The sequence below is a fragment of the Oncorhynchus clarkii genome, chromosome 8 (assembly GCF_045791955.1).
Source record: "Oncorhynchus clarkii lewisi isolate Uvic-CL-2024 chromosome 8, UVic_Ocla_1.0, whole genome shotgun sequence".
Classification (NCBI taxonomy): domain Eukaryota; kingdom Metazoa; phylum Chordata; class Actinopteri; order Salmoniformes; family Salmonidae; genus Oncorhynchus; species Oncorhynchus clarkii.
The window spans coordinates 20,192,808-20,253,134 of record NC_092154.1 but is presented as its reverse complement, the minus strand read 5'-3'; the positions used below and the strand labels follow the sequence as shown (position 1 = coordinate 20,253,134).

Sequence of the window (60,327 nt, the reverse complement as noted above, 5' to 3'; positions counted from 1 at the left end):
CTTTTCCTTAATGCTCTGTGGGGCACCCTAGACACATTGATAGCCTTTTTCTTTCCATGCTCTGTAATGGTGGGTTTGTATACCAAAATATTTTTGGTGGCAAAAGAACATCTAAGGAAGATTGAAGACAGACAAAATAATTCCAATGAGGGAGGTAGAGGTGTGGTGTCTCAACGGTCAGAGCGGAAAGCAGCTAAAACTTTAGGCATTGTGGTGGGTGTTTTCATCTTTTGCTGGCTGCCTTTCTTTGTTAATTCCATAGTTGATCCATACACAAACTTTAGCACACCACCTATTCTCTTTGAAGTGTTTATCTGGCTGGGTTACTTTAATTCTACTGCAAATCCAATCATCTATGCACTGTTTTATCCTTGGTTTCGAAAATGTCTTAATCTCATTGTGACATTGAAAATATTCAATAGACATTCTTCTTATATAAATGTATTTGCTACTACATGATATATTGTAAAGCTACATTAATATATTGCAAAACTGTGTGTGAACAGTATGCACTTCACTTTTAAAACCTAAACAATGACATGGCCACATTGGATAATGTGTTCAAGGAGACAAATGAAGAGAAGCATTTGACAAAACCTCTTCTGCACATTCTACTGCTGTCAGTACTTGCCAGGTCTTTTTGTGTAACTGTGTTTAACGTATAAATCCTTTCTCTTTTACTTACATTTTATTGTATTTTCAATGTAGCATAGGCCTACCTTACAATACATTTTCATAAAGAACACAAAATGTATCTTTGGATTTTCTTTTAACTCAATCATCTTTGAATATAATGGCTGGTGTTGAGCTAAACAGTTTTCGGTCTAATGGCTGATGTTGAACTAAACAGCAGGTACCCGGGTTCGAGCCCGTTTTAAATTGGATCTTTCTGTAAAGCAGAGCATAGAGGTGGATCATGTGACTAAAAAGCATGACATGTAGATCAGGAAGCAGAGTGCAATATTTGGGGAATTGGAAGTTTTCCTATAAATATGTTGCCTGTGGGGTTCTTTAGTTTCACAAGTATTGAGTACTGTGTCTTCAGTGATCTCATTCTACATCCCAGGAGTAGGGATGATTAGCATCTACCTAAAGATTTTCCTTATAGCACAGAGAAAGGCACATTCAATTCATGGTACAACCAATCAGAACTCTGTAGGCAAATCACAGAGAAAGGCCACCAAAACACTTGGTATCATTATGAGGGTATTTCTATCATTCTGGACACCCTTTTATCTCCAACAGTCTCCAACTGCATTGATCCATTTATTAGTTACTTTACACCACCAGTTTTGTCTGTAACATTTATATGGATTGGATATTTGAATTGAACTATGAATCCCATGGTGTATGCATTATTTTACAGAAAATCACATTGTAGGATTTTTAATGAATTTATTTGAAAATTATGGTGGAAAATAAGTATTTGGTCACCTACAAACAAGCAAGATTTCTGGCTCTCACAGACCTGTAACTTCTTCTTTAAGAGGCTCCTCTGTCCTCCACTCGTTACCTGTATTAATGGCACCTGTTTGAACTTGTTATCCGTATAAAAGACACCTGTCCACAACCTCAAACAGTCACACTCCAAACTCCACTATGGCCAAGACCAAAGAGCTGTCAAAGGACACCAGAAACAAAATTGTAGAACTGCACCAGGCTGGGAAGACTGAATCTGCAATAGGTAAGCAGCTTGGTTTGAAGAAATCAACTGTGGGAGCAATTATTAGGAAATGGAAGACATACAAGACCACTGATAATCTCCCTCGATCTGGGGCTCCACGCAAGATCTCACCCCGTGGGGTCAAAATGATCACAAGAACGGTGAGCAAAAATCCCAGAACCACACGGGGGGACCTAGTGAATGACCTGCAGAGAGCTGGGACCAAAGTAACAAAGCCTACCATCAGTAACACACTACGCCGCCAGGGACTCAAATCCTGCAGTGCCAGAATGTGTCCCACTGCTTAAGCCAGTACATGTCCAGGTCCGTCTGAAGTTTGCTAGAGAGCATTTGGATGATCCAGAAGAAGATTGGGAGAATGTCATATGGTCAGATCAAACTAAAATATAACTTTTTGGTAAAAACTCAACTCGTCGTGTTTGGAGGACAAAGAATGCTGAGTTGCATCCAAAGAACGCCATACCTACTGTGAAGCATGGGGGTGGAAACATCATGCTTTGGGGCTGTTTCTCTGCAAAGGGACCAGGACGACTGATCCGTGTAAAGGAAAGAATGAATGGGGCCATGTATCGTGAGATTTTGAGTGAAAACCTCCTTCCATCAGCAAGGGCATTGAAGATGAAACGTGGCTGGGTCTTTCAGCATGACAATGATCCCAAACACACCGCCAGCTCAACGAAGGAGTGGCTTTGTAAGAAGCATTTCAAGGTCCTGGAGTGGCCTAGCCAGTCTCCAGATCTCAACCCCATAGAAAATCTTTGGAGGGAGTTGAAAGTCCGTGTTGCCCAGCAACAGCCCCAAAATGTCACTGCTCTAGAGGAGATCTGCATGGAGGAATGGGCCAAAATACCAGCAACAGTGTGTGAATACCTTGTGAAGACTTACAGAAAACGTTTGACCTCTGTCATTGCCAACAAAGGGTATATAACAAAGTATTGAGATAACCTTTTGTTATTGACCAAATACTTATTTTCCACCATGATTTTCTGGATTTTTTTTCTTCTCATTTTGTCTGTCATAGTTGTAGTGTACCTATGATGAAAATTACAGGCCTCTCTCATCTTTTTAAGTGGGATAACTTGCACAATTGGTGTCTGAATAAATACTTATTTTGACCCACTGTACATAAATACATAGTGTATTCAGAAAGTATTCAGACCCCCCCACACTTTTTCCAAATGTTGTTACATTACAGTCTTATTCTACAATAGATTTTTTTTAAATCCTCATCATCTCACACAAACTCCATAATGAAAAAGCGAAAACAAGTTTCAGAACTGTTTGCTAATTTATCCAAAATAAAAAAACAGAAATAGCTTATTTACATAAGTATTCAGACCCTTTGCTATGAGACTCGAAATTGAGCTCATGTGCATCCTGTTTCCATTGATCATCATTGAGATGTTTCTACGGCTTGATTGGAGTCCACCTGTGTTAAAATCAATTGATTGGACATGATTTGGAAAGGCACACACCTGTCTATACAAGGTCCCACAGTTGACAGTGGATGTCAGAGCAAAAACGAAGGAATTGTCCGTAGAGCTCTGAGACAAGATTGTGTCGAGGCACAAACCTGGGGAAGGGTACCAAAACATTACTGTAACTTTTAAGGTCCCCAAGAACACAGTGGCTTCCATCATTCTTAAAGGGAGGAAGTTTGGAACCACCAAGACTCTTCCTAGAGCTGAGCAATTGGGGGAGAAGGGCCTTGGTTCAGGAGGGCTTTGAGAATCATCATCAGTGGTCACGTCTTTCACAGAGGTTCTTGTAGATTTAGATTGTATTCTGAGTAAAGTTTCAGTTGACATTGTATGGTGTGTGTTCAAATAAATACATTAATTATGATGGGATGTAGCATGTGACAGTTATGCAACTCAAAGTTATAAAGCTTGAGTGAAAATGTAACAGAAGCTGCTTTTAAGCTGTTTCAAATAAAGCTACTTGCTTGAAACAAACGTTTCAATGCTTGTGATGACTGTGCCTGTCACCTTGTTGAATATTGTTCTTTGTCTCCCCCTCGTGCCTATTGCTGGAACAGTAAGTCTGTGTTGTGTGGCCCAAATGAACTGAGAGCTCATGACATCATTATCTTAGTGCACTATCATACTGCTGGTGTACATTACTTGAACATACACATAATATAAACAGATGTAAATCATGTAACCTATTATAACTGGCTGGTAGCTGGGAAAGGGGTGTGACCAAAATATGTCCAATAGGGTATATAAACACTGTCATTCTTCTAAGAAGACTGTGCTGAATTCAGCACCACTCACACACCTGCACCTGTGACTACAGTTGCAAGTGATCAGCTCTAACTTGAATGTCTTTTTCTTTTTGGCAATGGATATCTCATCTCATCAACATCTGGATCCAAAGTTTTTATGTTATCCAGAATCAAATGCCTCCTGCACCAGAGAAATTTTCAGTGAAGGAGTTCAAATAGCTTTATACTTTTTTTTTGTTTCAGGTATGCTGGTTACTATTCTAGGGAACGGTGTGGTCATTATCTCCATTGCTCACATAAAACAGCTCCACACGCCAACTAACATACTTATAATGTCTTTGGCAGTTGCAGACCTGCTGCTTGGAGTAACTGTGATGCCTTTTAGTACAATGAGGGCTGTGGAGGGCTGCTGGTACTTTGGAGATGCTTTTTGTTTGCTGCATTCTAGTTTTGATATGTTCCTCACATCTGTTTCAATTTTCCACCTGGTATTCATAGCCATAGATCGATATGAAGCTGTGTGCAGTCCACTTCGCTATTCCACCAAGATTACTATACCAATTGCATGGCTCATGGTTTTTGCCAGTTGGGCCGTTGCTGCATTGTACTCCTATTGCCTACTATATTCCAAAGCAAATGTAAGAGGACTGGATGAATTCATTGCATCTATATACTGCCTGGGAAGTTGTAATCTTTTCCTTAATGCTCTGTGGGGCACCCTAGACACATTGATAGCCTTTTTCTTTCCGTGCTCTGTAATGGTGGGTTTGTATACCAAAATATTTTTGGTGGCAAAAGAACATCTAAGGAAGATTGAAGACAGACAAAATAATTCCAATGAGGGAGGTAGAGGTGTGGTGTCTCAACGGTCAGAGCGGAAAGCAGCTAAAACTTTAGGCATTGTGGTGGGTGTTTTCATCTTTTGCTGGCTGCCTTTCTTTGTTAATTCCATAGTTGATCCATACACAAACTTTAGCACACCACCTATTCTCTTTGAAGTGTTTATCTGGCTGGGTTACTTTAATTCTACTGCAAATCCAATCATCTATGCACTGTTTTATCCTTGGTTTCGAAAATGTCTTAATCTCATTGTGACATTGAAAATATTCAATAGACATTCTTCTTATATAAATGTATTTGCTACTACATGATATATTGTAAAGCTACATTAATATATTGCAAAACTGTGTGTGAACAGTATGCACTTCACTTTTAAAACCTAAACAATGACATGGCCACATTGGATAATGTGTTCAAGGAGACAAATGAAGAGAAGCATTTGACAAAACCTCTTCTGCACATTCTACTGCTGTCAGTACTTGCCAGGTCTTTTTGTGTAACTGTGTTTAACGTATAAATCCTTTCTCTTTTATTTACATTTTATTGTATTTTCAATGTAGCATAGGCCTACCTTACAATACATTTTCATAAAGAACACAAAATGTATCTTTGGATTTTCTTTTAACTCAATCATCTTTGAATATAATGGCTGGTGTTGAGCTAAACAGTTTTCGGTCTAATGGCTGATGTTGAACTAAACAGCAGGTACCCGGGTTCGAGCCCGTTTTAAATTTGATCTTTCTGTAAAGCAGAGCATAGAGGTGGATCATGTGACTGAAAAGCATGACATGCAGATCAGGAAGCAGAGTGCAATATTTGGGGAATTTGAAGTTTTCCTATAAATATGTTGCCTGTGAGGTTCTTTAGTTTCACAAGTATTGAGTACTGTGTCTTCAGTGATCTCATTCTACATCCCAGGAGTAGGGATGATTAGCATCTACCTAAAGATTTTCCTTATAGCACAGAGAAAGGCACATTCAATTCATGGTACAACCAATCAGAACTCTGTAGGCAAATCACAGAGAAAGGCCACCAAAACACTTGGTATCATTATGAGGGTATTTCTATCATTCTGGACACCCTTTTATCTCCAACAGTCTCCAACTGCATTGATCCATTTATTAGTTACTTTACACCACCAGTTTTGTCTGTAACATTTATATGGATTGGATATTTGAATTGAACTATGAATCCCATGGTGTATGCATTATTTTACAGTTGGTTCAGGAAGGGGTTTAGAACGATCATTTCTGGAAATGTATTGCAAACCTGTTGTTCAATATTACAATTGTTAAAATAAATATGTCCATAACCGGTACAGACAAATAAGTGTGACAAATATTTTCCTTGCTGTTAGTCCTTTTTTTAAACCATCAGCCACAGGGTTATAGGATTCAAAAGCAATTTAATAACATTTTATTTGAACATCGAGAAGATTGCATTAGACCTATCCACAGCAAATCCAGCAATATTCACTAATGAGTTACTGTAGCCTCTCCACTCCCATATCTAGTACATACATACATCACACACACACATACATACATAGTTTATTCAGAAAGTATTCAGACCCCCCCCACACACAAACTTTTTCCAAATGTTAATACATTACAGCCTTATTCTACAATTGATTAAACAACAACAAAGAATCCTCATCATCTACACACAATACTCCATAATGACAAAGCGAGAACAAGTTTCAGAAATGTTTGCTAATTTATACAAAATGAAAAACAGAAATAGCTTATTTACATAAGTATTCAGACCACAGTGTCCTCCATCTTTCTTAAAGGGAGGAGGTTAGGAGTTTGGAACCACCAAGGCTCTTCCTAGAGCTGAGCAATTGGGGGAGAAGGGCCTTGGTCAGGGAGGTGACCAAGAAGCTGATGGTCACTTTGACAGACCTCCAGAGTTTCTCTGTAGAGATGGGAGAACCTTCCAGAAGGACAACCATCTCTGCAGCATTCCACCAATCAGGCCTTTATGGTGGAGTGACCAGGCGCAAGCCACTCCTCAGTAAAAGGCACATGACAGCCGGCTTGGAGTTCGCCTAAAGGCACCCACAGACCATGAGAAACAAGATTCTCTGGTCTGATGAAACCAAGATTGAACTCTTTGGCCTGAATGCCAAGCTTAACATCTGGAGCAAACCAGGCACGGCTCATCACCTGGCCAATACCATCCTTGGTGGTGGCAGCACCATGCTGTGGGGATGTTTTTCAGCAGCAGGGACCGGGAGATTGGTCAGAATTGAGGAAAAGAGGAACACAGCAAAGTACAGAGAGATCCTTGATGAAAACCTGCTCCATAGCACTCAGGACCTCAGACTGGGATGATGGTTCACCATCCAACTGGACAACGACCCTAAGCACACAGCCAAGGCAATGCACGAGTGACTTCGGGAGAAGTCTCTGAATGTCCTTGAGGGGCCCAGCCAGAGCCCGGACCCGATTGAACGTCTCTGGAGAAACTTGAAAATAGCTGTGCATCAACACTCCCCATCCAACCTGACAGAGCTTGAGAGGACCTACAGAGAAGAATGGGAGAAACTCCCCAAATACAGGTGTGCCAACTTCGTAGCGTTATACTAAAGAAGACTTAAAGCTGTAATCGCTGTCAAAGGTGATTTAACAAAGTACTGAGTAAAGGGTGTGAATATTTATGTAAATGTGATATTTCAGTTGTTTTTTGTTTTTTGGGGCAGAACATTCATTGTGGGGTATTGTGTGTAGATTGATGACGGGAAAAAATGATGTTATCCATTTTGGAATAAGGCTTTAGCATAACAAAATGTGGAAAAGTCAAGGGGTCTGAATACTTTCCAAGTGCACTGTACATAACTGGGAGCAGCAGCCACTGGCGGACTGTTATCAAAAGTTGGCCCTGGCATTTCTAATACACTGGCCCATTCTTTTCCTCCAGGCCCCCACACTGGCCAATCATTTTCCAATGGACCAGTCCATCTGGCATTTGACTAAAACTTTCTGCTAGTACTGACTTTGGTTATAATATTACTATTTTCACCACAGTCATCTCTCTTTGTGTGTTTGTTAACTTTGTGTTCCTGGGTATTTGTCAGTCTGTTTTCAGACAGAGGGCAGCTGATATTTGGCTCAAGGCCCAAGGCTGTTAGGTCATTGAAGTTCTGATTATACAGTACATTCACAGTTGTATATGACATTGAGCCTCATACACTGTTGCATTTAAATGTCATGCTGTGTAAAAATAAAAAGTCATGCTTTGTTAAATTAAATAGTAATGTTGCGTTAAACTAAATAGTAATGTTGCGTTAAACTAAATAGTAATCTGTGGTAAACTAAATAGTAATCTGTGGTAAACTAAATAGTAATCTGTGGTAAACTAAATAGTAATCTGTGGTAAACTAAATAGTCATCTGTGGTAAACTAAATAGTCATCTGTGGTAAACTAAATAGTCATCTGTGGTAAACTAAATAGTAATGTTGCGTTAAACTAAATAGTCATCTGTGGTAAACTAAATAGTAATGTTGCGTTAAACTAAATAGTAATGTTGCGTTAAACTAAATAGTAATCTGTGGTAAACTAAATAGTAATCTGTGGTAAACTAAATAGTAATCTGTGGTAAACTAAATAGTAATCTGTGGTAAACTAAATAGTAATCTGTGGTAAACTAAATAGTCATCTGTGGTAAACTAAATAGTCATCTGTGTTAAACTTAATAGTAATCTGTGTTAAACTTAATAGTCATCTGTGTTAAACTTAATAGTAATGCTGTGTTAAATTAAATTAGGAGATGATATAGGGGCGGCTTTATGAACACAGATTAAGTCTAGGCCTATCCCAGGATTATACTGGATTTAATGAATACTGTAAAGATAATTTGACCTAAACTATTCCTGGACTTTGGTTAATATTTTTTTTTATCACAGACCATATTCGGTAATCCAAGGTTAAAGGGGCAATGTGGGATTTTCATGAATTCCCATTTCTTGTTTAAGGTTTATAAACCATAATTAAACATACACCTGGATTTATTTAATCTGGGTCTGTGAAACTGTCCAATAATGTAGGATATAATGTGATAATTATACTTTCTCTTTTACAAATGAGTCACATATAAATGCTTTTCTGTTTTTGGTTCATGTCTCTACATTGGGATTTCCCATCTGTATCTGAAATCCAGCAGTACGTTTGATCACGTTTTATACCTCAGATGTTTGATATTCCTGTTTGTTTTCCCATCCTTAACCTTCTTCAGTGGTCTATATAATATGAGCAGAGATTTTTCTTCAATAAATATAATCTTCCTAAAATAATATGACGATTTTCAAGATGGATAACTGTGCTTGTTCTTGCTGTAAATGGACTTACAGTATGTACTGTATTATTCATGATTGTTATTTTGGTTCATCTGTATCCTTCTGTAATCTTTAATCTTTTTTAATGTGTTTGACTATGCTTTGTGTAGTCAATAAATAAATTATATTTCAGTTTGTGATTCATGACTAATCATCCCTAGCATTCAATTGCCTCATTCATCCCCTCGCCTACCCCTTGTGACTATTCCCCAGGCCATTGTTGTAAAAAATAATATGTTCCCAGTCACTTTAAATGGTGAAATAAGGGTTAAATAAATACAAATGTTTTGCAACTCAAGCAGCAGGAATTATGTTGTCACCCTGCACAAACATAAATAACCCAAGCATGTCATAATATCTGCTAAACTGTACAGTAAAGCAAGAAAAACAATCAAGCTTCCCAGAAAATTGTTAAAATAGCCCATGTTAAGATATGTAGCTTTAAGAAACAAGGTTCATGAAATCAATAATATGCTAGGTACAGATGACATTCATATTCTGGCAATCTCTGAAACTCACTTAGATAATACCTTTGATGATACAGTGGTAGCAATACATGGTTATAACATCTACAGAAAATACAGAAATGCCAAAGGTGGAGGTGTGTTTGTTTATATTCAGAACCACATTTCTGTAAAGCTTAGAGAGGATCTCATGTTAAACACTGTTGAAGTAATATGGCTATAGCCCATCCGGGTGGGAATCTGCTATAGACCACCAAGTGCTAACAGTCAGAATCTGGATAACATGTGTGAAATGCTTGATAATGTATGTGATATCAACAGAGGGGTATATTTTCTGGGTAATTTAAATATAGACTGTCTTTCATCAGGCTGCCCACTCAAGAGAAAGTTTGAAACTGTAAAAATGCCGGAAATCTGGTTCAGGTTATCAATCATCCTACCAGGGTAGTTACAGACAGCACAGGAATGAAATCATCAACATGTATTGATCACATGTTTACTAATGCTGCAGAATGTTGTTTGAAAGCAGTATCCAAATCCATCGGATGTAGTGATCACAATATAGTAGCCATATCTAAGAAAACTAAAGTTCAAAAGGCTGGGCCTAATATAGTGTAGGTCATACAATACCTTTTGTAGTGATTCCTATATGTTGTTGACATTCGTTGGTCCATGGTGTGTAATGAGGAGCAACCAGACACTGCACTTGACAAAGTTATGAAATTGCTTATCCATGCACCCATTAAGAAAATGACTGTGAAAACTGTTAAATCCCCATGGATTGATGAGGAATTTTAAAATTGTATGGTTAAGAGGGATTAGGCAAAATAATTGACAACTTGGTCTGACTGTACAACCAATTGGCAAACGTACTCCAAATTACTAGCTAGCATTTCACACCAGTTACACTCACCCCTCTTTGACCTCCTCATTTTCCACAGCAACCAGCGATCCGGGTCAACAGCACCAATGTAACAGTATTGCTTCTTCCCCTCTCCTCGCCCCTACCTGGGCTCGAACCAGAGACCCTCTGCAAACATCGACACCTGCCTCCCACGAAGCATCGTTCTATCACTCCATAAAATCAGCAGCCCTTGCAGAGCAAGGGAAACTAATTCAAGGTCTCAGAGAGAGTGATGTCACTGATTGAAACGCTATTAGCGCGCACCCCACTAACTAGCTAGCCATTTCACACCAGTTACACATGCATACAAACACACAATTACATATGCACTAAACACACACTTCCACATGGATTTTGTGTTGTAGATATGTGGTAGTAGAGTAGGGGCCTGAGGGCACACACTTAATATGTTGTGAAATCTGTTGTGAATGTATTTTAATGTTTTACAAAATGTATAACTGCCTTAGTTTTGCTGAACTCCAGCAAGAGTAGCTAATGGGGATCCATAATAAATACAAATGTCTAAATTACATGGTAAAAACATTTTTGCATTTAGGAGATAATGTGTGATGTTTTCTGTGATACTTTTGTTGCAGATTGTACTTAATACTTCACTTGATTTCATTTAATCCGTCTCATTACAATTTACCAACAGAATGTAGGGATATTGTATACCATTCTTATCAGACCTCAGGATAAGACCCAGATGCAGACAGTTCAAAATAACAGAACTTTATTTACAAAACAAGGGGCAGGCATACGACAGGTCAAGGGCAGGCAGAGGTCAGTAATCCAGGGCACAGTCTGAAAAGTACAGAAAGGCAGGCAGGCTCATGGGCAGGGCAGGCAGGGTCAGTAATCCAAGGCAGTGTCGAGAAGTACAGAACGGCAGCAGGCTCAGGGTCATGGCAGGCAGAATGGTCAAAAACTGGGAGAACTAGAAAACAGGAAGTAACGAGAAACAGGAGTACAGGAAAAATGCTGGTAGGTTTGAACGAGACAAGACGAACTGGCAACAGACAAACAGAAAACACAGGTATAAATGCACAGAGGATAATGTGGAAAATGGGCGACACCTGGAGGAGACAAGCACAAGACAGGTGAAACAGATCAGGGTCTGACAATTCTAGGGTTATGGTTAGAGTTATGGTTAGAGTTGTTGTTATCATTACCACTGTAGGGACAATGTACTGTAAAACCATTCTAAAGTTGGTGTCAGGGTTATGCCAGAGTTAGGCTGGACATGAAGCTAGGGTTAGGGGATAAGGGGGTTAGGGGACTCAATTTAATTTCAAACTATAATTTTAATCTCATTGATGGTCAGTTCTTGCATTCATAGCTTGTTCTATAAATGGAAGAGTGGTTACATTTTTACAGCCCCATCCCTCAGTTGTTTTCAAAAACAGTTGCATGATCATAGTCTAATCTAAATGAGTACAAACTGCCAAACGTGACATCATCCTCATTGTTTATCAACACCTTCTGAGTGGCGAGACACCTGTGGGAATGGCATCATCATTAAAGGGAAAGTCATTAAAGGTGCTAGCAGGGCCCTGTGGTTTGTCCTCCTGTTTACCAGAATCATTACTATGGTAGAAGACACATCTGCTCGCCATACCATTTTTTTTTTTTACCTTTATTTAACCAGGCAAGTCAGTTAAGAACAAATTCTTATTTTCAATGACGGCCTGGGAACAGTGGGTTAACTGCCTGTTCAGGGGCAGAACGACAGATTTGTACCTTGTCAGCTCGGGGGTTTGAACTCGCAACCTTCCGGTTACTAGTCCAACGCTCTAACCACTAGGCTACCCTGCCGCCCCATAAAGTGGTTGCCATGGGTACCTCAAAGCACAGGTCATGAAGGTCACACACTAGATAGATATGCCTCAAGTAATTTATGCATAGGTCAATTGCATTGGTTTGTTTGTTTTCTCTCTATATAGCTGTACCTTAACCCCCCTCTCCCTCTCTCTTATCTCCCTCACTCCCTCCTCGCCTGTCCCTCTCTCTGTCTCTCTCTGTGTCTCTCTATACTGCTTCTTTATGCCCCCTCGTCTTCTCTCTCCCTCCCCCTTCTTTCACCCCTCCACCCTCTCCTCCTCTTCTCTCTCTCTTTCTCCCTCTCTCTTTATCCCTCCTCTCTCCCTCTCTCTACCTCTCCATCTCTTGTTTCTCTCTCGCCCTCCCTCTCTCTCCCTTTATCCCTCCCCTCTCTCTCTCTCTCTCTCTATCCCTCCTCTCTCTCGTTTCTCTCTCTCTCTCTCTCTCCCTTCTTCTTTCAACCCCCTCTCTCCCTCTCTCTCCTATTCATTATTTCCTCTCTTTCCTCTTTCTCTATCCCAGACTCTCTCTCGTTCTCTCCCTCCTTTCTCCCTCCCCTTCCTTCCTTCCTTCCTTCCTTCCTTCCTTCCTTCCTTCCTTCCTTCCTTCCTTCCTTCCTTCCTTCCTTCCTTCCTTCCTTCCTTCCTTCCTTCCTTCCTTCCTTCCTTCCTTCACCCTCACCCCCTCTCTCTCCCTCCTCCATTCCCTCTCTCTCCCTTCTTCTTTCCCCCCCTTTGCCTCTCACTGTCTCTCTCTCTCTCTCTCCCTCCTCTCTCCATTCCCCTTCTTTCACCACTTCCACCCTCTCCCTCCTCTCTCCTTCCTCTCTCCCTCCTTCTTTCTCTCTTTCCCTCTCTCTCTCCATGCCTCCTCCCTCCACCTCCACCTCTCCCTCCTCTCTCCCACCTCCACAGAATGGATATTGATGCATAGAAGTCAATACATTGTGAAACCTTCCTGTTCTAACTCCTTTCCATGGCAACCAATCAGCAGGCATGGACTTGATGGTACTGGAGTTCATGCAATCTTTTTTTAATTTCTGGGACAGACAATAACACACACAGCAGTGTAGTTGACGTATGGCTTTAATCCCATCCGCATAAAACAGTCTGTTATATACATTTTGTTTTGATCTTATAGTATTTGTATTTTTTTCTTTCATAATGCACATGATATTCCATATCAAATACAAATGTACAATAACAACTACATAGAACAAATACAAATTCTCCATAGACAGCACATGCAGTCACATACCTGGGACAGACAATAACACAAGTGTTAGTTGACTTATGGCTTCTCTCACACTCCTAGAAATTCAACAAAAATGTGAAACCGTCTAGGTTTGCAAGCTAGCTTGAAAACAACATAGCTAACACAGTGTACATGACGGGAGCTAGCATACTGTAGCTAACAAGTTAGCAAGGAAAACTTAAAATAACCAAAATACACTTCACATTATGACAAACTATGTCAATACATTGTACATTAGTTCATACATATTCTGTGACAGTTTGGATTTAATTATATCAAAAGTGAGTGCCTTTACATGGGAAAGGAGTGGACCACCGCTAGACCACCTTTTCTCCACACACAGAGACGCATACAAAGCTCTCCCTTGCCCTCCATTTGGCAAATCTGACCATACTTCTATCCTCCTAATTCCTGTTTACAAGCAAAAACGAAGTACCAGTTACTCGCTCAGTATGGAAGTGGTCAAATGACGTGAATGCTACGCTACAGGACTGTTTTGCTAGCACTGACAGGAACATGTTCCGGGATTCATCGAATGGCAATGAGGAGTATACCACCTCAGTCATCGGCTTCATCAATAAATGCATCGACGATGTCATCCCCACAGCAACCTTACGTACATATCCAAACCAGAAGCCATGAATTACAGGCAACATCCGCACCGAGCTAAAGGCTAGAGCTGACGCTTTCAAGGAGCGGGACACTAATCCGGACGCTTATAAGAAACCTCCTTATGCCCTCAGATGAACCATCAAATAGGCAAAGCGTCAATACTAGACCAAGATTGAATCCTACTACAACGGCTCTGACGCTCGTCTGATGTGGCCGGGCTTGCAAACTATTATGGACTACAACGGGAAAAACAGCTGCAACCTGCCCGGGGACACAAGCCTACCAGACGAGCTAAATGCTCTTTATGTTCGCTTCTAGGCAACATTGAAGCATACAGGAGAGCACCAGCTGTTCCTGATGAATGTGTGATCACACTCTCCGTAGACAATGTGAGCAAGACCTTTAAACAGGTCAACATTCACAAAGCAGCGGGGCCAGACGGATTACCAAGACATGTACTCAAAGCATGCACAGACCAACTGGAAAGTCTGTTCATTGACATTTTCAACCTCTCTCTGACCGAGTCTGTAATACCAACATGTTTCAAGCAGACCAACATAGTCCCTGTGCCCAAGAAATCAAAGGTAAGCTGCCTAAATTATTACCGCCCTGTAGCACTCACGTCAGTAGCCTGAAATGCTTTGAAAGGCACATGGCTCACATCAACACCATCATCCCAGAAACCCTAGCCACACTCCAATTCACATTCCACACCAACAGATCCACAATTTCAATCGTACTCCACACTGCCGTTTCCCACCTGGACAAAAGGAACACCTATGTGAGAATGCAGTTCCTTGACTACAGCTCAGCGTTCAACACCATAGTGCCTACAAAGCTCATCACTAAGCTAAGGACTCTGGGACGAAACACCTCCCTCTGCAACTGGATCCTGGACTTCCTGACGGGCCTCAGGTGGTAAGGGTAGGCAACAACACATCTGCCACGCTGATCCTCAACACTAGGCCCCTCATGGGTATGTGCTTAGTCCCCTCCTGTACTCCCTGTTCACCCACAACTGCATGGCCAAACACGACTCCAACACCATCATTAAGTTCGCTGACAACACAACAGTGGTAGGCCTGATCACTGACAACGATGAGACAGCCAATAGGGAGGAGGTCAGAGAACTGGCAGTGTGGTGCCAGGGTAACAACCTCTCCCTCACTGTGAGAAAGACAAAGGACCTGATCGTTGACTACAGAAAAAGGCGGGCCAAACAGGCCCCCATTATCATCGACAGGGCTGTAGTGGAGCGGGTCGAGAGGTTTAAGTTCCTTGGTGTCCACATCACCAACAAACTATCATGGTCCAAACACATCAAGACAGTCGTGAAGAGGGCACACCAAACCTTTTCCCCCTCGGGAGACTGAAAAGATTTGGCATAGGTTCCCAGATCCTCAAAATGTTCTATAGCTGCACCATCGAGAGCATCCTGACCGGTTGCATCACCGCCTGCTATGGCAACTGCTCGGCATCTGACCGTAAGGCACTACAGAGGGTAGTGCGTACGGCCCAGTACATCACTGGGGCCAAGCTTCCTGCCATCCAGAACCTATATACTAGGCGGTGTCAGAGGAAAGCCCATAAAATTGTCAGAGACTCAGGTCACCCAAGTCATAGACTGTTTTCTCTGCTACCACACTGCAAGCAGTACCGGAGCGTCAAGTCTAGGACCAAAGCCTCCTTAACAGCTTCTATCCCCAACCATACAACTTCTGAACAATTAATCAAATGGCCACCCGGGGTATTTACATTGACACCTGCTACTCGCTGTTTATTATCTTTGCATTGTCACTTTAACCCTCCTACATGTACAAATTACCTCAACTAACCTGCACCCCCACACACTGACTCTGTACTGGTACCCCCTGTATATAGATCGTTATTGTTATGTTAATTTTCCTCATTTTTTATTTTCTTAACTCTTCTTGAACTGCACTGTTGGTTAACGGCTTGTAAGTAAGCATTTCACGGTAAGGTCGACACTTGTTGTATTTGGCGAATGTGACAAATAATTGATTTGACTTGAGTGCATTCAGTTGTACAACTGACTAGGTATCCCCTTTCCAATAGGCCAGAGCGAACTTCTATCCCATCTCTGTTCCATTAAGCTGTGTGTAGTGCGGTTCTACTTAATACCTTTCAGACCGTCAGTACGGTTGAAAGTATGAATCATATCCCTCCTTCGCCGCGCAGATCCAGTAATAATAACAACAATGTCACACCGGTGATGTGACAGTGTGGTAGGACGTGCCCGCGGTTCATATAAAACCGTACGTCAAACTACGCACTGTCTCTTATTTCTTCTAGCAATGTAAGCTTAGCCATATCTTGCAAGTTGACTGTACCGCTGCTCCCGTTTTTTTGGATTGCATCTTCCCAGGTCACGGTAGGGTAAGCCAAACTCTGTGTGAGTTGTGTGTACTGTCAGTCTGTCACCAACAGCCTGTGACCTGTGGGTCAGAGTGTGAAATTCGTCCTCCAAGGCTATGTGACAGCACTTCCCTACCTATACCTTTCATCGGAGGATATCGGGCTTTCTTGTCTTGTGCTGACTTAGCCCAGCAGCAAGTGTGTGTGTTGGCCACCGTACTCCAGTGATAACCTTGTCAAGATATCCTCCACTCCTGTATTCGTTATCGAGGCAACCGGGCACAACTCGTCCCTCAACTACTTAAAACTTGAATGGGTCACTTCCTGACATAACCACATCTAGGAAGATTGTTAGCCTAGGCAGCTATATGACGTGAGATTCGGATTGCCTCCCTTAGGCATCTCTATCCCTTGTTATTACTAGCATGCTACTAACTCAACCTAGATGCCACTTTGTGTCATCAACTAGCTTACCAACTCCACATAGCTGCCACTGTGTGTTGTCAGCTTGGCTTACCAAACGACTGCCATTTGTGCATGTTTCTCATAAATAAGCATACATTTAAACTTCTGCTCCAGCCCTGTGGTCATAGCTAGGCTCACTCAAAATAATTATTGCGGGTGCTGTACAGCTCCTGCCAGATTATTGCAGCTCTCTACCCTTACTGTGTATTGTGGTAGCTGTTCTATACAGTCTTCGGTTACTATTATATTAGTTAATTTGATGAATCAGTGTATTGCTGTTAAAGGAATTTCACAATTCCTGTATGTGTTCATTAACCAATTCAATTTAAATCACTGTCTGTTTCTAAGAATTTGTAAGATCCTTATTTGCATAAAATGGACAGAGACCAGTCCAACAAGATTAGCCAATAGCATTTATTCTCGAGAGCCCTGGTCATAATACAATGTACATTGGTTTATATAGCTCACATTTCGTCATAAATGACTCTACTCCTCTCAGATGCAATGGCAATATAGTTCACAAGCCTTCCCACATTGTCTGCCACCTGTTAAACAATCTACTACAAGCCCAAGGTCTCTCCCCTCCCTGGGTAGGGACAGAATGTCCTGTAAGGAACACAGCATTCCAGCCGGTCTGACGATAGCTCCATTCATTTTTAACAAGGAACAGAAAGTCCTTGTTCTAATTCTTGACTAAAACTTGACTAAAACTACATGCATTATATTCAGTATTAAGATTCATACATCGACACAGTAACATAGTAGTATTCTGTTTAGTTATATTTCTAAGTTAAATGTATACATAATTTAGTAATTATTCATAAAAATCCCATAACAATTGAATAATAATTATTTTATCATTTATTTTCTTCACATTCTGAGCTGAGAGAACAATGCATCACCATGATGCTGGGCATGCATGGCTGTTCCTCTCGTGGAGCTGAACTACAAGTAGAAGATGGTCATTATCTGTGCCCTGCCTGACTAGGTGATGGCCACCTACGTGAGGCCCTTTCTGACTCCTGCGTTAACTGCTCCATCCTGCCTATGAAGGTGAGGGAAATGCGGCTAGCCAGAGTTGAGGACCTGGTTTTCGCAAACAATTTACCAGTGTCCGGCGTTGTTCGAAAGGGCCCACCCAGGACCACCAAAAGAGGGGAAGCCCACTAAACCAATGCTGGGCCGACCCGTGGGCCCTTGCCCACCACGGCAAGTACAGTAAGACGCTAACTGCAGAAACTGAATGGCGGGGTCGGCCGTCGTCCGATTTACCCAGCAGCACCTGACCTACTGGGCATCCCACTTTTGCAAACTTCAGACGTGCAGAAATTGTTTTTATGGACAGCAGTGACTTCTTCTGTGGTGTCCTCCCATGGACACCATTCGTGTTTAATGTTTTCCGTAACATAGACTCATCAACAGAGATGTTAGCATGTTCCAGAGATTTCTGTAAGTCTTTAGCTGACAATCTAGAATTCTTCTTAACCTCATTGAGCATTCTGCGCTGTGCTCTTGCAGTCCTCTTTGCAGGACGGCCACTCCTAGGGTGAGTAGCAATAGTGCTGAACTTTCTACGTTTGTTTGTTTTACTGTGGACTCAACTATGCATGAAAACACAGGAACTGGGGTGCAAACAAATGGCAGCAGGTGCTCTGGACTGATGAGTCAAAATGTGAAATATTTGGCTGTAGCAGAAGGTCGTTTGTTCGCTGAAGGGCTGGACAGCGGTACATGAATGAGTGTTTGCAGGCAACAGTGAAGCATGGTGGAGGTTCCTTGCAAGTTTGGGGCTGCATTTCTGCAAATGGAGTTTGGGATTTGGTCAGAATTAATGGTCTCCTCAATGCTGAGAATTACAGGCAGATACTTATCCATCATGCAATACCATCAGGGAGGCATCTGATTAGCCCCAAATTTATTCTGCAGCTTGACAACAACCCCAAACTTACAGTGAAAGTCATTAAGAACTATCAGCGTAAAGAAGAACAAGGAGTCCTGGAAGTGATGGTATGGCAGCCACAGAGCCCTGATCTCAACATCATCGAGTCTGTCTGGGATTACATGAAGAGAGAGAAGCACCTGACGCTGCCTAAATCCACAGCTGTGGTTAGTTCTGCAAGATATTTGGGCCAACCTACCTACCGTTTCCTTCAAAAACGATGTGCAAGTGTACCTAGAATAATTGATGCTGTTTTGAAGGCAAAGGGTGGTCGTAGATTTTTCTTCTGTTCACACACTTTGCATTTTGTTAATTGATAAACATAATCTATTAACATGTCTACTTTTGAAAGCATTCTTACTTTACACCATATTTTCACACCTACCTAAAACTTTTGCACAGTATTGTATATGTCACGCCCTGACCGTAGAGAGCCGTTTTATTTCTCTATTTGCTTAGGTCAGGGTGTTATGTGGGGTGGGTATTCTATGTTCTATTTTCTATGTTTTGTATTTCTTTGTTTTGGCAGGGTATGGTTCTCAATCAGGGACAGCTGTCTATGATTGGGAACCATACTTAGGCAGCCCTTTTTCCCACCTGTCTTGGTGGGTAGTTAACTTTGTTTGTGGCACTAAAGCCCTGTAAGCTTCACGGTTGTTCATTTTGTTTCTTGTTTGTTGGCGTCATTTTAAAATAAAAGGAAAATGTAAGCTCACTACGCTGCACCTTGGTCCACTTCTTACGACGGCCGTGACAGTATATCATTTTTTTAATATCATTTTTTGTGTATATCTATCTATGTCCTTAATTAATCAGGAAAAAGGAGACATTTTAGCATTATTATACAATAGAGAGCCGTAATCAGCATCAGACACACCTGACTAACTTGATGGGTTGTCAGCTAGCTAGCTAACAGTAAGCTTTAACTTAAGGTCTTTTGTTTAGACATGTAACATTAGCTAGCTAGCTAAACAATGAACCATAATCCCAATCCATAGAGTACTAGCAATATAAACCGATTGTCATAGCTAGCTATAGTTAACCAAATAGGTTCAATGCTTCTACACCTGCATTGCTTGCTGTTTGGGGTTTTAGGCTGGGTTTCTGTACAGCACTTTGTGACATCAGCTGATGTAAGAAGGGCTTTATGAATACATTTGATTGATTGATAATGGTTAGAGCATTGGGCCAGTAACCAAAAGATTGCTGGATTGAATCCCCAAGCTGTCATGGGTGCACCTAAGCCACGCTCAAGGTCCTAAACGATATCATAACCGGCATCGATAAAAGACAGTACTGTGCAGCCGTCTTCATCGACCTGGCCAAGGCTTTTGACTCTGTCAATCACTGCATTCTTAATGGCAGACTCCATGGCCTTGGTTTCTCAAATGACTGCCTTGCCTGGTTCACCAACTACTTCTCAGGTAGAGTTCAGTGTGTCAAATCGGAGGGCCTGTTGTCCGGACGTCTAGTAGTCTCTATGGGGGTGCCACAGGGTTCAATTCTCGGGCCAACTCTTTTCTCTGTATATTTCAATTAAGTCGCTTATTGACAGTATAGAGAGAAATATGGTGTCTCCTATTGTCCTGGAAGAGGTGGTCTTCACTGATATATCCCTTAAAACCTCTTGAAGCAAGGGGGCAGTATTTTGATGTTTGGATAAAAAACGTTCCTGAAGTAAACTGCCTATTTCTCAGGCCCAGAAGCTAGAATATGCATATAATTGGCAGATTAGGATAGAAAACACTCTAAAGTTTCCAGAACTGTCAAAACATTGTCTGTGAGTATAACAGAAATGATATTGCAGGCAAAAACCTGAGGAAATTCCAACCAGGAAGTGCTGTTTTTCTGAAACTACTCTGTTCCATTGCAAGCCTATCCTCCATTTAAATGGATATCAACCAGATTCCTTCCCCTATGGCTTCCACAGGGCGTGAACAGTCTTTAGACATAGTTTCAGGCTTTTATTCTGAAAAAGGAGCGAGAATGATCACATCATGTCGGTGGATAGCTGGGTGTCCCCAGATTTGTGCATGAACGAGCGCCTTGAGCAAGACCTTTTCTCTCTCTCTCCTATTGAAAAGGCTACCGTCCGGTTGAAATATAATCAATTCTTTATTGTTTAAAACAACCTGAGGATTGATTATAAAAAAGGTTTGACATGTTTCTACGAACTTTACGGATACTATTTGGAATTTTTGTCTTCCCGTCGTGACCGCACGAGCCTGTGGATTACTAAACAAAACGCGCCAACCAAATGGAGGTTTTTGGATATAAAGATAATCTTTATGGAACAAAACAAGCATTTATTGTGTAACTGGGAGTCTCACGAGTGCAAACATATGAAGATCATCAAAGGTAAGCGATTAATTTGATTGCTTTTCTGACTTTCGTGACCAATCTACTTTGCTGCTAGCTGTTTGTAATGTTTTGTCTGCTGAGAGCTCTCCTCACATAATTGCATTGTTTGCTTTCACCGTAAAGCTCTTTTGAAATTTGACATGCCAGGCGGATTAACAAAAAGCTAAGCTGTGTTTTGGTATATTGCACTTGTGATTTCATGAAAATTAAATATTTGTAGTAAAAATTATCCCGCTAAGGGCATCGATGCGCCAAGAGGATAAATAATGTAAACTACGCTTTGGTCCTATTTTTGCTCACACAATTTATATTTGGTGCAAAATTGAAAAACAATGTAACTGGGAATCAAAATTGTCACGCCCTGATCTGTTTCACCTGTCTTTGTGCTTGTCTCCACCCACCCTCCAGATGTCGCCCATTTTCCCGATTATCCCCTGTGTATGTCTGCTGCCAATTTGTCTTGCTTGTTCAAGTCAGCCAGTGTTTTTTCTCAGCTCCTGGTTTTGACCCTTGCCTGTCCTGACTCTGAGCCTGCCTGCCATCCTGTAAATTGACCCCACTACTCTGGATTATCGACCCTTGCCTGCCTTGACCTGTTGTATGCCTGCCCCAGTGGTTAAAATAAACATTGTTACTTCAACACATTCTGCACTTGGGTCTTACCTGAAACCTGATAAAAATGTCACACCAATACTACATACAATATTACACTATAATACCTTGCACTCTGAAGGGCGGCCTTTGGTATCCCTCGAATGGTCCAAATGTGGAATCCGTACCCTTACTGACATCATGGACAGTAATGGTATGAGACTATTCCAAGATTTGAAAAATACATAAACATTACTCCTTTTTTCTGTTGTCGTGGAAATTTCCACTAAGGACCCCAAAGCCAAGATTAAATTAATTTATGTTTATTCACGCCAGCGGTGAGATTACAAACAGCACTTCACAGTACAAGTTAGTCAGAAGCTCTGAGGAGGTATTTACCCCTCAGCATATTTATACTATCACAATGGGTTACACAAAGATAGCCAAGTGAGTTCATTCTCAGCAAAGTGTTTGCTCCCAGAGAGTGGTTGCCCAGAAGAATACATGTAACCACAGAGTCTGGGCGTTCAGCCTATGTTCCACGTCTGCCTAGCCAACCTTGTGAGAGCAAACCTCAGACACCCTGTCTGTCTACAACAGGTGCATTTCTAAGTATGCAACAGGTCAAACATGTATGACAAGTGTGAGACACTGTAAGCAGAAAGAGACACAGTAAAAATCCACTACACTATGTTTACAACTTAGGTCAGGTATGATGGCCTATGGATTCCCTTGTGAAACCCAACTACCGAAGCATCCAATGATGGGATTTATAAAGACAATATCTGGGCTCCCGAAAGGACTTATCGCTATAATATATAAACAACACATTCTGAGCTGGCCATTGAAAAAGTATTGTCCACAGATCTAATTGAATCTGAACAACCCTTCAAACTGGAAGAGAGTATGGAAAAATATGACCTCGGCATCCCATAACCCGATCCGTCAATTTATACTATTTAAGTTTGTTCACAGACTGTATTTAGCACCAACTAAACGTTTTATGATGAAATTGACCCCAACTCCCAACTGATCACCGTGTCCCCTAAATCAGATATGCACATTTCTTCATATGATGTGGGAGTGCCCTGTAGTTAAATGTTTCTGGGGTAAAGTTATACAATTCATTTTGAAGTGCATGAATTTAAATATTCAGTGCTTTGCATCTATTATGTTATTTAGCGAATATAGCCCCTTGAATCTCAATCAGAGAAGATTACTGCTGACAGGCAGCACTGCTGTGAAAAATGTTTTGGCTCTCAGATGGCAACTACCTCACTCTCTCCTATCCAGTGGATATAGTTACTGTTAGAAGTTATAACATTAGAATTATAAACAACGAGAATGAATGGTGCTAGTCAAGGAACAATTGAGGCCTGAACAAATATACTTGACTCTGTGAAGAACAATAAAAAATGTACCTTTTAGTAATTTAGCAGACACTCTTAACTAGAGAGAGAGTTAGAGGAGCAATTATGATTAAGTGCCTTGCTCAAGGCCACATCAATAGACTTTTCGCCGAGTCAGCTCGGGGTTCAAACCAGCAACTTTTCGATTAGGCGGGTGGGAAACACGTTTCCCTAGTGGGACTGAAGCGGGGAATAGGTTGGGGTTATCTTTGTGCGCATTTCTTTGATTGTTTTTATACCTGTAACCCCCTCTCAGAATTTTTTTTACTAAACTGAATTAAAAGTTGGTCACACAAAAAAATGCTGTGTTAAATAAATAGTCATGCTGTCTTAAATTAAATAGTCATGCTGTTTTGAACTAAATAGTAATTATGTGTTGAACTAAATAGTCATGCTGTCTTAAATTAAATAGTCATGCTGTCTTAAATTAAATAGTCATGCTGTTTTGAACTAAATAGTAATTATGTGTTGAACTAAATAGTCATGCTGTCTTAAATTAAATAGTCATGCTGTTTTGAACTAAATAGTAATTATGTGTTGAACTAAATAGTCATGCTGTTTTTACCGGTCACTTAGAAATGTCTTTGTTTCTGAAAGAAAAGCAATTTTTTAAATTTTTTAAATGGAATATCTACATCGGCGTGCAGAGGCCCATTATCAGCAAACATCACTCCTGTGTTCCAATGACATGTTGTGTTAGCTAATCCAAGTTTATAATTTTAAAAGGCTAATTGATCATTAGAAAACCCTTTTGCAATTATGTTAGCACAGTTGAAAACTGCCAGAAACAAATAACTTTCTTCTGAAACTCTTCAGTCTATCGGGAGTTGTTGGTCGTCAAGAAGGCGCTGAAAGCATGGTGGCACTGGCAGGAGGGTGCTAAACACCCATTCCTTGTCTGGACAGACCACAGGAACTTGGAGTATATTTGAGCAGCGACGAGGCTGAACCCGTGTCAAGCCAGGTGGGCCCTATTCTTCGCCAGGTTTGACATCACCTTCTCCTACCGGCCAGGCTGATGTGTTGTCCCTGGTGCATGACACAGAGGATCGGCTGGAGAAAGTGACAGCCATTATTCCCCTGTCCCGCATTGAGCCCTCACTTGCCCACTGTCCTGAGGGGTGTATCAACGTGCCCTCTGATGTGCTGTACTGTCTCCTCGCCTGGGCACACACAGCACCTGTGTTGGGGCACCCAGGTATAGCCCGTACTATCGACTGTCTCTCCGCCAAGTACTGGTGGCCCACCTTGGCCCAGGATGTCTCTTCCTGCTCCACCTGCACACAGAGCTAGACACCTCCCCTATGGCAAACTCCACCCGCTGCCAGTTCCACAATGACCTTGGTCCCATCTCTCCATGAATTTTGTCACAGACCTTCCCCCCTCGGAGGGGCACCACCATCCTGGTCATTGTGGACCGGTTTTCCAAACGCCTGTCATTTGATTCCTCTGCCTGGTTTCCATCTGGCCCTGCAGACCATGGGGGCTCTCTTCTCTCACGTCTTCTGGCACTACAGGATCCCGGAGGACATCGTGTCTGACCATGGACCTCAGTTCATCTCCTGTATCTGGAAGGCCTTCATGGAACGACTGGGGGTCATGGTCAGCTTCACCTCCGGGTACCGTCCCCAATCAAATGGGCAGGTGGAAAGGTAAATCGGGAACTGGGTAGGTACCTTCGTAGTTACTGTCAGGACCGGCCGGGGGAGTGGGCCGCACAAAACTCCCTCCGTCAGTCCTCCACTAACCTCAAACCCTTTCAGTGTGTTCTAGGCAATCAGCCGGCCCTGGCACCCTGGCACCAGAGTCAGATCGAGGCTCCTGCGGTAAACGATTGGTTCCGGTGCACCAATGGGGTATGGAACACCGTGCACACCCGTCTCCAGCGCGTCGTCCTCCGGCGCAGGCCGAGCGTCATTGCAGAGTGGCCCCGGTCTTTCACCCCGGTGACAGTGTCTGGCTTTCTACGAAGGACCAGCATCTCCGATTGCCCTGCCGGAAGCTGAGTCCGCGGTTTGTGGGGCCGTTGAAAGTCCTGAGTAGAGACAATGAGGTGACTTACAGATTACCGTCACTTACCGTATCTCACCCTCATTTCATGTATCTCTCCTCAGGCCGGTGGCAGTTGGTCCCTTGGCTAGCGCTGGACCCCATAATGCATCTCCCCCTCCCTTTGATGTCGAGGGGGCCCCGGCATACTCCATCTGCAGCCTGTTGGGCTCACGGCATAGTGGGGGGCTTCTCCAATATCTGGATGACTGGGAGGGGTACGGTCCCGAAGAGTGGTGCTGGGTTCCGGCGCAGGACATCCTGGATGGTTCTCTCATTCGGGACCTCCACAGGCATCGTCCCAACTGACCCGCACCGCATCTCCGGGGTTGTCCCCAAGGTCGGCGGCGCCCTCGCTTTGGCTCCCCCTCCTGTCCAGCTCAGACGTTCGGTGTCTCCGGCCTTCTGTCTAACCTACTGCTGGCAAACGCCCTTCACTCAAGTAGACTAAAGTAAAAAAAATATATAATAAAAATGTAACACAATAAGAATAACAATGATGAGGCTATATACAGGGGGTGACGGTACTGAGTCAGTTTGCTGGGGTACAGGTTAGTTGAGGTCATTTGTAAATGTAGGTAGGGGGAAGTGACAATGCATAGATAATCAACAGCGAGTAGCAGCAGTGTAGAAAAGGGAGGGGGGTCAATGTAAATTGTCCGGTGGTGAGTTTATTAACTGTTCAGCAGTGTTATGGCTTGGGGGTAGAAGCTGTTAAGGAGCCTTTTGGTCCTAATCTTGGCGATCCGGTAACGCTTGCCGTGTAGTAGCAGGAAAACAGTCTTTAACTTGGGTGGAGACTGGAGTCTCCAGTTTATGGGCTTTCCTCTGACAGTGTCTATTATATAGGTCCTGGATGGCAGGAAGCTTGGCCCCAGTGATGTACTGGGCCGTTCGTACCACACTCTGTAGCACCTTACGGTCAGATGCCGAGCAGTTGTTATACCAGGCGGGGATGCAACCGGTCGGGATGCTCTTGATGGTGCATCTGTAGAACCTGTTGAGGATCTGGGGATGTCAAATCTTTTCAGTCTCCTGAGGGGGAAAAGGTTTTGTCGTGCCCTCTTCACGACTGTCTTGCTATATTTGGACCATGATAGTTCGTTGGTGATGTGGACACCAAGGAACTTGAAACTCTCGACCCGCTCTACTACAGCTCCATCAATGTTAATGGGGGTCTGTTTGGCCTGCCTTTTCCTGTAGTCCACGATCAGCTCCTTTGTCTAGCTCACATTGAGGGAGAGGTTGTTGTCCTGGCACCACACTGCCAGTTCTCTGACCTCCTCCCTATAGACCGTCTCATCGTTGTCGGTGATCAGGCCTACCACTGTTGTGTCATCAGCAAACTTAATGATGGTGTTGGAGTCGTGTTTGGCAACAAAGTCATGGGTGAACAGGGAGTACAGGAGGGGACTAAGTACATACCCCTGAGGGGCCCCAGTGTTGAGGATCAGCGTGGCAGATGTGCTGTTGCCTACTCTTACCACCTGCGGGCGAACCGTCAGGAAGTCCAGGATCCAGTTGCAGAGGGAGGTGTTTAGTCCCAGAGTCCTTAGCTTAGTGATGAGCTTCATGGGCACTATAGTGTTGAATGCTGAGCTGTAGTCAATGAACAGCGTTCTCACATAGGTTATCCTTTTGTCCAGGTGAGAAAGTGCAGTGTGGAGTGCAATTGAGATCGCATCATCTGTGGATCTGTTGGGGTGGTATGCGAATTGGAGTGGGTCTAGGGTGTCCGGGATGATGCTGTTGATGTGAGCCATGACCAGCCTTTCAAAGCACATCATGGCTACTGACGTGAGTGCCATGGGGCGGTAATCATTTAGGCAGGTTACGTTCGTCGCTTCCTTGGGCACAGGGACTATGGTGGTCTGCTTGAAACATGTTGGTATTACAGACTCGGTCAGGGAGAGGTTGAAAATGTCAGTGAAGACACTTGCCAGTTGGTTGCGCATGCTTTGCATACACGTCCTGGTAATCCGTCTGGCCCAGCGGCTTTGCGAATGTTGACCTATTTAAAGGTTTGTTCAGGCCTCCCGGGTGGCGCAGTGGTTAAGGGCTGTGCCAGAACCAGAGACTCTGGGTTCGCGCCCAGGCTCTGTCGTAACCGGCCGTGACCGGGAGGTCTGTCGGGCGATGCACAATTGGCATAGCGTCGTCCGGGTTAGGGAGGGATATCCTTGTCTCATCGCGCACCAGCAACTCCTGTGGCGGGCCGGGCGCAGTGCACGCTAACCAAGGTTGCCAGGTGCACAGTGTTTCCTCCGACACATTGGTGCTGCTGGCTTCCGGGTTGGATGGCGCTGTGTTAAGAAGCAGTGCGGCTTGGTTGGGTTGTGTATCGGAGGACGCATGACTTTCAACCTTCGTCTCTCCCGAGCCCGTACGGGAGTTGTAGAGATGAGACAGGATTGTAGCTACTAACAATTGGATATCACGAAATTGGGGAGAAAAAAAAGGGGGGAAAATTCAACAACAAAAAACAAAAAAAAACAACAACAAAAAAGGTTTTGTTCACATTGGCTACTGAGAGCTTTGTCACACAGTCATCCAGAACAGCTAGTGCTCTCGTGCATGCTTCAGTGTTGCTTACCTCGAAGCGAGCATAAAAGTAATTTAGCTCGTCTGGTAGGCTCGCATCACTGTGCAGCTCGCATTTGGTACAAAGTAAGCCCTTTGTAGTCCGTAATAGTTTTGAAGCCCTGCGTCAGAGCCGGTGTAGTAGGATTCCATCTTAATCCTGTATTCACACTTTTCTTGTTTGATGATTTATCTAAAATCAAATCAAATTTTATTTGTCACATACACATGGTTAGCAGATGTTAATGCGAGTGTAGCGTAATGCTTGTGCTTCTAGTTCCAACAATGCAGTAATAACCAACGAGTAATCTAACCTAACAATTCCACAACTACTACCTTATACACACAAGTGTAAAGGGATAAAGAATATGTACATAAAGATATATGAATGAGTGATGGTACAGAACGGCATAGGCAAGATGCAGTAGATGGTATCGAGTACAGTATATACATATGAGATGAGTAATGTAGGGTATGTAAACAAAGTGGCATAGTTTAAAGTGGCTAGTGATACATATATTACATAAAGATGCAGTAGATGATATAGAGTACAGTATAAACATGTACATATGAGATGAGTAATGTAGGGTATGTAAACATTATATTAAGTAGCATTGTTTAAAGTGGCTAGTGATATATTTTTACATCAATTTCCATTACTAAAGTGGCTGGAGTTGAGTCGGTGTGTTGGCAGCAGCCACTCAATGTTAGTGGTGGCTGTTTAACAGTCTGATGGCCTTGAGATAGAACCTCTTAAAGCTAGGGGGCAGAATTTTCACTTTTGGATAAATAGCATGCCCAATTTCAATTTCCTGCTACTCATGCCAAGAATATAAGATATGCATATTATTCATAGATTTGGATAGAAAACACTCTGAAGTTTCTAAAACTGTTTGAATCATGTCTGTGAGTATAACATAATTTATGTAGCAGGCAAAACCCTAAGGACTAACTGTTCAGATTTTTTTGTTCCCCTCTCTGTTCCCTATTATTGTCTTTGCCATGGGATATTTCATAGGAACCTATTTTCCTACCGCTTCCACTAGATGTCGTCAGTCTTTGGAATTTGGTTGAGGTTATTCCTTTGTGCAATAGAGAAGTAGGCCAACTCGGAACTGGGGACACTTTTGTGAGTTGCACAAGATGTGAAAAGCAGCGCTGATTTCTTTTCTTTCCTGTATTGAATACAGATTGCCCTGTCTACAATTTGATCGATTATTAACGTTTAAAAATACCTAACGTTGTATTACAATAGTAGTTCGAAATATTTTGGCAAAGTTTATAGGCAACTTTTGAAATATTTTGTAGTGACGTTGCGTTTTTGTAAGCTGTTTTTTTCTGGATCAAAAGCGCTTTATAAATGGACATTTTGGATATGTATGGACAAAATTAATCGAACAAAAGGACCAATTGTGATGTTTATGGGGCATATTGGAGTGCCAACAAAACAAGCTCGTCAAAGGTAATGCATGTTTTATATTTTATTTCAGCGTTTTGTGTAGCGCCTGCAGGGTTGTAATATGCTAACTCCTTTGTTTACTGCTGGTGCAGATGGTGCAGGCTATCGGATAATAGCTTCTTATGCTTTTGCCAAAAAGCATTTTTAAAATCTGACATGTTGGCTGGATTCACAACGAGTGTAGCTTTATCTGATTATCTTACATGTGTGATTTAATGAAAGTTTGAATTTTATAGCATTTTATTTGAATCTGGCGCTCTGCATTTCCCCTGGCAATTGGCCAGTTGAGACATTTGCGTCCCGCCTATCCTTAAGAGGTTTTAACAGTCTGATGGCCTTGAGATAGAAGCTGTTTTTCAGTCTCTCGGTCCCTGCTTTGATGCACCTGTACTGACCTCGCCTTCTGGATGATAGCGAGGTGAACAGGCAGTGGCTCGGGTGGTTGTTGTCCTTGATGATCTTTATGGCCTTCCTGTGACATCGGGTGGTGTAGGTGTCCTGGAGTGCAGGTAGTTTGCCCCCGGTGATGCGTTGTGCAGACCTCACTACCCTCTGGAGAGCCTTACGGTTGTGGGCGGAGCAGTTGCCGTACCAGGCGGTGAAACAGCCTGACAGGACAATCTCGACTGTGCATCTGTAGAAATTTGTGAGTGCTTTTGGTAACAAGCCGAATTTCTTCAGCCTTCTGAGATTGAAGAGACGCTGCTGCGCCTTGTTCACGACGCTGTCTGTGTGGGTGGACCAATTCAGTTTGTCCGTGATGTGTATGCCGAGGAACTTAAAACTTACTACCCTCTCCACTACTGTCCCGTCGATGTGGATAGGGGGGTGCTCCCTCTGCTGTTTCCTGAAGTCCACAATCATCTCCTTTGTTTTGTTGACGTTGAGTGAGAGGTTATTTTCCTGACACCACACTTCGAGGGCCCTCACCTCCTCCCTGTAGGCCGTCTCGTCGTTGTTGGTAATCAAGCCTACCACTGTAGTGTCGTCCGCAAACTTGATGATTGAGTTGGAGGCGTGCAGGTCCACGCAGTCGTGGGTGAACAGGGAGTACAGGAGAGGCCTCAGAACGCACCCTTGTGGGGCCCCAGTGTTGAGGATCAGCAGGGTGGAGATGTTGTTACCAACCCTCACTACCTGGGGGCGGCCCATCAGGAAGTCCAGTACCCAGTTGCACAGGGTGGGGTCGAGACCCAGGGTCTCGAGCTTGATGACGGGTTTGGAGGGTACTATGGTGTTAAATGCTGAGCTGTAGTCGATGAACAGCATTCTCACATACAGTGGGGAGAACAAGTATTTGATACACTGCAGATTTTGCAGGTTTTCCGAACTTACAAAGCATGTAGAGGTCTGTCATTTTTATCATAGGTACACTTCAACTGTGAGAATCTAAAACAAAAATCCAGAAAATCACATTGTATAATTTTTAAGTAATTAATGTGCATTTTATTGCATGACATAAGTATTTGATCACCTACCAACCAGTAAGAATGCCGGCTCTCACAGACCTGTTAGTTTTTCTTTAAGAAGCCCTCCTGTTCTCCACTCATTACCTGTATTAACTGCACCTTTTTGAACTCGTTACCTGTATAAAAGACACCTGTCCACACACTCAATCAAACAGACTCCAACCTCTCCACAATGGCAAAGACCAGAGAGCTGTGTAAGGACAATAGGGATAAAATGCGGAACATATCCCAATCCACGTGATCGAAGTGTGGAATCAGATTGGTCGGACCAGCGTTGAACAGACCTGAGCGCGGGAGCTTCTTGTTTTAGTTTCTGTCTGTAGGCTGGGAGCAACAGAATGGAGTCTTGGTCAGCTTTCCGAAAGGAGGGCAGGGGAGGGCCTTATATGCGTTGCGGAAGTTAGAATAACAATTATCCAGGGTTTTACCAGCCCTGGTTGCGCAATCGATATGCTGATACAATTTAGGGAGTCTTGTTTTCAGATTAGCCTTGTTAAAATCCCCAGCTACAATGGTTGCAGCCTCAGGATATGTAGTTTCCAGTTTGCATAGAGTCAAATAAAGTTTGAAAGAAGAAGAATATATGCGGCTGTGATTATAATCGAAGAGAAGTCCCTTGGTAGATAATGCGGTCGACATTTGATTGTGAGGAATTCTAAGTCTGGTGAACAGAAGGACTTGAGTTCTTGTATGTTGTTATGATCACACCATGTCTCGTTAATCATAAGGCATACTCTTACCAGAAAGATGGTTGTTTCTGTCGGCGCGATGAGCGAAGAAACCAGCTGGCTGCACCGACTCCAATAGAGTGTCTTGAGTGAGCCATGTTTCCGCGAAGCAAAGAACGTTACAGTCTCTGATGTCTCTCTGGAATGCTACCCTTGCTCGGATTTCATCAACCTTGTTGTCAAGAGACTGGACATTGGCGAGTAGTATGCTAGGGAGTGGTGCGCGATGTGCCCATCTCCGGAGCCTGACCAGAAGACCGCTTCGTTTGCCTCTTTTACGACGTCGTTGTTTTGGGTCGCCGCCTGGGATCCGATCCATTGTCCTGGGTGGAAGGCAGAACAGAGGATCCGCTTCGGGAAGTCATATTCCTGGTCGTAATGATGGTGAGTTGACGTTGCTCTTAAATTCAGTAGTTCCTCCCAACTGTATGTAATGAAACCTAAGATTACCTGGGGTACCAATGTAAGAAATAACACGTAAAAAAACAAAATACTGCATAGTTTCCTAGGAACGCGAAGCGAGGTGGTCATCTCTGTCGGCGCTGGAATGAACTCGCATTAGTGAACTCGCATTAGCGGGATTTCTTATAAGCGTCCCAGGACTATATTGTATTTAATGATTACTGTAATGATACTTTGGCCTAAAGTATTCCTGGATTGTTGGTTAATAATCTTCATCAACATTTTTTTATCACATACCATATTACTTAATCCAAGGTTAAAGGGGCAATCTTGAATTTTGCATGTTCACAAAATCCCATTTTTAGTTGAAGGTTTATAAACCCAAATTAAATCTGTCCCATAATCTAGGATAGATTGTGATAATTATATTTTCTCTTTTACAAATGAGTTACATATAAATGTTTTCCTGTTTTTGGTCCATGTCTCTACATTGTGATTTCCATCTGTATCTGAGATGCAAACAAGGTGTGTAGTACGTTTGCACTGATTACGTTATTGAATGACTGGGAAATGGCAAATGTTTTAATAACCTTGTTTTTCGATGAATTTTCACTAATTGTCACTCTGGAAAAGAGCGTGTGCTAAATTACTAAAATGTTTGATATTCCTATTTGTTTTCCCATCTTTAACCTTCTTCAGTGGGCTATATGATATGATATTTAAACTAATATGAAGATGTTCAAGACGCATAACTGTCATGTTCTTGATGTAAATTGACCTATATTTTAATATACTGTATTATAAATGATTGGGCTTTTGGTTCATCTGCAACAAGGGTAGGGTTATGGTGTGGGTTGAGGGTTGGTGTTACCATTACAGCTGTGGGGACATGTTAATACCATTCTAGTGTTAGTGTTAGGGTTATGGCTAGAGTTAGAATGGACATGAAGCTAGGGTTAGGGTGTTCATGAGCTGAAATAAAAGATCCCAGACATTTTCCATATGCACAAAAAGCTTATTTCTCTCAAATGTTGTGCATACATTTTATTACATCCCTGTTATTGAGCATATCTCCTTTGCCAAGATAATCCATCCACCTGACAGGTGTTTCAGCTCAATTTAATTTCAAACTATAATTTATATCTCATTGATGCTCAGAACTTGCTTAGTTTATAAATTGAAGAGTGGTTACATTTTTACAGCCTCATCCCTCAGTTTTCCAAAACAAGTGGCGGGCTATTGTTTTTTTAATCAAAGATTTCCCCTTTAAAGATGCATGATCAGAGCCTAATCTAAATGAGTACAAACTGCCAAACATGACATCACCGCTATTGTTTATCAACACCTTCTGAGTGGCGAGACACCTGTGGGAATGGCATCATCATTAAAGGTGAAGTCAGATAATAGGTGCTACCATGGCACTGTGGAGCCTCCATTGGCCCTCCTGTATACCAGAATCATTGGGCCTACTAACTAACATGGACGCATGGAATTGCTGTTATTCAGCAACAACAACAAAAAATACATTTGAAATGGAATAGTTTAAGAAATGTAGGTGTTTTAGAAACCTTACAATCTGCTCTTTCCCATAGGTTTTACAAATCAAAACATCTGACCTGCATTAACCACTGTAGGTTGATTTGAAAAAGTTGCTTTTTGGTAAGCTCCGTTCCCTTATTTGTTAATTACACACTGCGCTGTTCGTCATGTTTCTTAATTCACAAGCCAATTGATAATATAGTCACCCATCAGACAATTGTACATGTAATCTTGTCTTTAAGATACCAATATTATCATATGTGTGAGTTAGTTTGGATATAGTTTAGGTGTTGTTTCGATGAGCCAGTGTCAGATGTGCATCCAACTGTCAGGTGAAGAAAAGGCAGGGGGGGGGGGACACTGGTTATAAAATCAATATCAAAATCAAGTCGTATTTGTAACATGCACCGAATATTAAAGGTGTAGGTAAACTTTACTTTGAAATTCTTACTTATGAGCCCTGTCATGACTTTGGCCTGGGGGATAGGTTTATGACAGTCATAAATACCTCTTCCCCCCTTTTTCCTCTCTCTAACCTGCTGAGGTTACATTTAAAAAAAAACTTGGTTAACATAGAGATTCTGGGAACATCAGAATGTGGGTGGGATATTAACTATATTCTGGTAATTGAACATATGCGGTGGTACTCAATGAATATGATGTCAGTCCGGTTGTCACCTGAGACATTCTCATCAATGATAAGATGACATAAACTCTACAGTGGAAAGTCTACACATCAGAGTTATCGGATTCACATGGAATTGTTGTTCAATTTGAATGTTTGAATATGAAATTATTTGTGATGGGATGAAATGTGATTTTAGCTTCTAAAAGATGTGGGTTTTCATAAGATATTGCTGCTCACTCAGTGGCCCGCCTCTGTGAAGGGACATGGGCTATAAAACTTTTCAAACACGCCCTGTTCTCCCTTCCTATATAAAGCCTTGACGACAACAGAACTTCCTGTTCCGAGGATATGAGGGCGACGGTCCTATGTCAGAATGGTTCAGATAATAACTACAGAACGAAGCCAACATCAGCATGAGCTTTGGTTGCGAATGGTATGAACTTTGAACTCTTATTCACTACAGAAGTGATACCTCCTAGCTGTTGAGTTAGCGACCGCAGCTGCAAACGCAGGTTAGGTAGGAACAGACAGAGTATCCAGTCTATCACACAATGACGTTACTACAACGTATCCAATTGAACACCACAGACATTCTTCAAAGAACAGAGGACTAGGTTTGGCAACACGGCATTCCATCTACCACCTACCTACTGAAGCGCCGCTCAGAGTAAATATTTATTGCATTTTCCTTTTCCAAATGGGCGGTAATTTAGAATGCATAAGATACTGTATTTACAATAGCACAGCTTTTTTCCTTTGTTCCTCAGTCTTCCCGCTCTTTCACTCAAACCCAGCCCCTTTTCCTTTGTGTAACAAGCCATCATATCTGTTCCGCCCGCAAGGGATGTTTTCCTTTATGACATCATTTGTAATCAAGTTATGATTAATTGTGTGTATGTGAATTCTGTGTGATTAGTTAGGTATTTAGTAAATAAATAATTAAACCCAATTTTGTATTGCTGATTCAAATTGTTAGCCAGGGTTCTTGCAGATAAAATAATTTACAACTTTCAGATGAGACTGAATTAAGACGATAATTGAAATTGACGGCTACTGTGGTAAAATATTACTAGGTCTTTAAGAGTTTATTTGGAAGATAACAGCCCTATAAATATTATTTTGTGGTGCCCGACTCTCTAGTTAATTACATTTACATGATTAGCTCAATCAGGTGATATTAATTACAGAGAAATTATTGTATAGAATAGCATGTCTTATCAATTAATCCGGCATAGCCAAAGACATGGCATAATTGGAGCCCCCTGCATGGCATCTAAAATAGAATGAGGCTTTCATTTTGATTCAGCCTGTATAAAATTGAAAAACAGATGACATAATATACCAAGTTATTGTACACATTTTTTGGAGTGGTAGACAAACATTATTGGATGTGTGTGTGCGCTGAATTTTCCCCGCCTCAGTGTTGTTCTCTGAAGTAGTCAGTGGGGAACGTAAGCGAATACATTTCTGTAGGAGGGCCGAGAAAGCTACTTAAAGAAATCTGAGAAATAGAGCGTTTGGCCAAACGCAGGGCTATTTCTGCCTGGCGCGTTTCAGACGAGGGTAGGCTCGGACATTATTAATTTCTCGAGCTAGGACAAAGTGCCAGCCGATTGAAATTAAGGAGATAAACTTGACCAGCGATATATATCTCTGTCTCTCTCGCGCGTTATCTGCCACGTGTTCCAGTTAAAACATCGTCAAAAAACGCCATGTTGAAATCCCTCCGCCTTGCAAACGGAAGTTCCGCTCCAGATAGTTCAGTTTGATTTCAGCGTGTGAAATCATTGACCACTGCCCAGTATATTAGTTAATGAAGAATTATTGATGTCACACTCAAGTCATTTCTTATGATATCCAGACAGATATCAATGTCTTGTCCAATTGAACTAATAAGTGTGAATCTGGCAATTTACATTCTGAAATAGATATTTTAAATAATATCCAAATTGATGAGTTTTCTAAATAAGACATTGTAAACTTTTTCCAAACTAACCTAGATGAAGCAACTTCTCAGGTTAATTAAAGTTGAATTCCCAAATAGCCTATACAGGTCTGATTTATCATTAAATTAATAAATCAGTAAAATTTGTTTTTTGCAAAGCCATTCAGTAATCCAGTACTGACAGAAGCCCCGCCCCAGCGGGAAGCCCATGTGGTTTCGGCCTTGGAGAAGTGCATGTTGAATGTTTCCAACATTTGATTTACTGTTTACAGTTATGATATCCAATCAATGGAGATTGTATGGATTATCGTCTCATTCAATTTAATAAGCTAAATTGTTGAACATAACTTAATGTTCTTCCAATCAAATGAGGCACTTTTAATCTTCTCATATTAACCTAGATGAAGCAACTTCTCAGGTTATTTAAGTTTAATACCCAGATAGCCTACCCAGGTAGGATTAATCATTAACATTGATGAATTAATTCAATTTGCTTTTGCAAATTCATTCACGTCCAACTTCCACATTACTGGTATGGTACCGATGGTTCATCAACATCTAAATAGATTAAACTTGTCTTTGCAGCTTCCAATGAATTCCAAACCCAAACTTTCTAAAAAAAAATAGGAACATTTTTCCTCTAAATTGTTCTAATAATGTGCAAGCTATCAAAGGAGGTGGTCACCACTCCTCCGCTAGTTAGTGAACCTCCACCCATTAAAGGATTGATCTCTGACCTCAGCAGCGATACCAACCCTAATTATCCCATTAGCGAAAAAAACATCAGAAATTGCGAATGCTCTCCAAAATCAACCATCAAACACAGGCTTTGTGATGGTTCTCCCCACTTTTGCACAGATGTATCGCCATAAAAATGTGACATCGGTCCAATACCACAGTGCACAGCTGAAACACGTGCCAGACATGGCTAACATGAGGGGACAGGTGGAGAGAAATGAGCAACTATTGACAAAAGCAGGAAATGAAAACATTCTGCTAGTCGAGAAACTGCGTTTGAAATCTGAACAATTAAAAGTAATTGCAAATACTTATGACGATGAACGAGCACAAACTCTTCAACAAAATTGTTGTCTCCAGGAACAACTCGATTTAGCCAAAACTAAATACGAGGTAGTCCACTCCAAACTAGATAAATCTGTTGAGTTATCTACAAACAGGAGCACGCAATTTGATTACATGCAGGCAGTTTTGTTGAACGTTACTCAGAGTAACATGGTTCTACTCAAAATTCTGCAGACCAAAGTGAAGTCGCTGACCAAATGAATGATGAGAGAACTCGGGTGATGAAGATGGAAATCTTGATTTCTAAGCAAGCGGAAGAAATCTCATCACTGAATCTCTCGCTCAGTACTCTAAGACCTCTATTTGCAAACCATGACAGATAAGTTTGAGACCGAAAGGAGCAAGTGCAACACTCACGTGTCCAAAATCAGTACTCTAAGCGCTCAAGTGGACTCTGCAATGCAGCAGAATACCACCCTTAGGTACCATCTGGAGGAAATCCAGAATGGTCACACTCTTCAGCGTGACTACCCATCCAAGCAACCGGAGCCCTGTACTCAAAGGAGTGAAGACGATAGGTTTCAGACATTGCCTCCATCATGTGTCCCTCAGTCTTCTCCTCTTGGCCATTCGGTACTGAGTAATATAGGTCAGCCAAACGATACTAAGACGTTCCTAGCTGACATAGAGGACGCGTTGGATGGCTACCCGAACGCTACGGGTTCTGACAGGGTTTACCTGTTGAAGCGAACGTCGAATAGACACGTGACAAGGTTCATTCGCCTACTACAGCAACACGTGCTAAATGACTACGCTAAACTTGCCACAGCTTTGAAATTAGAATTCAGTGGTTCTGTGACTCGCAAACACGATAGCTCACTGGCTACACGGTCAAACGAACACCCACAAGCTTACTATCATAGGCTTCGTTCAGCTTACTTTGGCCTACTCACTGAAACAGGCATGGAAGACCTCTTACCATTTAAACAAATGTTCCTGTCGAACATGTATCCTAACTTCATTACCTACTTGGGCCCTGCAGCCCACGTTGGCTTGCCTATCTTACAACTCAGAGAGCTTGCAAGCACAGCTTTTGAGGCATCAAAAGCTCGCAACGCTAAGAGCTCTGACAGAGTCCAGTCAGAGGGTGCATTATCAGGTATTGGAGCATTAAGAGATGATGCACAACAACAGTTTCTACCACGAAACCATGAATCCAATAACCTCTGCGGTCTAAATAACTGTAAAGCACGTCGCCTTCAAAACGACTACCGCTACAATCGACCTGTTCACTACATTCCTGCACCCAACCCACACAAAGTGTCAGAGCACAAGGGTAACAAAGGGTTGAAGGATGATCAAAACGTAGACCAATGTTCTCCAGAAGTTCCACTATGTGAAGAACTAAAGCGAGAAACATTTGAGAAAAGCGTAAAAGATAAGTCACAAGGACTAGATGGGGAATTACCGGACACCAGGTCCGCAGGAATTAACACCCATAGCAAGGACGTTAAAATTCAAATCTCTCCCGCTCCCGCTCTCACTTGAGACCCTATCCAGGGCCCGCTTGATCAAGAAACAAGCCCACGGGCTTTGTCTATAGACTCTGATACAAAAGTTGCGAAGAAAAAGGTAAAATGCTTTGTTAAAGCCAAGCCCACTCAAAATCATAAAAGTCGATCTGCTTCCACCTTGAACAGAATTGACACATTACGTCGTTGCGAACAACCACTCCACTTTGTGGGGAATATGTCCACTAAACACGACTCGAAACGCCCATACCTGGAAACAGTCCTGGAGGACTGCTTAACTTGTCATGCGCTAATTGATTCGGGTGCAACAATATCACTCATCTCTCAAACACTATTTGATGATCTAAAAAGGGCTTTGAAGCCAATTAAACGTTGGTTAAAAGTGGAACGATGCGGCACTACACTTTGAGGGGTCACTCAGACTAACTCGCCTCTCACATTGAGAGTCATGCTGAAACTACACTTCCAGGACATATCGTCTGAGAAATTAAGGCTATTCCATGCGAGAAATGACCAAGAAACTGAAGATCTCGTACAACGCTGTGTACTACTCCCTTCACAGAACATTGCAAACTGGCTCTAACTAGAATATAAAGAGGAGTGGGATGCCCCGGTGCACAACTGAGCAAGAGCACAAGTGCATTAGAGTGTCTAGTTTGAGAAACAGACGAATAGTACCCGCAAAACACCAGTCTCAATGTCAACATTGAAGAGCACTACGGGATGCTGGACTTCTAGGCAGAGTTGCAAAGAAAAAGCCATATCTCAGACTGGTCAATAAAAATAAAATATTAAAATGGGCAAAATAACACAGACACTGGACAGAGGAACTCTGCCTACATGGCCAGCATCCTGGAGTCGCCTCTTCATTGTTAATGTTGAGACTGGTGTTTTGAAGGTACTATTTAATGAAGCTGCCAGTTGAAGACTTGTGAGGTATCTGTTTCTCAAACTAGACACTCTAATGTACTTGTCCTCTTGCTCAGTTGTGCACCGGGGCCTCCCACTCTTTCTATTCTGGTTAAAGCCAGTTTGCGCTGTTCTGTGAAGGTAGTAGTACACAGCTTATTGGCAATTATTGCATGGAATAGCCTTATTTTCTCAGAACAAGAATAGACTGCCGAGTTTCAGAAGAAGGTTCTTTGTTTCTGGCCATTTTGAGCCTGTGTCACGTTCTGACCTTAGTTCCTTTGTTATGTCTTTGTTTTAGTATGGTCAGGGCGTGAGTTGGGTGGGTTGTCTATGTTCCGTTTTCTATGTTGTGTTTTTGAGTTTGGCCTGGCATGGTTCTCAATCAGAGGCAGGTGTCATTAGTTGTCTCTGTTTGTTTATTGTTCTGAGTTTAAATAAATATCACCATGAACACATACCACGCTGCATATTGGTCCGATCCTTGCTACTCCTCCTCAGAAGAGGAAGGGGAAAGCCGTTACAGAAACACCCACCACCAAAGGACCAAGCAGCGTGGTGACGAGAGGCAGTGATACTTGGAGAACTGGACTTGGGAGGAGATTCTGGACGGCAAGGGACCCTGGGTACAGGCTGGAGAATATCGGCGCCCCAAGGCTGAGCTGGAGGCAGCGAAAGCGGAGAGGCGGCGGTATGAGGAGGCAGCACGGCAGCGTGGCTGGAAGCCCGAGAGGCAGCCTCAAAAATGTATAGTCAGGTAGGAGACCTGAGCCAACTCCCCTTGCTTACCGTGGCGGGCGTCGTACTGGTCAGGCACCGTGTTATGAGGTGGAGCACACGGTGTCCCCAGTTTGCGTGCTTAGCCCGGTGCGCTACATCACAGCTCCCCGGATCGGCCGGGCTAGAGTGGGCATCGAGCCAGGTGCCATGAAGCCGGCTCTGTGCATCTGGTCTCCAGTGCGTCTCCTCGGGCCGGGTTACATGGCACCAGCCCTATGCATGGTGTCCCCGGTTCACCAGCACAGCCCAGTGTGGGCTATTCCACCTCGTCGCACTGGCCTGGCTACGGGGAGCATTCAGCCAGGAAGGGTTAGGCAGGCTCGGTGCTCGAGACCTCCAGTGCGCCTTCACGGTCCAGTCTATCCGGTGCCACCTCCACGCAACAGCCCTCCGGTGGCAGCCCCCGCACCAGGCTGTGTCTCCATCTCCATCCTACAAGTGCTCCCGCCTGTCCGGAGCTGCCGGAATCTCCCGCCTGTCCAGCGCTGCCGGAATCTCCCGTCCATTCGGGACCCATTTCTAGGGTCCCCAGTCCGAGCTCGAAAGAGGCCACGGAGGCGGTTAAGGTGGTGGACAAAGACTATGGTGGAGTGGGGTCCACGTCCTGCGCCAGAGCCGCCACCGCGGACAGACACCCACCCAGACCCTTCCCTATAGGTTCAGGTTTTGCGGCTGGAGTCCGCACTTTGGGGGGGGGGTACTGTCACCTTCTGACCTTAGTTCCTTTGTTATGTCTTTGTTTTAGTATGGTCAGCGAGTAAGTTGGGTGGGTTGTCTATGTTCCGTTTTCTATGTTGTGTTTTGAGTTTGGCCTGGTATGGTTCTCAATCAGAGGCAGGTGTCGTTAGTTGTCTCTGATTGAGAATCATACTTAGGTAGCGTTTTCCCACTTGTGTTTCGTGGGTGTTTATTTTCTGTCTAGTGTGTTTTGTCACCTTACAGAACTGTTTCGGTTTCGTTTCTTTCTCTTTGTTATTTTGTTTAGTGTTCTGAGTTTAAATAAATATCATCATGAACACATACCACGCTGCGTATTGGTCCGATCCTTGCTACTCCTCCTCAGAAGAGGAAGAGGAAAGCCGTTACAGCCCGTAATCGAACCCACAAACGCTGATGCTCCAGATACTCAACTAGTCTAAAGAAGGCCAGTTTTTTTGCTTATTTAATTAGAACAACAGTTTTCAGCTGTGCTAACATAATTGCAACATAGTTTTCTAATGATCAGTTAGCCTTTTAAAATGATAAACTTGGATTAGCTAACACAACGTGCCATTGGAACACAGGAGTGATGGTTGCTGATAATGGGCCTCTATACGCCTATGTAGATATTCCATTAAAAAACAGCTGTTTCCAGCTACAATAGTCATTTACAACATTAACAATGTCTACACTGTATTTCTGATCAATTTTATGTTATTTTAATGGACAATTTTTTTTTTTTTTCTTTCAAAAACAAGGACATTTCTAAGTGACCCCAAACTTTTTAACAGTAATGTATGTAAACAACAGCTGGTGCACGATATCTAAGGAAGTCTCAAGGTTTTGCTCGCCTGATGTAGAGTATCTCATGATAAGCTGTAATTTTTGTAGCTGTCTACGTACACCACAGACCAAGGCTGGCACTAAAACCGCACACAATGAGCTGTATTCCGCCATAAGCAAACAGGAAACGCTCATACAGAGGCAGCGCTCCTAGTGGCCGGGGACTTTAATGCAGAAAAACTTAAATCAGTTTTACTTCATTTCTATCATCATGTTAAAAGTGCAACCAGAGGGAAAATAATTCTATATCACCTTTATTCCACACACAGAGACGTGTATAAAGCTCTCCCTCGCCCTCCATTTGGCAAATCTGACCATAACTCTATCCTCCTGATTCCTGCTTACAAGCAAAAATTTAAGCAGGAAGCACAAGTGACTCAACCTATAAAAAGTGGTCAGATGAAGCAGATGCTAAACTACAGGACTGTTTTGTTAGCACAGGCTGGAATATGTTCCGGGATTCGTCCAATGGCATTGGTGAGTACACCACATCAGTCACTGGCTTTATCAATAAGTGCATCGAGGACGTCGTCCCCACCCCAACCAGAAGCCATGGATTACAGGTAACATTCGCACTGAGCTAAAGGGTAGAGCTGCCACTTTCAAGGTGCGGGACTCTAAATCCTTCTATGCCCTCCGATGAACATTCAAACAGGCAAAGCATCAATACAGGAATACGATCGAATCGTACTACATCTGCCCCGAATCTTGTCGGATGTGGCAGGGCTTGCAAACTACTACAGACAACAAAGGGAAGCACAGCCGAGAGCTGCCCAGTGACACAAACCTACCAGACGAGCGAAAATAACTTCGATGCTCGCTTCAAGGCAAGAAACACTGAAACATGCATGAGAGCATCAGCTGTTCCAGACGACTGTGAGACCTGTAAACAGGTCACAGGCCGCTGGGCCGGACGGATTACCAGGACGTGCTCGGAGTGCACGCATGTGCTGACCAACTGGCAAGTGTCTTCACTGACATTTTCAACCTCTCCATGTCTGTAATACCAACATGTTTCAAGCAGACCACCGTAGTGCCGTGCCCAAGAACACTAAGGTAACCTGCCTAAATGACTACCGACCCGTAGCACTCACGTCTTTAGCCATGAAATGCTTTGAAAGGCTGGTCATGGCTCAAATCAACACCATTGTCCCAGAAACCCTAGACCCACTCCAATTTGCGTACCGCCCTAACAGATCCACAGATAATGCAATCTCTATTGCACTCCACACTGCTCTTTCCACCCTGGACAAAAGGAACACCTATATGAGAATGCTATTCATTGACTAAAGCTCAGTGTTCAACACCGTAGTGCCCTCAAAGCTCATCAATAAACTAAGGACCCTGGGCCTAAACACCTCCCTCTGCAGCTGGATCCTGGACTTCCTGATGGGCCGCCCCCAGGTGGCAAGGGTAGGTAACAACACATCCGCCATGCTGATCCTCAACACAGTGGCCCCTCAGGGGTGTGTGCTCTGTCCCCTCCTGTACTCCCTGATCACTCATGACTGCACGGCCAGGCATGACACAACAGTGGTAGGCCCCCCCCCCCCCCCCCCCACACACACACACTTTTACACCTCTGCTACTCTCTGTTGTTATCATCTATGCATAGTCACTTTAATAACTCTACCTACATGTACATATCACCTCAACTAACTGGTGCCCCCGCACATTGACTCTGTACCGGTACCCCCCTGTATATAATCTCGCTATTGTTATTTTACTGCTGCTCATAAATCACTTGTTACTTTTATTTCTTACTCTTATTCCTATTTTTTTTTTTTTTGTATATAGATATATATTTATTTTTTAAACTGAATTGTTGGTCAGGGGCTCATAAGTAATCATACACCTGTTGTATTCGGAGTGTGTGACTAATAGCATTTGATTTGATTTTATCTATTTTCCCTTCAAAATTCACCAGAAACAACTATTTCACAGTAATTTATTTAACACCTACAAGGGTGTTGATCTCAGAACCCATTGAGCCTGACCTCCTCAATATGCAACTCAAAGTTATGCATTCGTCGCCCAGTGTATACCTATTGATTCTTGAATACTTAAATGTGTGATCTTTGCTTATGCTTGATTGCTATTTAGATTATGACAGATAATCCTGCATTATTACAATGCTAATTGTTTATTGCAAATGGGCCCATAATTGACGACAATTTTTTTGACAACTGAGTCATGTGGACTCATCAGACACAGTAAACAACATACAATAGGAGTCTCCACTGACCAAAACTCTAATTTCATTGGCTGTGAAGCAGCATCCGTCCGTTTATATAATACTCAGAGGAAAGTCTAGGTGCTTGTAGAGCCTGAGACTGAAGGAGGGGGTGCATGGTTTGCTGACTATGATTAGGTGAGATTAAGCTTTTCATATGCATGATCTATATTGCGCACCATCATTTCATAACCAATTGTTCAACAAGTCAACATGACTACAGTGTTTACTTGTCTCTTTGTTTCCCTCAGCTGAAAGGATCCTGACCAGAGCTCAAAATCAGTGCTTAGTGTTTCCAATGAAATAATTGGGATTAAGGTATTGATTGCTGAGAACGAATTAAAGAAACACGCAATATTTGAAGTGTTAAGGTGAGTATAAGTTTTAGGTTGATTGCATGGAGTCTGTCTATTCATACCACTTTTCATATTTTCAAAGGAGCAAGAATAAGAAAGATGACATTCCAACACTATTTTCTTTCTTTGTGACCTTTCAATCAAGAACCACATACAGTATGACTAGTTGATGCTACCCCAATTATGCTTCATTAACTTCTGTGATGTGAAATTGTTGTTGATACTAGTCATTTACAGAAGTAGTGGTTCAAGTTGCATGATTACATTTACATACTATGAATATATAGTATAAAGGTTTGATAAAAACTGTGTTTATTAAATGTGTAACTATTTCATGAAGATAGTAATAGCTTACTATTTATATGGGAATATGTTACCATAGACATTTTTCCCTCAAGTGCATTGCCCTCATTTGTGTTATTTTTAGAAATAAACTGGATTCCGATGGGAAGCATAATCAGCAGGATGCGTTGTATTTTCAGAAGCCCAATAATCTGACTCAGAACAACGTTTTGGACCAGCAGTTCTGTGTTCCGTCTGTTACAGTAACAATATTCTTGCAAAACTTTAATTGAAAGTAAGTCCAGTTAATTTTGCAAACATAAATGTAGATGACAGATGAAAACATGAAAAATGTTGAAAAACACATTTAAAGATGTGATCAAATTGTTCCTTGTCTCTAGGCCCAAAACACCAGGTGGAATGGACTTCTCAAATACTTCGAACCTCAACAGCACTGTGAAATCACAGACTCTTTTCTGCTACGAGTCTTTGAGTGGATCGTGTGTGAGGTTTGCTCGACCCCTGAGCGTTCAGGTTCCGATGTTCACATCGATGGTGTTGGCCATACTGGTGACTGTTATTGGGAATCTTCTGGTCATCACCTCCATTGCACACTTCAAGCAGCTTCAAACCTCCGTAAACCAACTGCTCGTCTCCTTGGCTGTGTGTGACCTCCTTCTGGGAGTGTTTGTAATGCCGTGCAGTGCTGTGCGCTCTGTCCAGGGCTGTTGGTACCTAGGAGGGTTTCTGTGTAAGCTCCACACCAGCACTGATATTATGCTGAGCACATCCTCCATCTTCCATCTATCCTTCATCTCCATTGATCGTTACTTTGCTGTCTGCAGGCCACTGTCGTACAGACTGATCATTACCAATAACACTGTATTGATCATGATCACCACCAGTTGGCTGGTCCCTGCCATTTTTTCTTATGGAATGATCTTCCCTGAGATCAATCTGAAAGGCAGGGAGGATTTCTATGAAACACATGTCAAGTGCATTGGAGGCTGTCAGGTGTTCTTTAGTCCAGTGGCAGCTTTAGTAGCATCCTCCTTCAGTTTTTACATCCCAGGCATGATCTTGATTTGTATATATTCCAAGATATATTGGGTTGCCAGGGCTCAGGCCAGGTCCATTAAAGATTTATCTCGTCAGTTTAAAGAGGCAGACTCTGGACGTAGAGAGAGACGAGGGGCAAATATTCTGGCAATAGTAGTGGGAGTGTTTCTAATCTGCTGGAGTCCCTTTTCCTTGTGCCTCATCATTGACCCTTTCATACAGTACTCCATCCCCCCGCTGTTGGGGGATACCCTGGTTTGGTTTGGATATTTGAACTCTGCTTTTAACCCTATTGTCTATGCTTTCTTTTACACTTGGTTCAGGAGGGCTTTGAGAATCATCATCAGTGGTCACATCTTTCGCAGAGGTTCTTGTAGATTTAGATTGTATTCTGAGTAAAGTTTCAGTTGACATTGTATGATGTGTGTTCAAATAAATATATGAATTATTGTGGGATGTAACATGTGACAGTTATGCAACTAAAAGATAAAGCTTGAGTGAAAATGTAACACAGCTGCTTTTAACCTGTTTCATATAAAGCTGTGTGCCTGAAATAAATGTATTTCAATGCCTTTGATGTCTTTGCCTGTCACCTTGTTTAATAGTGTTCTTTGTCTCCTCCTAGTGGCTACTTGAGGTACACACCGCTGGAACAGTAATTCTGATCTTAGTGCTCATGACATCACAATTTTACGAAACTATCATACTGTAATGCTGTACATTACTTGAATATACACATATAATATAAACAGATGTAAATCATGTAACCTATTATAACTGGCTGATAGCTGGGAAAGGGGTGTGCCCAAAATATGTCCAATACAGTATATAAACTCTGTCATTCTTCTAAGAAGACTGTGCTGGATTCAGCACCACTTACACACCTGCACCTGTGACTACAGTTGCAAGTGATCAGCTCTAACTTGAATGTCTTTTTGTTTTTGGCAATGGATATCTCATCTCATCAACATCTGGATCCTAAGATGTTATGTTACCCAGAATCAAATGCCTCCTGCACCAGAGAAATCTTCAGTGAAGGGTTTCAAATTGCTTCATACTTTTTTTTTGTTTCAGGTATGCTGGTTACTATTCTAGGGAACGGTGTGGTCATTATCTCCGTTGCTCACATAAAACAGCTCCACACGCCAACTAACATACTTATAATGTCTTTGGCAGTTGCAGACCTGCTAGTTGGAGTAACTGTGATGCCTTTTAGTACAATTAAGGCTGTGGAGGGCTGCTGGTACTTCGGAGATGCTTTTTGTTTCCTGCATTCTGATATGTTCCTCACATCTGTTTCAATTTTCCACCTGGTATTCATAGCCATAGATCGATATGAGTCTGTGTGCAGTCCACTTCGCTATTCCACCAAGATTACTATACCAATTGCATGGCTCATGGTTTTTGCCAGTTGGGCCGTTGCTGCATTGTACTCCTATGGCCTACTATATTCCAAAGCAAATGTAAGAGGACTGGATGAATTCATTGTATCCATATACTGCCTGGGAAGTTGTAATCTTTTCCTTAATGCTCTGTGGGGCGCCCTAGACACATTGATAGCCTTTTTCTTTCCGTGCTCTGTAATGGTGGGTTTGTATACCAAAATATTTTTGGTGGCAAAAGAACATCTAAGGAAGATTGAAGACAGCCAAAATAATTCCAATGAGGGAGGTAGAGGTGTGGTGTCTCAACGGTCAGAGCGGAAAGCAGCTAAAACTTTAGGCATTGTGGTGGGTGTTTTCATCTTTTGCTGGCTGCCTTTCTTTGTTAATTCCATAGTTGATCCATACACAAACTTTAGCACACCACCTATTCTCTTTGAAGTGTTTATCTGGCTGGGTTACTTTAATTCTACAGCAAATCCAATCATCTATGCACTGTTTTATCCTTGGTTTCGAAAATGTTTTAATCTCATTGTCACATTGAAAATATTCAATAGAAATTCTTCCTATATAAATGTATTTGCTACTACGTGATCTATTGTAAAGCTACATTAATATAATATACAACTATGTGTGAACAGTATGTAACTAAGTTCATGCAAAAAAATTTAAATGTTTCATAATAGCCCTTTTTTGGGCCGGCAGATGAATTGTCCAGTTACTGTAATTTACTTCTCACAAAAGGATTCATGTCAATACATGTACAGTATGTGGCTTAGTGGCAGTTTTTTTTTTACATAAGCTATGACCTGTCCACCTTGGATAGTGTGTTCAATGAGGAAAATGAAGAGAAGCATTTGAGAAACCTCTTCTGAACATTATACTGCTGTCGATATTTGCCTGGTCTTTTTCATGTAATCTTGTTTCATTTATAAACCCCTTCTTATTGTATTTTGAATGTAGCATAGGCCTACCTTAGAATAAAGCGTATAAAGTACATATAATGTGTCTTTGGATTTTATTTTTTTTGTACCTCAATCATCTTGTGTCTAATCATATAATGGCTAGAGTTGAACTTAACAACCACAGGTACCCGGCTTTCAGGCCCATTGTCTGAGCTAGACATTTTTATCAAAGATGATCTATTATAGTGAGAAGACAGCTACTCTAACGATGGAAAAGCATGTCCTCGAAGATGGAAGGAGGAGGCGAGATCAAGCCATTGAGAGGGCAAATACGCATTAAAACAACAAGCACAACTTAGCTTTAGCCCCGCCGAGGCTGATTATAAAAGGATATTCCGATTGTTAGTGGAAATGGAAGTGAGAGCGCGTGACGTCACCTCCGTTTTTGGACGTTAACAAGGCGACACTACGTCTTAACTCCTCGTCCACATTTTCTGGATTGGTTGAACAGTGCAGAAAATAACCTCTCCTAACATTTAAAAACACATCTTATCAAGACCAGAATGTGGGGATCTAGTTTCAGAAGTTTTTGTTTTAATGCTTGCTGTGTTAGGTTATAAAGTTGTTGTTTTTTTAAGTTACCGTAAGGCCATGTGCGTCCAATTATATATGTGCATTTGTAACAGCCAAACCATTATGAAACTTATATTCGTTCAAATAAGCAAGACGTAACAAATTAGCAATCAATTACATTTGTGTTGACCAAATTCAACATTCTCATTGACCTACATGCACAAATTCCTCACTTCGTGGTCTTATTTTCGTGGAAAGATTTTGGGCGAAGTAAATCCACTCACTTCACCTCTTGCACTATGATTTGATCTTTGCTGTAAAGCGGCTTAGAGTGGATCATGTGACTAGAAAAACATGACACACCGATCAGGAAGCAGAGTGTAGGCCGAGTAGACTGTCAAGACAGAACTCATTAAGGTAAACGAATATTTAGTGTTCCCCGAAATTTGCCATCAGCAATGTTTGGATATGCAAATGATTAGTAAATGTCGACAAGCGACAATTAAGCTGTAATTCATGCGACCTGAAAGGGATTTTAATGTTTACTGAAAGTTGTCAGCATTTGTGCAACTGGATATACAACAATGTATCTCTCTCTGTACGCTGCAGTATTTCCTTGATCTAAATGAACATGGCTACTTTACCATTCATGTTTTTAGCGTTTGATGAAATGTATATTATGACATACGAGTAGCAAATAGACACAGTGGGGAGGAGGCGTATTCGACATACAACCAGTTATTCAGGCGTTCGTATTTCCGCATTTTTCTGGTCTAGTTTTTCAGGTTGAGGGCGTTAGCTTGCCCTGCCTGTGCTCTCTTCCAATGCCTGTATCTGATTGGACGGCTGGCTGATGAACTTCAACTAACCTTTTGCAGACTGTACTCTTGTGTACATTCATGTGTTTCTCTTACTGATGGCCTGTTATGTTCCTCAACATTCATGGTTTATTCACTATTTTATACAAACATAGGGGATTTTTCCCACTTTGGCGACAGCACGTATGTATGTCTATGGGAATGACTGTTCATAATACACAAAGCAGGTGGGAGTGAATAGAAGTGAACTGAGGCAAGCCATGTGAGTGACTGACAACAATACTTGCAACATTTTATATTTCAAGGTATTGGGGAGACTCCCAATGTGTCAACGATGGCCTACCAGTACGGAAAAGTGCAGGACCCAAATGTGCTTACTCAGACGATAATCTCCAACATTCAAAAGATCGCACAACAAAGTAATTGATACACATGGACAAACTGTGCACACAACCACAACATGTAAATCAGTACAAACAAGTTTTGTTATATCCTCAGACTTTAGTAGGCCAATAGGCTACTACTATACATATCCTATGTGGCCTGGGGGTAGACTCAAATGTATTAATATATCTACATTATAATTTTTATTTTGAATGCATTTTCAAATGTAATGCTTTTCCTATTGAATGAACACACATATTGTTTTGTGTCACAATATGTGTGCCTTGTTTCTGCCAGCATCTGAAATACAGAGTATTGTGGATAAGTTGGGAACCCCACAAGATACAACTGAGCTCAGACAGCAGCTGTGAGTTCTGTTTTAATCAGAATAAGTCTCTTGTCTGTAACTTTTAAAGATGTTTTTACATGCAGGTATTTGTATTATAATGGAATATTATCTAAATTAGGCTTTTGACTTTTCAAATGTAGGCAGCAGAAACAACAGAATGTCAACCACCTTGCCAAAGAAACAGACCGAAGTGTGAAGCAATTTGGCTCTTTGCCTGTCACAACTGAACAGGTACTCAACACCTTTTTTTGTACAACAAGCAACAAAACGTATAGTAACTACTGTCATGTGCAATAGCAGACAGAACATTATTCACACAGTAATGTGAAAACAGCTAGGTGAACAGCACCTCAGTGTTCATTGGTCACATATGTTAGGTGGGCTGGCCTGTGTTGTCCAAGCTGGTCCTAGGATGACCTGTTCCTGAGTCTCAAGTCTCAATCAACACAACTTGTCACAAAAAAATAATTGCACTTGTAGTAGTGCCCTCCGTTCACCTTTTATGAATGCATTTGTCATTAAAAGGGACAATCAGCAGTTGCTACATCCATTTTTGGACTTAACGTATCCATTGGTTCTTGAAGAATATTACTTATACATTCCTCCATGAAAGATGATCTATAAGCTTGTTTTATTCCAATGTTTGTAAACAAAGTAAATGTAAACACACACTGTATAGCATTAAAAAAAACATGGTTAAAACTATCATTTTTATATCATGGATGGTCAGTCCTTGCATCCATATCTGTCTTTTAATTTGAGTGGTTACATTTCCCCAGTCCCATCCCCCGCGTTAGGCCCAAACAGTGTTGGGGAGTATGCTTGTTTTTGTTTTAACTGCTGATTGCCGCTTTGTATTTGCGTCTTTTATCTTAGCCAACTTTCAACAAACTTACCCTGCATTCTCAATGTTTTACTTTTATGAGAATATAAATTGGATAACAATTTCTTTTCAAAAGAATGTCATTTAAAAAATATGTATTTCTACTTTGTCATTACATGGTGTGCTGATACTGTATAATAGGAAACGATAAGGTACTGTGTTTTATCAGAGTGGCTGCAGTTCTGATTTCTCTGGAACCCGCTGCCGTGGGTTTCCCTCCTTTACTCACTGCTCTAGGCCTACTTGTTTGGCTGCCTGGAGAACAGGCTACTCTGGTGAATTTCAGTGATGAATGGTGCTCATTTAATAAAATATTAAAGCTGAAAATGACAATGATAGCATTCTACATAACAGAACCAAATATAATAGTATAAGCAGTGGTCTGGTACCAACCAGTCGATCACCAAACATTTCTGTAGAAAAGCCAATGATAAAGCCTTGGAGGGGGTGGGGGGGGGGTAGAGAACGATATCTCACTGGGAACAATCCAACTCCGAATTCCAAGTCAGAAACTCGGGCATCTTTCTAAAGCTCAGACTTTCCGATCTGAAGATCACTGATATCATGAGTTCCCAGATGCAGCTACCATCAGTCCGGTAAAATAAAAAAGCTCATTATTTCAATTTATGGTCCACAGTGCCTTGCAAGTGCTACATTAGCACATCTATTTTGTTATAAAAGCTTGAGTTTTGAAATCTAATATGGTCTGAGAATAACAATATTGGCAGGACAGGCATATAGCCAAAATGCTGTGATAATGTACTAGGAAATGTATTAGGTCTAGAACTGTTTTATATTAGGTTCATGTCAAATGTTTTTAGTCATGTTTAAAAATCAATCTGAGCGGTCTCTGCTTGCTTTTTGACTGGGAAAGTGATCTTGACTCTGAAAAGGTTGGTGACCACTGCTGTATATAATTCAAAACAACACTGTACTGTGCAACACTTCATATTCCCATGAAATTGTGATTGAGATCAAATGTTTGGCATGCAGATGCTACATGGCCGTTTCACCGGTAAAACTTGAAGAATTATCATTCACGATTGACAGTGAGAAATGTGAAGAGAGGGTGACCTCAAATGTGTGCGTAAAGAACAGATAAAGAAAAGCTTGCGCAGAACGTGTTTTGAATCTTTAGCTCTGGGGAAGAAGGTTCCAGGGGGGCGGGGGGGTTACTTTTGGATCCGCCTTTATTTATATATACTGCTGGTGCACTATTCGTAAACACATTGACTTTATTTCCTGTTTTCGTAGTTGTGCCTTCTCGTTCAAGGAAGGCCCAAGGCACACTGCATGAACATTTTTCCTGACAGCAGAAATCCAACAGTTTGAAGGAATTTCTGTTTGTGTGTGGTAAAGAAAGCAATTATTGCATTCTTGTAGAGCTTATAAGGAAAGGTTGGAATGCACGCCATGGCAGGAATAAAACAATTCTTACAAACATCCACATTTTCAGTTTTTCAAAACTGTCCTGGATGTTTAATTTAGACAATGGAAAGACAAATGATGGGTTTAATTGCAAACACATTCTAGTTGTATTACTTGCTAACGAAAATATATATAAATATTTTTCATATAAGTCTCACAATGAGTTGTTAGTATTTCACTTCTGCTTATGTAAAGTAGGACATGAGGGCCTAAGACGGAAGTCCTAAGAATAATTCTCTATCGGTTGAGATTAAAGAGTGATGCTATGGCACAGTATCATGAACACTCTATGTGATGTTAACTCATTTGTTTACATATACCTCTCTTCTAGCGCCAGAGAAAGATCCAGAAAGACCGATTTATCAATGACTTCTCCAATGCACTGGCCAATTTCCAGAAGACACAGAGGCAGGCTGCTCAGAAAGAGAAGGCGTTTGTTGCCAGAGTCCGTGCTGAGTCCAGAGTGTCGGTTAGTAATCATCAGAAATGTACACAAACTTTACTAGGTACAGACCAGAGGAGGCTGGTTGGAGGAACTATAGGAAGACAAGCTCATTTTAATGGCTGGAATGGAATTAATGGAACTGATTCAAACGTGGTTTCCATATGTTTGAAACGTTTCATACTGTTCCACAAATTCTATTCCGGCCATTAGAAGGAGCCCATCCTCATATAGCTCCTCCCACCAGCCTCCACTGGTACAGACCACACCTTCAACATTAACGTTTTTGTTTAATGCAGGAAAAGGTTTTAAGGTACTGGATGGGGGTGTGTGTGTGTGTGTGTGTATGTTACTTTACAGCCTTAATCGAAAATGGATACAAAAAAAAATCTTTGTCAATCTACACACAATAAATACCCCATAATGACAAAGCGAAAACAGTTTTTTTTACATTTTTGAAAATGTATTAAAAATGAAAAACTGATACCTTATTTACATAAGTATTCAGACCCTTTCCAATGAGACTCATGGTCCCACGGTTGACAGTACATGTCAGAGCAGAAACCAAGCCATGAGGTCGAAGGAATTGTCTGTAGAGCTCTGTAGAGCTTGTCTTCGACCTCATGGCTTGGTTTCTGCTCTGACATGTACTGTCAACCGTGGGACCTTATATAGACAGGTATGTGCCTTTCCAAAAAATGCCCAATCAATTGAATTTACCACAGGTGGACTCCAATCACATTGTAGAAACATTTAAGGATGATCAATGGAAACAGGATGCACAGGAGCTGTGTCGAGGCACAGATCTAGGGAAGGGTATCCAAAGATTTCTGCAGCATTTAAGGTCCCCAGGAACACAGTGGCCTCCATTCTTAAATGGAAGAAGTTTGGAACAATGAAGACGAAACAAAATGTGGGAAAAAGTCAAGGGGTCTGAATACTTTTCAAATGCACTGTGTATATACACATTTAGTTACATTACAGCCTTATTCTAAAATGTATTATATCAGTTTTTTTCTTCATCAATGTAAATGTGATATTTCAGTTTATATTTTTAATACATTTCCAAAAATGTCTAAAAAGCTGTCTTTGCTTTGTCATTGTGAGGTATTGTGTGGAGATTGAGGATTATATATATATATACACACACACATTCATACGTATTTAATATATATATATATATGTGGACACCCCTTCAAATTAGTGGATTCAGCTGTTTCAGCCACACCGTTGCTGACAGGTGTGTATATAATCAAGCACACACAGCCATGCAATCTACATAGACAAGCATTGGCAGTAGAATGGCCTTACTGAAGAGCTCAGTTATTTTCAACATGGCACAGTCATAGGATGCAAGCTTTCCAACAAATCAGTTTGTCAAATTTTCGCCCTGCTAGAGCTGCCTCAGTTAACTGTAAGAGCTGTTATTGTGAAGTGGAATCGTCTAGGAGCAACGAGCTCAGACGCAAAGTGGTAGGCCACACAAGCTCACAGAATGGGACCGCGGAGTTTTAAATCATCTGTTCTCGGTTGCAACACTCACTTCGAGTTACAAACTGCCTCTGGAGCAACATCAGCACAAGAACTGTTCGGCGGGAGCTTCATGAAATGGGTTTCCATGGCCGAGTAGCCGTACACAAGCCTAAGATCACTATGCGCAATGCCAAGCGTCAGCTGGAGTGGTGTAAAGCTTGCCTACTCTGGAGCGGTGGAAACTAGTTCTCTGGAGTGATGAATCACAATTCACCATCTGGCAGTCCAATGGAAGAATCTGGGTTTGGCGGATGCCAGGAGAACGCTACCTACCAGAATGCATAGTGCCAACTGTAAAGTTTGGCGGAGGAGGAATAATGGCCTGGGGCTGTTTTTCATGGTTCGGGCTAGTCCCCTTAGTTCTAGTGAAGGGAAATCTTAACGCTACAGCATACTGACATTCTAGATGATTCTGTGATTTCAAATTTGGGGAAGACCCTTTCCTGTTTCTCACGTGACAATGCCCCCATGCACAAAGCGAGGTCCATACAGAAATGATTTGTCGATATGTGTTGAAGATCTTGACTGTCCTGCACAGAGCCCTGACCTCAACCCCATCGAACACCTTTGGGATCAATTGGAACAGCGACTGTTAGCCAAGCCTAAACGCCCAACATCAGTGCCCTACCTCACTAATGCTCTTGTGGATGAATGGAAGCAAATTCCCACAGCAATACTCCAACATCTAGTGGAAAGTCTGTTATAGCAGTAAAGGGGGGACCAACTCCATATTAATGCCCATGATTTTGGAATGCGATGTTTGATGAGCAGGTGTCCACATACTTTTGGTCATGTAGTGTATATACAGCCATTGATTGGTGATAGGAGGTGTAGTCTTATTTGGTTGTCGAGAGGGGAGGAAATTTAAATGTTTCAAGTGTGGTCTTTCCTCCCAAACTGTAGTCACTTTACACATAAAGCCATAAATTAGAGAGCATCAGACTGACTGTTCTGTCCACCCTCAGGGTGGCTATCCTGACGACAGCTTTGGAGGAAATGGAAACGTCTTTGAAAGGTCAGAGTTCAGCATTTCAGTGGTCTCGTGCTTTTTGAGTGAAATAGTACACAGACATGCTGCACTAAACATACTGTGCAAGCTGTTTAAATACATCCCAATGTCTGTTGCCACATAAAACTGCATGCCGACAACAGAGGAAGGAACCACTGTAGACACTCATATTTAATGGATTTACCCAGAGTTCATAATCCTGATTCCTCTATTATTGCCTACAGTTGTGGAGAATGTAAACATCCTCTTTTACAGTTAAGATATTTTTTATTTGGTCTATTGGGGTTTAGCTCTTTTTTTTTTTTAATGTCCTGACCTTTTGTTCTACTATGAATCGCTTAACCATTAAATTAATATTCACATACAAAACCCACAGTTGACTATTCTCTAACTGCTAGTTTATCTAAACATCCACTTTAGTGTTAACATGTCAGTCTTTATAGGCCCTTCAGGCCCATCTCTCTCTAGCCCAGACAGACATAGTGGGAGGTGAGTGTTTGCTTTGGGTGGTTCACCACGTCTTCCCCATGTCTGACTCTACAGTGGGGGGCAGGTCCAGTCACAGTCCCAGGAGGTGGCCATCACTGAAGAGGACCTGCAGCTCATCCAGGAGAGAGAGACTTCCATCAGACAGCTAGAGGTGACAGCACTCCTATTACTCGCTATTAGTGAACAAGATTCAGGGTTAAATTCTGATTTTGCTGGATGTCTTTCATTCCTTTAAATTATCTTATACCATAAATCATACAGTAATCATAGCTTATTTGGGCCGAAGGCTATTTTATTTGCCCCCCTATGTTTTCAGATAATTATTTTTTGACATAATGGACTGTAAAAACACCCTAAAATCAGCTCCAAGTGATTTTAATTTCAGAAATCAAATCAAATGTTATGTCACATGCTCCGAATATAACAGGTGTAAACCTTACCGTGGAATGTTTACTTACAAGCCCTAGAGTTAAGAAAATATTTACTAAAGTAAAAATATTAAATAAATTCAAAAAGTAACACAAAAAAATTACATTACGAGGCTATATACAGGGGGTACCGGTACAGGTTAGTTGAGGTAATTTGTATAGTTAAGATAATGTTTTTTATTAAATGATAAACAGCGAGTAGCAGCAGTTTAAAAACAAAGGGTGTGGGGGTCAATATAAATATTCCAAGTGGCCATTTTATTAATTGTTCAGCAGTCTTATGGCTTGGGGGTAGCAGCTGTTAAGGAGCCTTTTGGTCCTAGACTTGGCGCTCTGGGACCTCTTGCCTTGCGGTAGCAAAGAGAACAATCTCTGAATTGGGTGACTGGAGTCTTTGACCATTTTATGGGCCTTCCTCTGACACCGCCTTGTATATAGGTCCTGGATGTCCTTGGCCCCAGTGATGTACTGGGCTGTACGCACTACACTTTGTAGTGCCTTACGGCCAGATGCCAAGCAGTTGCCATACCAGGCATTGATGCAAATGGTTAGGATGCTCTTGATGGTGCAGCTGTAGAACTTTTGAGAATCTGGGGACCCATGCCAAATCTTTTCAATCTCCTGAGGGGGGAAAGGTGTTGTTATGCCCTCTTCACAACTGTCTTGGTGTGTTTGGACCATGATAGTTTGTTGGTGATGTGGACACCAAGGAACTTGAATCTTTCGACCCGCTCCACTACAGCCCTGTTGATGTTAATGGGGGCCTGTTTGGCCCTCCTTTTCAAATAGTCCACGAACAGCTCATTTGTCTTGCTCACATTGAGGGAGAAGTTGTTGTCCTTTCACCACACTGCCAGGTCTCTGACCTCCCTATAGGCCCATCGTTGTCGTTGATCAGGCCTATCACTGTTGTGTCATCAGCGAACTTAATGATGGGGTTGGAGTCGTGCTTGGCCATGCAGTCGTGGGTAAACAGGGAGTACAGGAAGGGACTAAGCATGCACCCCTGAGGGGCCCCAGTGTTGAGGATTAGCATTTCTAAATCTGTTCCCAAGTATTCCCACGCATAATAAAGAGACACGTGAACTTATACCAATGCAAGCGAGGTTTGAAATTATTATGTTTTAGTGAAATATTGGGCTTCTTGCTGTCAATTTGCAGTTTACAAATTACTTGTAATTAGGTTCTGGCCCCCCGACCATCCTCTCAAGAAAAAATTGGCCCGCGGCTGAATCTAGTTGATGATCCCTGCCTTATGCTATCCTGCAAATCACACTTACATAATGGATTTATATCCAGTCCATTTAATTTGTGGTGATGTCTGTTTATTCAATGCTTGTTTTCTCTTTTTTTAGTCTGATATTACAGATATAAATGAAATATTTAAGGACTTGGGAATGATGGTCCATGAGCAAGGGGATGTGATCGGTAAGCATACATTCAGTCATTTACTCCTCTAAACTTCTGACTGTTCCACTTTCAAAACATTGACAGCATACGCCTACAGGGATCAAATACTGCATGTTTTGGAGTTCTTATGGAGAACAGTCTAATGAGTGTTCTGGGAAAAGAGGATGACAAACAGCTATGCTAGCTAGACACACACGATTATGTCCCACAGTTAAAACCGAAGGGATGTTAACGTGATAATGACATCATTTGAGAGGCTAGTCATCGTCATGGTGTAAGTCAAAGGTTCTAACTTTTTCAGCAACATTTTCAAGAAAATATTCAACCAAAAACTGAACCTCTGGGAGAGAATGACCCTTTCACTGTGCATTTATACCCCTAGACAGTATAGAGGCCAATGTCGAAACTGCTGACCTTCATGTTCAGAATGCCACCCAGCAGTTAGCACAGGCTGCAGACTATCAGGTAGGTAACATAAGAATCATTATTTTGAGGGTGAATAAATCAGAATGCTTTTTCTGTATATTTTACAATACAATTTTCTTATAACGTTAAGTGTTTCTTTTGCCCCTTTCAGCGCAAATCTAGGAAGAAGATCTGCATTCTCATTGTCGTTCTGGCGGTTCTTGCTGTTGTCATTGGTTTAATCATCTGGGCATCAGTCAAAGGATGATGATGCTTTTCATATACTCTTTGGTCCTGGCATTTTATTGATTATTTAGGACTAAGTTTGAGTTACAAATCTCATGGCCATAATACTATAGTAAGAATAATACACACAGCATAAACCTGGAATAGGCTTGTGTGATACAGTACCTGCTAATTATTATGGACTGTAGCCTAGTCTATGCACCAGAGGCCAAGAATTGTGCAATGCTAAGTAATATCTTGCATCACTTTTGCTGTCAGGTTCCTCAGTGCTGGCTTATTCTTCTCTTCAAGCCTTGTTTTCTATGAAGCAATTTATGCATTTTTATTTAATCTCACAAAGATTCTCACTGTATAAATGAATATGTACAGTGCCTTCAGAAAGTATTCATACTGCTTGACTTATTCCATATTTTGTTGTTAGTCTGAATTCAAAATTACTTAAACTGCTTTTTTTCTCACCCACCTACACACCATATCTCGTAATGACAAAGTGAAAACATGTTTTTGACATATTTGAAAATGAAATGCTGAAATATCACATTTTCACAAGTATTCACACCCCTTAGTCAATACATATTTTGAATGACCTTTGGCAGCGATTACAGCTGTGAGTCTTTATGGGTAAGTCTCTAAGAGCTTTGCACACCTGGATTGTGCAATATTTGCAAATTATTATTTTTACAATTCTTCAAGCTCTGTCAAGTTGGTTGGTGATCATTGACAGCCATTTTCTTGCCATAGACAACTTAATTGACAACTGCAACTAGGCCACTCAGGAACATTCAATGTCTTAGTGTCTGTTGGAAAGCAGACTGAACCAGGTTTCCTCTAGGATTTTGTCTGTGCTTAGCTCCATTCTGATGTATTTTTATCCTTAACTCCGTATTCCTTGCCGATGATGAGCATAACATGATGCAACGTTTTCTGCAGTTTTACTTTAGTGCCTTATTGCAAACATGATGCAAGTCTTGGAATATTTGTATTCTGTACAGGCTTCCTTCATTGAGGTTAGTATTTTGGAGTAACTACAATGTTGTTGATCCATCTTCAGTTTTCTCCTGCCACAGCCATTAAACTCTATAACAGTTTTAAAGTCACCATTGGCTCCATGGTGAAATCTCTGAGCGGTTTCTTTCCTCTCTGACACCTGTATCTTTGTAGTGACTGGGTGTATTGCAACACCATCCCAAAGTATAATTAATAACATCACCATGCTCAAAGAGATATTCAATGTCTGCTTTTTATTTTTACCCATCTACCAAAAAGTTAAGAGTGAACTTTTAGTCCAACTCAGGAGGTGCGCACACCACTCACCTCTTCCGAGTATATTACCCGTTAGTGTTTAGTCTCTGGATATTAAGGTTGACGAACTCAGGGCGAGGATTTCCTTCCAGAGAAACATCAGGGATTGTAACATACTCTGTTTCACGGAAACATGGCTCTTGGGATAAACTGAGTCCATTCAGCCAGTTGGGTTCTCAGTTCATCGCGCAGACGGGAATGTATATCTCTCCAGGAAGAAGGGCGAGGGTGTATGTTTCATGATTAACTACTCATGGTGTGATTGTGATAACGTACAGGAACTCAAGTCTTTTTGTTGACCCAACCTAGAATACCTCACCATCAAATGCTGACCGTACTACCTCCCAAGAGAATTCTCTTCGGTTATAGTCACAGTCGTGTATATTCCTCCTCAAGCTAACACCATGACGGGCCCCAAAGAACTTCATTGGACTTAATGCAAACTGGAAACCACATATCTTGAGGCTGCATTTATTGTACCTGGGGACTTTAACTGAGCAAATTTGAGTAAAACGTTACCGAAGTTCTATAAAGTTATTGCG

The 60,327-nt window shown here is 41.9% G+C and overlaps 4 protein-coding genes and 1 pseudogene across 4 annotated transcripts; all 5 read left to right on the top strand.

The window, feature by feature from the left end:
* The window catches only part of LOC139415409 (trace amine-associated receptor 13c-like), a 1,850-nt pseudogene extending 447 nt beyond the window's left edge, over nt 1-1,403 (top strand).
* Nucleotides 1,404-4,027: 2,624 nt separating this feature from the next.
* Nucleotides 4,028-5,062, top strand: LOC139415566 (trace amine-associated receptor 13c-like). Its single transcript, XM_071163675.1, has one exon. The coding sequence runs from the start codon at nt 4,028-4,030 to the stop codon at nt 5,060-5,062; it is 1,035 nt and encodes a 344-aa protein (XP_071019776.1).
* Nucleotides 5,063-45,148: 40,086 nt separating this feature from the next.
* LOC139415564 (trace amine-associated receptor 1-like) lies at nt 45,149-46,198 on the top strand. Its single transcript, XM_071163674.1, has one exon. It carries the CDS (start codon nt 45,161-45,163, stop codon nt 46,196-46,198), a length of 1,038 nt encoding a protein of 345 aa, XP_071019775.1. The 5' UTR covers nt 45,149-45,160.
* Nucleotides 46,199-46,746: 548 nt separating this feature from the next.
* Nucleotides 46,747-47,775, top strand: LOC139415563 (trace amine-associated receptor 13c-like). Its single transcript, XM_071163673.1, has one exon. The coding sequence runs from the start codon at nt 46,747-46,749 to the stop codon at nt 47,773-47,775; it is 1,029 nt and encodes a 342-aa protein (XP_071019774.1).
* Nucleotides 47,776-48,987: 1,212 nt separating this feature from the next.
* LOC139415085 (syntaxin-7-like) lies at nt 48,988-60,125 on the top strand. Its single transcript, XM_071162864.1, has 10 exons — nt 48,988-49,076; nt 49,783-49,896; nt 50,159-50,228; nt 50,351-50,441; nt 52,853-52,990; nt 55,462-55,511; nt 56,049-56,145; nt 57,778-57,850; nt 58,215-58,297; nt 58,410-60,125. Exons 2-10 carry the CDS (start codon nt 49,812-49,814, stop codon nt 58,503-58,505), a joined length of 783 nt encoding a protein of 260 aa, XP_071018965.1. The 5' UTR covers nt 48,988-49,076; nt 49,783-49,811; the 3' UTR covers nt 58,506-60,125.
* Nucleotides 60,126-60,327: the final 202 nt, after the last annotated feature.

Coding starts and splice junctions, on each gene's coding strand:
- LOC139415564 (XM_071163674.1), top strand. CDS start 45,161: ATGGACTTCTCAAATACTTCGAACCTCAACAGCACTGTGAAATCACAG.
- LOC139415566 (XM_071163675.1), top strand. CDS start 4,028: ATGGATATCTCATCTCATCAACATCTGGATCCAAAGTTTTTATGTTAT.
- LOC139415563 (XM_071163673.1), top strand. CDS start 46,747: ATGGATATCTCATCTCATCAACATCTGGATCCTAAGATGTTATGTTAC.
- LOC139415085 (XM_071162864.1), top strand. CDS start 49,812: ATGGCCTACCAGTACGGAAAAGTGCAGGACCCAAATGTGCTTACTCAG. Junction 55,512..56,048: donor AATGGAAACGTCTTTGAAAG/GTCAGAGTTCAG, acceptor CTGACTCTACAG/TGGGGGGCAGGTCCAGTCAC. Junction 57,851..58,214: donor TGAGCAAGGGGATGTGATCG/GTAAGCATACAT, acceptor TTATACCCCTAG/ACAGTATAGAGGCCAATGTC.